Below are 72,089 nucleotides of genomic sequence, written 5' to 3' on the forward strand. Positions count from 1 at the left end.
AACTAAGAAGAGATCAAGAAATTTAGTTAGTAAGATTGTGTGGAGTCATGGAAAGAAAAATAAGATAAAAGAAGAGATAGAAGGAAAGAACAATGAAATTTAGAACCTATCCCTTCAAAAAATAGACTTCATTGATTAGCTCACCAATACAAATGAAGAAATCATGAATGTAAGATTAGCGAATGAAAGATTGTAGAATGATCTAAACACTAAAAGGCAAACCAATGAGAGGATGATGAAATCTTAAGCAGACATGAATCAATTGAATGAGAAAAGCCATTACAGACAAAAGAGAAAATCAAGAGTTGGATATATAGAAGAAGGTGAATCATCCAAGCAAGGAGCTCAAAAGAATCAAAGACCTACTAGCAGTCACTATGGTGAGATAGGCCATACATCAAATGAATTTTGGAGAAATGGAAGAGGTAAATTCAATGGTAAGTGCTACAATTGCAATCAGCATGGTCATAGGGAAAATGAATGTAAGGAGAAACCTAAGTTTGAAGGAAATGTCATAAATGTAAGAAGAATGGGAACACATCATCAGAATGCAAAACTAAGACATTGAACCTAGCAGAATAGATTATGAAAGCTATATTTGGTTGGAACTATAACACATGGTACACATATCATTACTGTGGAGAATTTGGACACATTGGAATGAGTTGTGTGAAACATAACATGAGGACAAGAGACACTACCAAAAGATGTTTCAATTGTATAGAACTTGGTCATCTTGCCAAGAATTGTATGAATACTAGAAGAATTGAAGATGAAAAGAAGGAAAATGCTGATAACATAAAAAAAAAAAAGATGAGATATCAATGGGTTCCAAAATCTTCTAAGAATACAAGTCTGAGTAATGATGAACAAGTCACTCAAGAATTGGTTGACTCCACCATTTCCATTTGATCTCTAATAGGAGAAATAGAACTAGGATATTGAATAAGATATCTCATATTAGTTCCAGTTAGCAGAACAAAAGATCCAAATCAGCATTCAAGATGTAAAGGGATCACCTAGTAAAATATGCAATAATTATCGAGTGAGGTTGGGTTGAAGACCCTACTGAGCAAGGTTAGGAGTAACTAAGTTTTGTGTGGTTAGTGAGTCATGGAAGACTTTGCCAAGCATTCAATGCAAGTGAAGTGGATGATAGTTTTTTCGTTTGAACAAACAATCATACCAAGCATTTATGGAAAAATTTGATGAAAAAGGGAGAAAGAAAAGTCATTTCTCACCATGAATTTTTGAGAGCTATCTATGCAAGGTGATATTTAGATCATTCAAGTGATTTGAGAAAATTATTATTGAAGACTTTCGTATTCTCTTAAACCCTACCAAGAAAAGATGGCATCCACCACCAGCAAATCAAAGAAAAGTTCAAACATGTTAGTTTGAGGCATGGAATGGAAGGTATTGGACTTTAAGTGAAGTCCTATTGTTGTTGAAATCCTAGATCCGAGTGGAGCACAACCACAAATTCCACCAAAGGTTCTATTAATCAATAATATCTATTCGCATTTTAAATGTGCTATTCAAGATATTGGAACACTGGAAATGGATGACTCATTGAAAGAATTATGCATTAATGGTGTGTTGAAACTAGAACATCAACATCTTAAAACTAAAGGTTTAACTCACATTCTACATATGCCACAAGAATTTCAAGTAAAATGGATAAGATATATTCTTAGTCATGTGCACAATGGTCAGTTGTGGTTGGAACAACCTATCTTGATAACCAAGAAGATGATTCACATGATCACTAGTCTTACCATGTTGACAAAAGTAAAAATGACTAAAACCCTAAGTCAAGTTGAACTGGAGAAGAAAACCCTTGCCAAGTGGGATGAAAGGGGAATGAAGATCAACTATGTTACTAACATGGAACTCAAGTTTAGGATACATGTCATCACTCACAAGATTTATAGCTCAAGTAGATTGAATACCATATCATGTGAAGTAGTGGATTTAACATACAAAGTGGTCAAGAATAATTTGTCACTTGACCTTACTGAGTTGATGTTGAATTAGTTCAACAAGAACATGGAGAGTATAAGAACTTCGAAGAAAAATCCATGTAATTTTGGTTCACTCTTGACTTGTTTATTTTTCTATGTGCAAAATTTTTTCCCATCTAAAGGTACAGTAGTTTGGAGGAAGGATGTACCTATTCTTTATCAGATTAATGAGTATATAGTTGAAATGGGAGAGAACTATGTAAGTATTATGGACAATTTCTTTGATGCATTCAAAGAGAAGATGAATAATAGATTCAAGATTCCAAAAAACCTAGTTGATTACTACAAAGATGATGCTTGTTTCATGGTTGATAGTGACAAAGTATACATTCAGGCAGTTAAACAAAGGATACTATGGGTAAAACCTCTTGGTTATGAGGTAAACATAGATGAAACTAAGGACATTATTGAGGCACTAGTTAATGAGCCTATTGACCCTAAAGCTACATACTTTGGCACTTATGATGAGGCAAAGGCTAGAATTGAACTTGAAATCAAACTACCTCAGGCAGTCAACAAAGGAAAGAATAGAATTGCCAAACTGAAAACCAATACCACTCTTCTATTGACTGAAGGAAAATGAGATGATATTGAGGATGAAGAAGTAGAAGATGAAGAGAAATTAAAGGATGAAGAGCCATTGAAGAAGAAAGGTAAGATAATTATTACCAAGCCTACCAAGTCATCTATTGTTGTGTTTACACGAAGATCATCTAGGAGGAAATTAGATAAAGAAGGAGGAGATGTAATCTTGAAGAGGCCTCCAACTACTTTTGAGGAAAGACTTAAAGATATTGAATCATGATCAGGCATTCCAAATTTCAAGGCACTAAAGTATGAGACTAGGATTGTAGATGAGTGAAAGAAAATAGAAGATGTGCTAATGATTAAAATGGGTAAATAGAAGTATTCCCCAGACCAACTTGCTTAGAAACTTCCAAGTGATCTAATGGAGAAGATCAAGCCAAGATGGGAGATTTCCATGAAAAATGCATTAGACATATATGAGTAGATCCTAAGGCAACTCATGCCAAGTTTAGATGACAAGGAGGTAAGGTAATCTCTAAAGAAAAATGAAGAAAAGCTTACTTTCAAATTCAACACTTGTCTTATATTGTTGAATGACATTGAACATGTGCTAAGGAACACTACAAATGCATGGAAGAACATTTATCTTCTTCACAAGATGAGTGATTTTGTTGTCAATGTTAGTGACAAGGATGAAGGTGATGATGAACAAGAAAAAGATGAGGAAATTGACAATGAAGAAGTTACTCATTTTGATAATATAGATGACAATGAAGAGGAATAGGGGCAGGAAGCTACCAAGGAAGATTTGTTAGATGTACAAGATATTGAGGAGACTGACCCAATGAAAATTGCTATAGTAGTCATAGCCTCACTTCCTCATTCTCCAAGAAAAGTACTAAAAACATCAAGCTTGGAGAAAGCTTCAACAAGATTGATTGTGATAAACATGGTTAGCACAAGCACTCAATCAATTTTTGTACCCATCCAGCTCAATACTTCATTGACTGAAGTGAAAAGCACTTCATCTACTTAGTAGCCATCACTTCCCTCTACATCAATTTTGTTAAATCTTGATATTTCTACTATAGGTATTTTGGTAGTAAGTACAGTATCTACAACTAGTCCCACTATTTCTACAATTTTTTCCATTTCTAGTATGCAATCAATAAGTGCAAAGATAGTTGAGTCACATCTCAATGGAGTACAAGATTTTTGGGTAAAGGAAAAGAGAAGGAAGAAGACATAGATCTTGATGAGGAGATTGTAGTTCTAAACTGGGACATCTCAAATCTCAATCTTGATTAAATGCATGTTTTTGGAGAAATTCTTTAGAAGAAAGCCAAGCATTAGAGGCTTAGAGAAGAAAGGAACAAGGAATTCCAAATAATAGAAGATCTAAAGAATATCCTTATAGAGGCATTAAATATAGAGGTTGATACTTCTCAACCAATTTTGAACCAGTTAGTAGAGGTAGTCCAAAAGTTCAATAATGATTTGAATGAACAAGAGAAATTGTGGCAAAGAGCTGAGAAGAAGTTTGAGAATAAGGTTCTGGAACTTATTTCTCAACAAATTGCTATCCATCAAGTAGAATTATCTACTATTCTAGGCTCACTGGAGACCTCTTGCAACAATGTGTCTTCTCTATTTGGTAAACGCTATGATATTTTGAATTTCACTAAGGAAATAAAAGATAAACTTTCAAATATTGATGAAGATCTGAAAGAAAGTGCACAATAATTGCAACTTGACCTGAGCTATAGCTTTACCCATTACACCAATATCAAATTCCTGACTGAAATGTAGGCATAATTGCTAAGATAAGAGGTAAGAATAAGAGCTACATTGATAGATATATAGAGTATGATTCTCCCAAACATGGATGCATTGTAAAAACACGTTGCACATGCTAGAATTCTCATCCATGACAACAACTTCTCCATTGCAAAGCACATGATAGAACTATCAGTAGAAGTGCAAATTGCATTATACACATGCAAGGTGTTGCAAGAGAATTAGGACAAGACATTGGAAATAAATTTTAAGGTACATTTAGATTTCTTATCACATTTTGGCATTTATGTATAATATATATAGCATACATCTTTGGCATTAATGTCAAAAGGGAGGAGGAGATGTATATTGTAGAGCACATGTATATATCGTATAAAGTAGAGAAGATGTATAGAGAAGAGGAGAAATGTATATATCATATGTGAAAAGATGTATATTATACTATACGGGGAAGCATTATAATATTATTCATGTATAGATACTCAAAGGTACATCTCTTATAAAACCAATTTTGGAAAATCTCAAACATAGTATACTCTACCGAGTTAGAGACATAAGGTGATGGATAATTTTTGAATTCAATTTTGACTAATAAGTGTTTTTGTCACTAATGCCAAAGGAGGATATTATTGACATTTCAATCATGTTTGTTATTAGTTACACATACTTATTCAGATTTTAAGCATCTACCAAGCACATTGTATAGTTAACAGTGTTAACCAAGCATTTTAGTATCTACTAAGTTCTACAGTTGCTACCGAGTCCAAGGGACAATATTCAATTTGTTCCAAGTAGTTAATACCAAGGTATTGATCAGCAATATAAATCAAGCATCTCAGTGTATGCCAAGTTTATCAGTGAAAACTAAGTTGTGCAATGCTTACCAATTTCGTAAATGATGTGATGTGAGTTTGGTGTTAACCAAGTGACTCAGTTTATACAAATCTCATAGTGATAGCATTGACTGAGCTATGTAGTGTGAATTGAGTGATTCAATTTATATGTCAAGTTTCATATTATTCACCAAGACACTAGTGTAGAGCAAGTTCAAGTCTACTTGGAAGAAATCAGTATGGACCAAGCTTCTACATCTATCAAGTACATGATGATGTCGAGCATTGACAATGGATGCCAACTATTAGAACCTAATCAAGCCAATCTTTCACATTCTCCTTTTTTCCATTGCTATTCTTATTTCTTCTAACATTTTTATTTGATTTCCTTTTAAAGTTAGAAATCCTTTCATTCTTTTGTCTCATGTTATTCCTCATGTTGTTCATCCTACAAACTCTTGATCTATGTCCCATGTTGTTACAAATATGACTTGCCATCACATTGTTTCCATATCTAGGTCTTTATTTATTTATCTATAATATGAAATCTTTGTTGGAAACTTACAATTGGAACAATTCTTGTTTTTCCATTGATGTCAAATCTATTGATGAGACATATTGCTATCTAATCTAAATTTCTTATCCATTTTATTGATGAAGAGGATTTGAGAAATTACTCATAACAATAGCAGCTAGAGGAAAGGTTGAATTATGAAAAGAAAGATATAATTGATACTTGATTAAATAGACTTTGATAAAAGAAAGTGATTGTTTATGTCAAGAAAGTTAAGCCAAGACGAGAAATAGAGTAAAAGGAAAAGGAAAGCTAAATGATGCTAGTGTCAACTGAACCAGAGTTATGTCAAGAAAATCTATTGCTGCTCGAGCATCACTATTGATCAAACATGTTGGTTGATGCTAATCCAAGGATTTTTACAACACCCAAGTATTAAGTGATGACTCAATGTTAGAACTTAGTGATTGCTGAGTAATATTGTTGAGGATGAATTCAAGGAAATTGTGATTCCCAGTTGACTTAGTTGATTTTTTGGGAGATGTAAACCATGTTGAAGATAAGATTAATGAGTTGTATCATTAAATTCAAGGTGATGATTAGGTAAATACCTAATAGAAAAATTCCATAGAATTTTCTAGAAGAAGATCAAGAAGATGGACAAATATAGTGAATCATGTTGAACCTCATCATAAACCCTAAGATCGATGGTGATCATGGAAAATGGTAAAGCAATAAATGCTTATTTAAAGAGGTATAGAGATAAACAAATTATTGACGAGTGAAAGTATATATGAGAGGGACATATAGATAGAGGTAGATAAAAAATGCACAATTTTGTGAGTGAATGCGAAGATAAAGGCGAAATCTTGCAAAGATGTTTTTGATAGTGATAAATGAAATTTGATAAAGAAGGATTAAGTGTTTTTTAAGGGGGAAGACTAATTTCTTGAAGGTTTTCCAAGAGAATCAAGAACATAGATGACAGTGGAGAGATTATCAATGAATCAATACCTGAACCAAATAGAGATATGAACTTGCAAAATGAGTTGTAATCACACATATCAAAACCCTACTATTTTCTTTCTAATCATTCTAAATAGTTTGTATTGAATAACTTTTAACAGAGGTTGACCTAACAACCATTTTGAAGGGCTTAATAGTTTGTGTAAATCCTTTCACAAGGTGACATTCTAAATGGAATGATCAAATTCCTCTGACTAGGTTACTCCTAACAATGTGATTAAATCCTCTAACTAGGTCACATTTAATAGTGTGTATTATAACCTTTAACAAGGATGGCTCCTAATAGAGCTCACTTTGAAAGAGTGAAAAATTGGTGACATGTGCTAGTGGTTTCCCCAAATTGGTCTTCCATGTCAAAATCCTAGTGTCAAAACTGTGTTTAATGCTTTATATGTCTTACATTTTGTATTCAAAAAAGCATGTTATATTTGGAACAATAAATTTCATTTACAGTTGAGATTGAGTAATAATAGAGACTGAGAAACAATAGGATAAGAAGAATAGTAAGAGTTTTATTGTTTAAAAGATTAAATGGTACTTAAGGACCTTGAGTAAATGATTCACCCCCACTCTCAATTATTCTAAACATTGGTATTAGATATTAGTGCTTATAGAGAGAATTTTGAAGGTACTTGAAGCTAAATACCATGACTCACAAGAGAGATGTACCCAAGCTAAATACAAAGAACTTCCCTACATGTAAAATCTAGATCAAGTTGCACATATCTAGTTTGATGTTGTGATCAACTTTGTGGACAATGAGTATGTGAAGGTGACCACTAATCCTCTGACAGCTAATCAACTAAAGTAGAAGTTCTTGAACACAACCAAAAAATGTTGGAGATTTTCTTAGCCCTAAGTTATGTCAAGTTTGGTGAACTAAAAGACTATAAAAATGTAAAAAAATGTGGGAAAAACTGAAGACCATATATGCAAGTGATGAAAAAATCTTGAGAGCCAAACTAGAAAGCCTTTAAAGAGGTAAATTTAATGACATGAGAATGATGGAAGGTGAAAATATTGTTCAATATTGCACAAGAATTAAAGAAGTTTTTAATGCTATTTGTGGCACAAATAGAGAAATCATAGATGAAACTATGATAAGAAATGTATTGAGGACTCTACTCCCTATTTATGCCATTAGAGTATCTTCAATCCAAGAACTTAGATGCACACTAGGTAACACTTTGACCTTGGAGGGTGTAATTGGTAGACTTACTACTTTTGAAATGTCTAACTTTGATAACTATACAACTACTACTATTGAATCTGCATTTAAGTCACAATTGGTTCTTAGTAAAAAGAAAGGAAAACATGTGAAGAGTGAAAGTGATAGTTTTGATGATGAGATTGATGAGCTTGAACCCCTTATTGCAAAATGAATTGCAAGAGGACAAGGTAAATATAAAGGTAAACTACCTATCATATGTTTTTCATGCAACAAAGTAGGTCATATTGCTGCTAGGTATCCAGATAGAGAGGATAAGGATGAAAGGAAGAAAAGCAAGTAAAAAGGAAGAAGAGATGATTGAGACTTCAAGAGAAACAAGGATGAAAAAGATAAGAAATCCTATTATATTGTTGAAAAAGAAATTGATAATGAATCTGAAAGTAATGATGATGAAGTAGTTTATGTTTCTATGAAAGAAGACTATGATGAAAATGAGAAAAGTGCATTTATTTCATATGTAAAAAAAAGTGATAGATAGATAATTGACAGTGGATGTTCAAATTATACAACTAGTGATAAAGAAAAATTTGAAGATATTAGTCCATACTGAATAGATAAAATATGGATGGATAGGGTTTTAGAATAGTGCACATGAAAGAGACCCTAAACCCATATTTTAAATATACATATAGATTCCTATGAAATGGGATGTAAATGCAAGAGACTAATACTGAAATGAAGAAATAAAAGGTACTTACCTTTGAAAAAGAATCAACTAAAAACCCTATCAAACAATCTTAGAAACTGTCAATTTTAGAGATCCTCAACTGAAACTGTGAGATCTACAAAACCCAAAAATATTTTTATTTTTTGAGGGTAGGTCAGCCTTTACTTAGGTAGACCCCAAAAGTTGACCTTGACTTGTACTGCTCTAATGGAAATTCTATTTGCGGATCTTGAAAGTTCAATGAAAAAGGCACTCAAATCTATAATGATACTTGTTGTCCTACACCTGTACCTAAAAGAAAAATGGTTTTTTGTTTGGATGGGAGGTTTTCCTTAGTCAAACCCCAATTTGGAATCAACTTTTAAATGTTATTGGAATTGTAATATGTATAAACAAGGTAAATGGAACTATTCAGCTTGCTTATGTTGAAATCCTTGTAGAGGATTTGAATCCTTGAATACATAAGTATGGGTGCTCCAAACAATGTAGAATAGGATGTAGGATGTCTCAAATCAATTCTCTTAGATCTTGAAAAATATTCTTGAATGTATTTTGGATTAGGAAGAGGCTTGGATGAAAATGGATGAATCTTAAACAAGAGGGCTCCATAGAACTTGAATCCTTCAATGGCTACTAATGGATTTCCTTGATGAATTGAATCCTTGAAATTTTGAAGGCTTGAATGCTTGCTTGAACTTGAGAGCTCAATTGTGAAAGTGGATTCTTGATTAGAGATAGTAGATAGTCTTCCTATCCTCTTCTAGTTTCCCATTAGAGAAAATGAGAGGATGAGGCTTCTTTATATAGATATCTAAGGCACAAACTCTTAGAGAGGTTGACATATGAGAAATAAATTCCCATTGGGTCCTTACCCCTAGAAATGAACCTATATTAAATGAAATTTAAGAGTTTACCATTTTGGAGACCAAGACAACTAATCTGGAAGTGGGAAAACAATTCTTTCTAAAACTTGACATCTAGAAATCATGGAGCCTTGAAATTTGGACCTTGGGTCAAGGTCAAGGTCAACTCTAACCCAGATTATGCTAGAGGTCATCCTTAACCTAGGTCAAGGTTGAGGTTGACCTTGACCTAAAAGGTTGACCTTGATCCTAAGGTCAATAATCTCAGGATCTTGGTCCAAAATGCTAGAAAAATGCAGAAAGAAAGTCAAAAAGGGGGCAAAAATAGGGGAAAAATCTAGATCTAAGTCTAGGACCCATTCAAGGCACTTGACATGATCCAAAACCACTTACTAAGAGGGATAAATTCTCTTAACATGGAAGTGCTTCCATTTTAAGATGTTACACATACAAAGGTGGATGTGTAAAATTTTGTAATGATATTTCATGTGTTGTAAAAGGTAAAGGGACTATTCAACTAACTAACAAGATAAAATGTGATAATGTTTACTGGTTTGAAGGACTTAACTATAATTTTTTGAGTGTTTCATAGCTAATCAAATTAGGTTACAAAGTTTAATTTCACAACAAGAAGGCCAAGATACATGATGTTGATGGTAAGCTACTTGGAAGTGGTGAACATACAAGAGGTTACTTGTTGTATCTAGATTTATCAAATGAGACATGTTTGTTTACAAAACAAGGAGATGTTTGGTTATGGCACAAAATATTATGTCATGTAAATTTTGACAATCTAGTTGATATAAGTAAAATGAAGAAAGTAAGAGGGTTGCTTAAATTAAAGAAGGCTGACATTGCTATGTGTAAACAATGTCAACTAGGAAAAATGACCCAATCTAGTTCTAAGAGAAAAGCATACATTTCTAATGATATTTTGGAATTGGTTCATATTGACCTATGTGGACCCATTGATGGTATTTGTTGATGATTACTCTAGGATGATGACTATGATATTTCTTAAAGCTAAATTTAACACTTTTTAGCTATTCAAATGGTATTTAGGCATAGTTGAAAAATAAAAAAGGAAGAGTTTGAAGTGCTTGAGATCTAACAATGGTGGTGAATTCATTTCCAATGAGTTCAGTACATTTTGCAATGATAGAGGAATTAAAAAATAGATGTCAACACTAAGGACCCCTCCTTAGAATAGAATAGCTGAAAGAAGGAATAGATCAATAGTGGATTGTGCAAGGACATTAGTGATGGAGAAGAGTGTATCAAAGAAATATTAGAATGAAGTTATTAGTACTATTGTTTATACCCTGAATAGAGTACAAATAAAGAAAGGTACAAATGTTACACCTTTTGAACTATGGTATGGATATGCTGCTAATGTGAAATATTTCAAAATCCTTGGAATTAGATGCAATATAATTAAAGATAATAGGAATGAAAAACTTGTTGCAAAGAGTGAAGAAGGCATATTCATAGGATATTCTACTAAGATCAAAGCTTATAGGTGTTTAAACTCCAACACTAACAAAATTGTGGAAAGTACAAATGTGAAAATTGGTAAGTTTGCAAAAATAAGTGACATTGGATGCAAAGAATATTGTAAAGACTATAGTACATTCATCTATGTGGATGATGATGCTCCAAGCACTCCTAATGAACAAGAAAACCAAGCTCTAGTCTCTCAATAGACAAAAAATGTTGTAGAGCAACAAATTGTCAAGCAACAGAGAGTTGGTGCTAAGCAACATACTAAAGATGTCAAGTTGTAGATAGACAATGCCCACCATCAAATAGAAAATGTTGAGCATGTAGAAGATGTACTAGAACTAGAACAAGGAAGATAAAATGAGCTTGAGATTGATTTTCAAGATGAACCTATAGAAGAACAAAGAAGGAAACTACTTGTGTTAGCAAAATATGTGAGAAGACATCACAAACCTGATCAAATCATTGGTGATGTTGAATCAAGTGTTATAACAAGGAAAAAAAAATATATGAAACATGCTTAATCTATGAATTTGAACCAAAATAATCAAAGATTCTTTGGAGAATGAAGATGAGATTTAGGAAAAGAATGAGGAAATTGAACAAATTGAGAAGAACAATACTTGGAATTCGGTGCCAATACCATTGGGACAAAGTGAGTTTTTAGAAATAAACTCAATGAGAATGGTGAAGTAACAATAAATAAGAAAAGACTAGTATGCAAGGGTTATGCTTAAGAAGAAAGAGTTGATTATGGAGAAAATTTTTCTCCTGTGGTAAGACTTGAAGGAGTCAGAACTCTTCTTGCATATTCTGTAAGGAAACTCAGGTGTGGAAACAACTTCCTATGCTAATACCTTAAGGAAAGTATTGTGAAAATTCCTATTAAATCCTTACAATTACAAATTTGATATTATGTAAACAACAATATTGAGATCAACCATGAATATAGAAAAGTGATAGAGAAAGAAAACATGTAAACACAAAGATATGCTAGTGGAGAAAATGCTTTCAGTAACACAACCCCACCCCTCCAAAACCTACACAATTTATTATCTTCAACTCAAAGGCTACAACACACTTACAATGCAAGTTCTTTTCAAGACATGGAAGACAAATCTAGTAGCAACCAACAATACACTTTTTACTCTCTCCTATCTTCAAACCTAAAAATGCTTATATCATGCACTTTCCTTTTTAGGGCAATTTTTAATGAACAAATTTATTAGGTTTTTACCATTCTCTAGAAAATAGGAACCCAAAATTTTTTTTGGGGTGATATCCTAAACCCTACATGCTAGATCGAGACTTGAGTGTATAGTACTCAATAATCAATTACCACATCTCTTCACTTCTTCACCCATCATCATATCTTCCAATGATAGCTCTTATGCATTATAGGAATCTATCTTAACCATTTTAGTCATGATCTCCTTGCACACTATTCAAGATGCCAACACATGCAAGTGGAGTGACACATCAACATGCCAACTAGACATGTACACTCAGACTGAATTACATTATTTGCAAAAAATACATTTATAAAACAAATAATAAGAATAGGAATTATCCAAGGTTGAGACACCTTATTCCTAACATATTTAACCTACAAGAAGTTCAAGGTATATCAAATGGATGTTAAATCTGCATTTTTATATGGTATATTGGAGGAAGAAGTATACTTGATCAACCTAAAGGATTTGTGGATCTAGACAAGAAGAACATGGTATGTAAACTGAAAAAATCCCTCTATGGATTGAAACAAGCCCCAAGAGAAAGGTATGAAATATTGCTTAATTATTTGGTGAAGATTGGTTTTGAAAGGACAAATGATAATAGTAATCTATATTTAAAGAATGGTAAGAATAATGAAGTATTATTGTCTGAAATATTTTTTGATGATACTATATTTGGAGGAAGAGAATCATTATGCAAATAATTTTTTGATGAAAATGAAGAAGGAATTTGAAATGTCTGTGTTTGGTGAGATAAAATTCTTTGTTGGATTACACATATGTCAAATAAAGTTTGGTATTTTCATTACATAATCCAAACACATCAAGGAGATACTAAATTTTTTTGGAATGGAAGATTCAAGGTTAGTGAGCACATCTATGTCAATAAGACATAAGCTATCTAAGAATGATGAATCTACTAATCTGAACCAGACCTTATATAGATCCATGATTGAAAATTTATAATATTTTGTTCATTACAAGCCAAATATTTCTTTAGTAGTTGGGATAGTTGCTACATTTTTAGAAAATCCTAAAGAGAATCACATGATGGATGTAAAAATAATATTGAGATATTTGAAAGGTACAAAAGACTATGGATTATATTACAAGAGAAGTGATACATTTGAACTAAAGGTATTCACTGAATCAAATTGGACGAGAAATATTGATGATAGAAAAAGAATTAGTGGAGGTGAATTCTTTATAGCAAAGGGATTGGTGTCATGGACAAGCAAGAAATAGAATTATATTTCCCAATCAACAATTGAAGCTAAGTATGTGGTAGCTATAGTAAGTTGTTCAAACATTATGTGGACCAAAAAATTACTAAAAGGTATGAAAGAAGAGGTTACAAATCCAATGGTTATCTATTATCATAACACAAGTGCTATTAACATTTCAAAGAATCTAGTGATACAAACTAAGAAAAAGCACATTGCTATCAAGTATCATTACTTGAGGGAACTAGTACAAGATAAAGAAGTGAAGCTAGAATATGTAAACACCAAAGAATAGATTGCTGACATATTCACAAAACCCTTACCTAAAGATGCTCATGATTATCTTAGAGGTAAATTAGGGGTGATTCCCCTAATCAAAAATTGCATCAAATGTGCTACTCAGAATATCATACACTTTGATGAAATACAGTTCTACCTTGGGGCATGGCTAAGGTAGATAGTCATGTACAACATAACAAATTATTTATAGATAGAAATCAGCCAAAAATGCAAAATCTACATAACTTAGATGTATGAAGATATTGAAGCTAAGACAACTTAGTGTCTTTGGAATTGTTGTCAAAGAGGGAGAGATATACAATGGGAGAGATAAATAATAAAGTCAGAGAGAGAGAGAGAGAGAGAGAGAGAGAGAGAGAGAGAGAGAGAGAGAGAGAGAGAGAAGTGAGTTATATCAAAGAAGGAGAATATGAATATAGAAAAGAAACTATTATCTCAAAGGGAGAAAATATTTTTCGATTGTATGGTAACCAGGTTAGCTACTTCTACTATTGAGATGCAAATATTTTTGGAATATAGAGATTTTTCCATCAATGCCAAAGACGGAGATTGTTGGAAACTTACAATTGCAAAAAATGTTGTTTTGTCATTGATATCAAATTGCTATTCCCTTAATATTGGTGTATATAGGGTTATGAATAGTCAACTTGTGGCTATCTTAATCCTTAATTAAGTCATGTTATCATTATTATATTATTATTTATGTAGGTAGGTCAGCCTAGGTGTTATGTATGGTTGTTTCTATTCAACCTAAACATAATTAGGTATATATAAGAGGTTGTGAGTCTTATTTCAACAACATATTGTGAAGTGTGTTCTCATTGGATATATTTGGAGGTTTCCCCATCAAAGTGGCCTATTAATCTCAGCTATTATCAAGTATTTACATAATATTTCATATTATTTCTTATATTATGCAAGTTATTTCATTATGATTGGTATTGGAGCATAATCTTGGCACCATAGAGGCAATATTTTTTCTCAACATTGGGGAGATTGTGGGAAGAGCATAACTTTAAGATTTTAGCAATTTTTAAAAATATTTTAAATTTTTTTTTGAAGACCATATTAAAGAAGCTATAGTCCAAAATTTAGAGGAATTAGAGAAAATCTGAGAAGATCATTGCATAATTACTATTTCTACACAATTTATTGAGATCTTCATATCTCTCACATCCTACCAAATTGGAGTATAACTTGTACTAGATTTTGGAATACATAGTAGAGAAGCCTAAATTTCAAATCTTGTAGATATTGGGAAAAAAAGCAAGATATTGCAAAATTAGGAAAATTCTTTCTCAAGGCAGCAAATTTGCTAATTTTTTTGGGATTGTTTTGAGTAAGGGTATCTTTTCCCTAGTAAGTTACAATTAAAATAAAATAAAAATCATAGAATTTACATTTCATTTGTGTGATTTATTTCAAAAATATTGGTTTCCATCATGACAGGGCCTTCAACAAGAGGCAAAAAGAATGCTACCACATTGAGGAAATCTTCTAATCAAGATTGGGAAGCAACAAAGGATAGTAATACTAATGAGGAACTCAATAAGTTCAAGGAAGAGGTTAAGAGGGATATGTTTCACCTACGAGGAGATATATTAGATATACAAAGCATGTTAAGCACCTATATGAATGGAACAAGGAAGGAGCTCTCAAGCAATCAAGGTTAAACCTTCAAGTTGACTAATAATGACCCAAATTTTATTAATCCTATGGGGTATAGGAATTTCTTTCCAAAGGTGGATATGTGAAATTTTTTTGGAAGGGAAACTCTAACATGGATAAATCAAATGGAGGTTTTCTTGAAGTACATCAAATCCCATATGGACAAAAGGTTGTGATGGCTTCCTTATATCTAGAACTAGATCAATTTATTTTGTATCATTGGCTTTGTACTCAAAGGAGGAAAAAGGGTCTTACTATATCATGGTCAATTTTTATAGAACTCCAAGTACAATATAGCAATAGTGTGATAGAAAAATTCTTTAGCCAACTTGCTAAACTTCAAAAAATAGGGTTAGTTAAGGATTATATTCAAAAATTACAAAATCTATCCTTAGGAGTGGATACAATTACAAAGTAGAACTTGAATGATTTATTCTTGGATGGTCTCAAGGATCAAATTCAACATGAGGTACACATGTTTTGTCCTAGCTTAGTAAATGAGTCTTTTATATTGGCACATAGGGTAGAGGAGAAGTTCTTGATTCCTAGAAAGCAAGGGGCTAATGCAACAAGAGAAAAATGATATTCAACACCTTCTCTTCATCAAATCCATAAAAAATTGATGACCACTTGCTTCATAAAAAATAGGTACTTTCAGGACTCGAGGAAAATTTAACTATGGTACAAAATTGAATGAAACAACAAGCAGACCAACATTGTAGTGAAATAAATTTTGAACTTGGGGACTGGGTCTTCTTGACATTGCAACCTTATAAAAAAATCTCAATGAAGCAAAAAAAAGGAATAAAAAATTTTCTCCAAGATATTATGGACCATACCAAATCATGCAAAAGATTGATAGTGTTTCCTACAAGCTTGAGTTGCCACCAACAACAAAGATACATCCATTTTTTCATGTTTCTTGTTTGAAGAATGTAATTGGGTAGAACATTCCTACTCAAATAGTACTACCAAAACTTGATGAAGAAGGAAGAATAATTTTGGAATCAAAGTACATTCTTCAAACATACATGAAGAAGCTAAGAAATAGAACCTTAACTCAGTATCTCATCCAATGGAAGAACTTACTAGTTGAAGATGCCACATGAGAGGATGAGGAGTTCATTCAAAAGAATCCACACCTGGTTAGCATTGAGGAGAATGATTCTTTCAAGAGAGGGGGCATGCTATGACCTTAATATTGGTGTATTTAGGGTTATGAAAAATTCAACTTGTGGCTATCTTAATCCTTAATTAATTCATGTTATCATTATTATATTATTATTTAGGTAGGTAGGTTGGCCTAGGTGTTATGTAGGGTTGTGTCTATTCAACCTAAGAATAATTAGGTATATATAGGAGGTTTTAAGCCTTATTTCAACATTATATTGTGAATTGAGTTCTCATTGGAGATATTTGGAGGTTGCCCCATCGAAGTGGCCTATTACTCTTAGCTATTATGAGGTATTCATCAAATATTTCATATTATTTCTTCTATTGTTCAAGTTATTTCATTACATAAATCTATTAATGATACATATTTCTACCTAATATAAATGACATAGCTATTTTATTGTTGAACAAGATTTGAAAATTTTCTCATAACAATAGCACCTAGAGGAAAGGTTGAGTTATGAAAAGAAAGCTACACTAGATATTTGATTAGATAGACTTTAATAAATAAAAGTGATTATTTATGTCAAGAAGTTTAAACCAAGCAATCAATAGAGTAATAGGAAAATGAATTTTGAGTGATGCTAGTTTCAACCAAGCCAAAGTTAGTGGGGAGAAAATCTAGTATTGACTAAGCATCAGTATCAACTGAGCAAGTTAGTTGATGACAAGGCAAGAAGTTTTACAACACCTAGGTATTAAGTGATGATCAAGTGTTAGAACTTAGTAATTTCCAAGTAATACTATTGAATATGAATTCAAGGAAATCATGATTCCTAGCTGACTCAGTTGATTTCTTGGGAGAGAATTAGTAAAGACGTAACATACTAATTCCAAAGAAGTTTCTAGAAGAAGATCTAGAAGATGGACATGTATAGTGAATCATGTTGAACATGATTGTAAACCATAAGATTTGTGGTGATTATATAAAATGGTAAAGAAAGAATTTCCTATTTAAAGAGGTACAAAGCCAAAAAAATTATCAAGGAGTGCAAGAATATGCTAGAGGCACATATAGACAGAGGTAGATCAAAAACACACAAGTATTGAGTGAATGAAAAGCTAAAGGAGAAAGCTTATAGAGATGTTGCTAATAAGGATAAGTGAAATCTAAGAAAGAGGACTTAAGTGTTGTTGAAGGGGAAAGATTGATTGCTTGAAGGTTTTTGAGTGAATCAAGAACAAACATGATAGTGGAAAGCTTATCAATGAATCAACACCTAAATCGAACAAAGATATGAACTTGCAAAGTGAGTTGTAATCACATAGATTGAAGCCCTATTGTTTTCTTTCTAATCATTGTAAATAGTTTATATTGAATTCCTTTTAATAGAGGTTGACCTAATAGTCATTTTGAAGGACTTAATAGTCTATCTAAATCTTTTCACAAGGTGACATTCTAAATGAAATGATAAAAGTCCTATGACAAGGCCACTCCTGATAGAGTGATTAAATCCTCTAACTAGGTCACATTTAATAGTGTGTATTTTAACCTTTAATAGGGTTGGCTCCTAAAAATCCTTGTATCAAAACTATGTTAAATGCTTTATATGTTTTAAATTTTATATTCAACAAAGCATGTTATATTTGGAATAGTAAATTTTGTTTAGAATAGAGATTAAGTAATAGTAGAGACCGAGCAACAAAAAGATAACAAGAACATTAAGAGTTTTATTGTTTAAAAGTTCAAATGCTACTTAAGAACCTTGAGTAACTAATTCAAGCCCCCTCCCTCTTAGTTATTCTAAGCATTTCTAACAATCTTTAGCAATATGTCAAAATGAGTTGTACTTATAACACATGATTCTATATATCTTATTACATAAGTTGCACCAATAGGTCTAATAGTTGCTATGTTAGTACCTTAATACATATTATTATTGAATCTAGGTCTTCTAAATTCACTAGCTCTATGTCCATAAGCATAAAAATTATAACAATACCTAGTAAAAAGGTTAGAATACTTACCTATACAATCCTTGTTTAGGTCTTCTTATTGTTTTTGGGCTATTGGCTCACAAGATTTAATTCCTTAGTAACTTAAAATCTCTTAGATGATTCACCTTCATAGTAATTAATACTAGTCTTATCATAAGTAGGTCTTTACATAATGATCTGCTCATCAAGATTTTCAGTGTAGGAATACAACTTCTCATTGTGTTTCTTTATCTATGTGAGCTCTCCTTTCACAAAAATATTATTCTTCTCAAGTTTTGTAAATTCCAACTTTGTATTCTCAAGATCAAATGTCACCTTGATAAGTTTGGATTTCATATCTACACTCTCTGATCTCAAATCTAATTGACTTTTCTTCTCATCTTCCATCAAGCATATTTTAAGAATGGTGATTTCAAGTTCATGCTTTAGGATCTCATTTTCCTTCTTTATTTAGAGAATACATCACAATATTTAATCTAATCACTTGTCTTGTTCTCCTGGGAATTGATAGATTCAATCTCCTTTTTCAACTTCTAAATGTAAGCTTTTCCCTCTTTGCATTTATTCTTCAAACTGTCTCTTTCTTCTGTAATCACATCTAGCTCCTAAAGAGCTTCTACATTATTTTTCAATTGATCCATATGCATAGTGATGTTACTTAAGTTGTTAGGCCTTCTCTAAGTAAATTTTCTCTGATACCAATTGTTATAAATAAGAAATAATGAGAGGGGGGTTGATGAGGACACAATCAAAGACCAAAACAAACACAATAGGAAAAGGAAAATAATATTATCAAAATTGATATGGTATTACATTTAGCACAGTGAAAATAGACCCAATGACATGCCCTAGGGCTTACAATGTTGTGTAATTCTAGAAAAAACCCTTCTCACAGTACCTTCTTCCAAACTCCACAAAAAATTGCATTTACAATTCCATAAATGTTCTTAAGTAACCCTAATTAGGTTTAGGGTTAGGAATAAATTTTAGAATATGCTATTTGGCATCCACTACCAAAATAGAAGGTTCTAGAAAACTCATCAAAAGTTAGTGTAAATTTAGAAGAATCCAAAAATGGTAGTCTAACTTCTGAGAGGCATAACTTTTGATCTGAGACTTCAACTAACAAATTTTTTACATTTCCAAAAAGATCTCCAAGTGCTCTATAGCCTTATTAAGGAGATTTTCTCATCCCTCATTTTTTTGGCTTGTACAAGGCCATTTAGTGCCTCAAATCTGACTTTGAAGCACTCTTAGAGGGTCTCTAGGCAACTTAAGACTACAAAAACTTTCAAACCATAAAGCCTTTTGACCTAATTCTTTTTCCGGAGTGCTTTAAATTAAAAGTATAATCATCCCTCCAACTTAAACCCTCTAAACCATCATAATTATTGCTCAATTACAAAATAATCTATTTTTGCATTGGCACATATCCCATGGTGGTCAAAAACTCTAGCCTAGAAAACCAATAGTGGAACTATGAGAGTTGGAATCTCTAATTGACCCAAATGGTTACCTAGAAATGAAAAATCATTAAATAGAAACTAACACTAAGCATATTTTTGGGTGATACAGGATTGCCCTTACACCACTAGATGCTCCTGCATCAGACACCTAGGGTAGATTAAAAAGTTACCCTATCACTTTATAGCTAGTAGAGGAAAACCTAAATGGGAAACCTCCACTGTGGATATCCAAGTTGAATCTTCTACTAGTCATCCTTTCCACTTCACCGGGTATTCTTCATACTACCTATTTTTGGTAATCTGACCCATATGACTATCTAGAATTTCTTCAATCTCTTCCTTTTAGAAGTAGGAATTGGACATGGCTCTAGCATCAACTCCTCATCTACAACATCATCATGATATTCTGTTAAGTCTGCAATATTGAAAATATGAGAAATGTGAATCTCATTTGGAAACTCCACCTCATATGCATTTCTTGAGTCATGTTTCTTCAAAATTTTGTAGGAGCCAAATTTCTTTAGCTTTAGCTTTTTGTAGGTACCCATTGGAAATCATTCCTTCCTCAAGTATACCATAACTAGATCACCAACTTGGAACTCCTTATGTCTCCTCTTTTGATCTGCCCTAGCCTTATACTATAGGTTCATCTTGGAAATATGTGCATGTATCTCCTCATGTAGGTTCTTGACATGTTCAGCAAAATCTTCTACCTTAGCACTTGTCCGCTCCCCTTACTTCATCTTCCTTAGCTCTAGTGTAGTCCTTAGAGTACTCTCATACACAATTTGGAATGGTGATCTACTAGTACTCCTATTCATAGAATTATTGTAAGAAAATTATGCTTATGGTGGAATCAAATCCCATCCCTTTGGCTTATCTCCTACTAAACACCTCAGCAAATTGCCCAGACTTCTATTTGTCCATCAGTTTGCAGATGATGTGTAGAATTAAACTTCAATTCTATCTTCAACTTCTTTCACAAACTCCTATAGAAATACCCAACAAATTTAGTATCTCTATTAGAAATAATAATTTTTGGGAGACCATGTAGCCTCACCAACTCTCTAAAAAACAAATCTATAATATGTACTGCATCAGGAGTCTTGCAGCATGGAATGAAATGTGCCGTCTTGGAGAACCTACAAACCACCACAAATACTGAGTCATTACCCCTTTGTGTTGATAGTAATCCAAGGACAAAATCCATACTTATTTCCTCCCAAGGTTTTGATGGAATAAAAAATGGCTGATAGAGTCCATTATTTTTCCTAAATCTTTTGGCTGTTTGACATAATTGACAACTCTACACAAACTTCTTCACATCCTATGACATTTAAGGCCAAAAATAATGTTCTCTAATAATGGTAATGGTCTTATCTTGACCAAAGTGTCATGTCATCCCTCCACTATGCTTCTCCTTGATCAAGTTCTCCCTCATGGAACTTCGTGGAATACACAATTGACTTCCCTTGAACAACATGTACCATCTTGAATCATGTAATCTAGCCACCTAGTCTTGTCTAGGGTAACAAGTTCTTTACAAGCCTTCCAAGCCTTTGAAAAGTTAGGATCCTTAGGGTACAAATTCTTGAGTTCATCAAACCCAACCACTTTAACCTACATTATTGTTACCAACAACTATCTCCTACTTAATGCATGTGCAACCCTATTAGACCTTTTGCTTCTATGTTTTAATAAAAATGTATAGCTTTGCATTAACTCTACCCATTTCAAATGTCTCTAATTCAATTTACCTTGGCTATTTAGGTGCTACAATGCCTGGTGATTAGTAGACAAAAAAATTCTTTTGGAAAAAAATAATGCCTCCATTTCTTTAAGGCTTGAACTATTGCATAGAACTCCTGATCATAAACAAAATACTTCTTCTTTGCATCATTCAATTTTTCACTAAAATAGGCAATAGGCTTACCTTATTGGCTCAAAAATAGCCCTAATAACACTACCACTAGCATCATAATCCACCTAGAACACTTTTTTGAAATTAGGAAGTGCCAACATAGGTTGCTCTATCACCTTCTTCTTCAAAAATTCAAAACTCCTTGTAGCTCCTGTAGTCCACTTGAACTCTTTTCTATCTCCCCTCATTGTTTTAGTTAGAGGTACACATATGCTACTAAAATTCCTAAAGAACTTCCTATAAAATCTAGCCAGACCATGGAATGACCTCACCTTAGTGGTAGGCCATGAAGTAGGCCATTCCAAGATGACCTTCACCTTCTCTGGGTCAATTTTGAGACCTTTAGTTGATACAAAAAACCCCAAATAGACTAACTCCCTTTTGAAAAAGCTAAATTTCTTCATATTAGTCAACAATTTCTCTTCCCTCAACCTTTCAAGGATACTATGAATGTACAATAAATGTTCATCCAAAGATTTATTGAAAATCAAAATATCACCTAGATAGACAATAACACATTTTCCATAAAAAATTCTTTTGTACCTCATTCATAAGCCACATGAACGTACTTGGCACATTGGTCAGTCCAAAGGGCATGACTAACCACTCATATAGACCCTCCTTGGTCTTGAATGCAGTCTTCCACTCATCTCCCTCTCATAGTTGTATCTAGTGATAGCCACTCTTGAGATCTATCTTTGTGAAGTACTGAGCTCCACTCAAGTAGTCCATAAGACCATCCATCCTTGGAAAAGGAAGTCAATACTTGATGGTTATTTTATTTATAGTCCAAGAGTTTGTACACATTCTCCACTCTCCATCCTTCTTTGGTGCTAGTACTTTAGGTACTACACATGGACTTAGGCTTTCTTGAATTAAGCCTTTCCTTAATAGCTCCTAAACTTGTTTTTTTAGCTCCTTAGTCTTAGTAGGATTCATCCTATGAGTAGCCTTGTTAGGAAAAATAGCTTCAGGGACTAAATTTATTTGATAACTGATTTGCCTTATTGGCAGAGACCCTTCTGGCACATTATCATAGATGAAATCTCCATACTCACTTAATATACCTAAAACTTCACTACTACCTTCCTTATCTTTTCTAGGAATTAAAGCATAACACATATGTTGATGCTTCATGTCATCCAAAAATTTTCTTCCATCAACAAGACATACCCTAGCACTACTGCATACCTTTCCACCCTCCTTTATCAAGGACTTCAATTTGAGGAAAACTCCATTCTTTGTCAGAGAGTATGCATTTGAATGACCATCATGTATATCATGTCTATCAAATTTCCATGTCCTTCCCACAAATAAATGGTAGACATCCATTGGGATGATGTCACAAAGAGCCTCATCATGGTAACTCCCAATCTTGAACTTTACCAAACACTTCTCACTAACTAGGGCCTTATGATCATCTTGTACCCAAGCAATCTGATAGGGATGGGGGTGTTTATCCCTCTTGAGCTTTATCTTTGAGACCATCTCCTTTGACATGAAGTTTTCAGTGCTCTGTCATGTCCCCTTTTCAACTAATTAAAAATAATAAACTTTGCTAAGGTATGCAGGCTCCAAAAAGGTGAAGTTTCGGAAAAAGAGGCTAATATTTGGAAACCAATGGAATAATAAATTAAAATTATTATTAAATTATATTTTATTAACCCTTCTTGGATGTGAGTTAGGGTTATGCCCTCTTTTAAGGGGTTTGGAGACATTTTGGGCTCATTCTAGAACTTGATTTTCGCTTATTGCTTTGTTGTTCTTCAGAGGCTACCAAACCTGTGGAGAAGGAGACCTAAGGATGGGATTTTTCAGGTTTCTAGGAAGGCTAAGGATGGGAGTTTGAATCAATTCCATGTGCAAGCTCATGCAGAGTTTTCCTTTGTGCTGAATAGTGTAGATTTGTGAGTTTTCGGGTGTGTTTTTTGTAAGAGTTTGGTGTTTCCGGTTGAGTATTTCATATCAGTTTGGGTTGCTGCTATATATAAAACATTAAGATGTTAAAATAGATTTGAATATATTTATTTTGCTATGATTATACTTTTGTGATGGATTATTAGTGTTTTTGTGGTGTTTTCGACTATTTTGTGTTGTTTTCAAAAGCCCGATGAGCATAGTTTTTGTCATACATTTGTGAGCTATTGTGTAAACGCTATACAGATATAGAAATTTCATTTTGTAGGATTTTATGCTGCTAAAATTTTTGTAAAAATGTCCATTTTCAGATTTATTAATAATATATGAAGTTGTGAAGTTTTTGGCACTATTTCGAACATACCCAATTTGTGGTTTATTGAGAAATTGGTGGATCTTTGTATTATTGGTTATTTGATTTTAAAAATCTGATTAGAGGTTTGAAATATCATATAAAATAAAAAAAGAAAAATTTCAGTGGTATCAGAGCTATGATCTTGCCAGCCTGAGGGTTTGTAGAAGTTTGCATGCAACTAAGTGAAAGAGAAAAAAGATATTTGCAGCGAGAAAAGAATAAAGAAATTTTGATCAAACCTCCAGTTGAAAGTAAAAGTAAAAAATCCAAGGAAGGGAAAAGTATGGCTGATCCAGATGAGATGGCAAAAAAATTCTTTCAAGACATCCAAAATACTCAGAAGCAAACAGTGGATAGTTTGGCAGAAACTAGAGAGGCTTTGTGAATATTGACAGGAAAACTACAAGGAGTTGCATCTATTAATGAGAAAGGGAGCACTTCAGAGGAGCCAAAAAATCTAAAATCCACACCATCTAAATCAACCAAAACTATTTTCTTGCTTGCAGATGAGCCACCAGTACCAAATCCAACCCTTAATCCCATGGAAGAGGTTACAGGTAACTTGATTGCATTAAGAGCTACTTACAATGGCTTAGATGATGACTTTTGTAGTTCGGTTCCTTTTAGAGAATATGTGGATATGATGAACACTCTGATGCCCAAGAAAAAGAATAGGAGGGAGCATGACATAAGTGGAAGAGAGCTCAAAAATAAAATAAGCAATTTTACATCACCTACTTTTGATGGAACAAATAAAATTCAGCTAGAGCATGGCTACAAAAATTACAGACTTTCTTCACACTTAACCCCATGAAGGAGAGTGATGCTGTTCAATTTGCAAGTCTACACTTGGAAGATGCAGCCTATGATTGGTGGTATCATGGAATGACTACTCAAGGTCATGATCAGGTAACTACATTTGATGATTTCAATCAAAGAGTGATAGATAGATTTGACCTCAAGGATGATAAAGAGTACTTTAAAGAATTGTCAAAGTTGAAGCAAACCAAATCAGTTAATGAGTATATAGAAGAGTTTCAAAAAAGTGGCTGTTATGGTACTTGATATGAGTGAAAAGAGGATTGTTTATCTTTTTCTTGATGGTTTAGAAGATTTTGTTAAGAGTTTGGTTAAGGCTTTCTCACCTTCAACCTTATAGGAAGCTATCAAAAGAAGCTTGCAACTTGAAACTTGCATGCCTATGAAACCAGTCACTAATCAAAAACCCCAAAATCTTTGGAAACATAAGGGAAATTTTTAGAAAAAGACTTTCCCAACACTACCACCAAAAGATGTGATAAATGTGGCAAAAAAGAAGGTAGATGAAGAGACTAGGAGTGAATTACGAAGGAAAAAGCTTTGTTTTACTTGTAGAGAACTATGGGTTCCAGGACACAGATGTTTGGGGAAAGGTCAAGTGCACTATATTGATGTTGCTTCTGAATCTGATTCAGATGAGCATGTGAAATTTCATGACACTAAGGAGGAGGTAGAAGAAGAGAAAGAAAAAGAAATTAGAAAGGATGGCACTTTAGCAGCATTATCAGGAGTCCCTAGATACCATCCCTTTCGAATTCGAGGGGTACTGGCAGGGAAAAGGTTGACAGTTCTTCTTGATAGTGGAGCAACTCACAATTTTATTGATGAGGGATTTGTCATGAAAAGAGGGCTTAAAACAGAAGATTTTGAGGGATTCAACGTTATTGTACCTAACGGATTCACTATGCCTTGCACACGGGTGGTGAAACAACTCAAGATGACCTTAGGAGATTATGAGTTATGTGGTGACTTCTATGTGGTTGGTATTGGGGAGACAGATCTTGTATTGGGTGTTCAATGGTTGCACTCTATTGGAGGCTATTACATGAATCATCAAACTATGGAGTTTAAATTTCATTCCAATGGGAAAGAAGTCATATTGAGAGGCTTATCGAATGGAGCACCTAAGGCGGTCTCTGCAAAGAGGATGGAGAAGAATTTTTGAAGAGGACAAGTAGCATGGGCAGCAGGAGTCATAATCCATCCAACAAACTCTCCAAAGAATCAAGGTAATTTCCATTTTGAAATTCAAAATATTCTTGATAAGCATAGTATAGTTTTAAATGACTTGCCTCCAAGATTACTACCAGATAGAGGTATTGAGCATGTTATAGAGTTAGAACAGGGTGCCAAACCAATTATAGCAACCCCATACCGCCATCCAAGAGGTTATAAGGAAGAAATTGAAAAAACTATTAAAGAACTCTTGGACATGGGATTCATAAGGCCTAGCTCTAGTCCATTTGCATCATCTATGGTACTTGTCAAGAAAAAGGATGGTACAATGAGAATGTGTATAGACTATAGGGCTCTAAACAAGAAGACCATAAAAAATAGGTATCCCATACCACACATAGATGAACTCATTGATGAGTTACATGGTGTTGTATACTTATCAAAAATTGACTTAAGATTAGGGTACCATCAAATCCAAATGACGAATGAAGATGTGGAAAAGACTGCTTTCAGATGTCACTATGGGCACTTTGAATTTCTTGTTATGCCATTTGGCCTCACTAATGCACCTGCAACATTCCAATCTTGTATGAATAAGGTATTTAGCCAGCATCTTTGAAAATTTGTTTTGGTATTTTTTGATGATATCTTGATTTACAGTAAAACATGGGACGAGCATCTAAAGCACATAGAAACTATTTTAGGAATCTTGGAGCAGCAATCTTTCTATGCTAAGCTATCTAAATGTGAGTTTAGTTTGACAAAGATCTTATATTTGGAACATATTATAAGTTCTAAAGGAGTACAGGTTGATCAACAAAAAATCCAGGCAATTTTGGATTGGCCTCCACCCACTAATCTTACACAGTTGAGAGGTTTCTTCGGGTTGTGTAGCTACTATAGGAGATTTGCCAAGGGATTTTCTCAGCTTGCTGCCCCCTTGACTGATTTGACAAAGAAAGGAGCTTTTGTTTGGACAAAAGAGGCACAAAAAACATTTGATAAGCTTAAGGAGGTAATGAGTTCATGCCCTGTGCTTGCAATTCCAAATTTCTCTTTACCTTTTGTTGTTGAACGTGATGCTTTTGGAGAAAGTATAGGGGCTGTCCTAACTCAAAGGAAACATCCAATAGCATTTGAGAGTAGAAAATTAAATCAATTAGAGAAAGGTTACTCCATCTATGATAAGGAAATGTTGGCAATCATGCATGCACTTCATAAGTTTAGACAATATTTGGTATGTGGGAGATTCATTGTAAAGACAGACCATAATAGCCTCAGGTTCTTCTTGAACCAAAGGGATTTGAATGATCATCAACAAAAATGGGTAAGCAAATTGCAAGCTTATTATTTTGATATTGAATACATGAAAGGAAAGAATAATGTGGTTGCTGATGCTCTCTTAAGAAAGCCCACTTTGTGTTCCTTAACATCTATCTCTACTGATTGGAAAGTCTTCATAATTTCAGAGGATGCTAAAGATTCCTTTGCCACTAAGATTTTGGATAAGTTAGTGGATGATAACAGGTACAAGGTTGTTGATGAATTGATTTATTACAAGAATAGGATCTTCTTAGTGCCAGGATCAAAAACTAAGGAGATGATATTGAGGGCCTTTCATGACACACCTTTGGCTGGTCATCAGGGATACTTTAAGACATACATGAAAATTTGAGAGTAGTTTTTATGGAAGGGTATGAAGGAGGATGTCCTTAAACACATTAAGGAATTTATGGTATTCCAACAAAGCAAGAGTGAGAAAAATTTTCCTACAGGGTTGTTGCAGCCACTTCCTATTCCTGAACAAAAATGGGAAAGTATTTTCATGGACTTCATCACTGGGTTGCCCAAGGTTCAAGGTAAGGATTGAATATATGTGGTGGTAGATAGACTAACTAAGTATGCACATTTCTTTCCTATCACATCTGATTTCAAGGCATCACAAGTGGCCGAATTGTTCTTCAAGGAAATTTTTAGATTACATGGCTTGCCTAGAAACATTGTTAGTGACTGGGATAGTAGATTCCTCAGCTCTTTTTGGAAGGAGCTCTTTCATTTGGCAAGAACTAAACTCACTCTCAGTACTAGCTATCACCCTCAAACAGATGAACAAATAGAGATAGTTAATAAATGGATAGATGGATATTTGAGGAACTATGTTTCAAATCAACAACATGCTTGGGTGAAATGGTTACACCTAGGGGAGTATTGTTACAATACATCTCATCACATGTCTATTGGTATGCTTCCTTTTTGTACTCTTTATGGTTATGATGCCCTTTCCTTTGTTGATCTAATACTTTTCGATAGCAGAGTACCAGCAGCAAGTGATTTTGTCAAGGAAAGCCAAGACATAATAAGGTCCCTCAAGGATAATCTACAACATGTACAAAACCAACAAAAGTTATATGCTGATAGGAAAAGGATTGAAAGATATTTTGAGGTGGGAGATTTGGTATTTTTTAGGTTGAAGCCATATAAGCAAAGCACCTTGAAGAGGAGTGGGGTAGAGAAACTCAAGCCAAGGTTCTATGGGCCTTATAAGATCATCAAGAAGGTAGGAGAGGTAGCTTATGAATTGGAGCTCCCACCAAACAGCAAAATACATAATATTTTTCATGTATCATGCCTAAAGAAGGTTATAGGCTAGAAAACCATAGTATCTATAGAATTACCACCTCTTGATGATGAAGGGAAATTAGTTTTGATACCAGAAGAGATTTTGGATACAAGAGAGAAAAGATTGAGAAATAGGAGCATCATAGAGCATTTGGTCAAATGGAAAGGATTACCACTAGAGGATGCAACTTGGGAAGGAGAAAATATTCTTGAAAATTCCAACCTTCATTGCTTGAGGACAAGCAATATTTGGGAGGGGAGGACTTCTCATGTCCCCTTTTCAAATAATTAAAAATAATAAACTTTGCTAAGGCAGGCAGGCTCCAAAAAGGTGAAGTTTCGGAAAAAGGGGCTAATCTTTTGAAATAAATGGACTAATAAATTAAAATTATTATTAAATTATATTTTATTAACCCTTCTTGGATGTGAGTTAGGGTTATGCCCTCTTTTAAGGGGTTTGGAGACATTTTGGGCTCATTCCAGAACTTGATTTTCGCTTATTGCTTTGTTGTTCTTCAGAGGCTGCCAAACCTATGGAGAAGGAGACCCATTGACAAGAGTTTGTAGGTTTCAAGGAAGGATAAGGATGGGAGTTTGAATCCATTCCATGTGCAAGCTCATGCAGAGTTTTCCTTTGTGCTGAACAGTGCAGATTTGTGGGTTTTCGGGTGTGTTTTTTGTAAGAGTTTGGTGTTTCCGGTTGAGTATTTCATATTAGTTTGGGTTGCTTCTTTATATCAGACACTAAGATGTTAAAATAGAGCTGAATATATCTATTTGGCTATTATTATACTTTTGTGATGGATTATTAGTGTTTTTGTAGTGTTTTCGACTATTTTGTGCTATTTTTAGGAGCCCGATGAGCATAGTTTTTGTCCTACATTTGTGAGTTGTTGTGTAAATGCTATAAAGATTTGGAAATTTAATTTTGTAGGCTGTTATGCTGCTAAAATTTCTGTAAAAATGTCCATTTTCAGATTTATTAATAATATATGAAGTTGTGAAGTTTTTGGCGCTATTTTAGACATACCCGATTTGGGGTTTATTGAGAAATTGGTGGATCTTTGTATTATTGGTTGTTTGATTTGAAAAATATGATTAGAGGTTTGAAATATCATATAAAATCAGAAAAGGGACATGTCATGCTGACACCATTAACAATCACATCACAACATTTACCCTCACACTTGCATCTGGTATGAAACAAACTCCTCCTTTGTCCAAGTTTAGTCACATTGCTCAGTAAGAATCTTTTATTTACTAGAACCTCTCCTCTTTTTAAATCTTCTAAATGTGATAACTATGCATCATCATCCACATGAGCAATCCTTTCTTTACCATTAGCTCTCCTATTTGTCCTTCCTTGGTGTTGAGGGCATTTGTAGGCATGATGACCTTCTTCATTGCAATGAAAATAGGTAACATGGAAGCCTCCTCTTCTTGAACCTTATCCATTTCCTCTACCTCTTCCTCTCTAATCTCCAAATTTTTGATCACGGGAGTGGTTAAAACCCTCGTTCCTCTGATTTTGGTTAGTACCCACATCTTTATTTTTCTTCTAATTCTCATTTCAGCCTCCAAATGACCTACCACCACCCCTTCCTCCATGATTACACCCTCTTTTCCTTTCATCAAAATTTTTGTTTAGCTTCTCCTCAACTTGCAAGGCAAACTGGTATGCCTCTTCAATTCTAGTCATTCTAACCAACTTAACTCCTCTTGAATGCTAGGTCTTGACCCATTAAGGTAATGGGGAACCTTCTCCTTGTTTGCTTCCACATGCCTTGCCCTAATAAGGAATCAGTAAAATTCCTCTGTGTATTCCTAGATAGATTTTCCTTCTTGCTTTAACCCTTGCATCTTCTTGAACAAATCAAGCTTGTAATCAACAAGAATGAACTGCTTCTTTAGTTTGTCCACCATGTGATCCCATCTTGTGATTTTCTCCTTTCCTATTCTATTTCTTTCTAGCTAAATCTCTTGCTACCAAAATTTGGGATGGCCTTTCATTTTAGCCTTCACAAACTTAACCCTATCAAGGTCCCCAATATCCTCATACTCAAAATATTCCTCTAGCTCATTGATCCAGCTGATCAACTCATTCGGGTTTAGATTTCTCAAAAATATGTCGACACCAATTTTAGGTCTTTTTCCAAGCTTGGAAATAGCCCTAAAAAGATTCTCCTCTACCTAGTTTAGGACTTCTTCATCTCCTTCCCCTTCCTACCCAATATTTCCTTCTTCTTCATTTTCTTCCCCAATTCCATCGCTGACAACAATATTCATTCCTCTATGAATCTCCTCTTGTAATGCCTAAACTTATCTCTAGAGGGCTCTAACCTTAGGAAGAACAACTCTAGACCTTCCACCATGCTCTCTTCATGGATACATCTTCTTTCTATATCAAAACCCACAACCACATAGTCCTAGTGCAAACTGCCTCATAGTTGGTACTCTATCTACACACTCAGGAAAACTTGGCTCTGATACCACTTGATGATGGCACAATCCAAAACCAAAACACCAAGAAAAGGGGAATAATATTATCAGAAGTGATATGCTATTACATTCAGTACAATGAAAAAATACCCAATAATGTGCCTTAGGGCTTACAATGTTGTCTGATTCTGGAGAAAAGCCTTCTCAAGATACCTTCTTCCAAACTTGACCAAAAATTGCATTTACAATGCTAGAAATGTTCTTAAGTAACACCAATTTGGTTTAGGGTTAGGAATACATTTTATAATATTCCATTTGGAATCCACCACCAAAACAGAAGGTTCTAGAAAACTCGTCAGAATTCAGTGTAAAATTAGAAGAATCCAGAAATGGTAGTCTAACTTTTGGGAGGCATAACTTTTGATCTGGGACTCTGATTGATGAACTATTTACATTTCTAGAAAGCTCTCCTAGTGCTCTATATCCCTATGGAGGATATTTTCTTGTCCCCCATTTTTTGGGCCCATACGAGGCCATTTAGTGCCTCAAATCTGACTTCCAAGTGCTCTTAGGGGGTCTCCAAGCAACTTAAAACTACAATAACATTCAAATTGTAAAGCCTTTTGACTTGATTCTTTTTTTGGAGTGCTTTAAATTACAAGTGTAATCATCCCTCCAACTCACACCCTATAAATCATTGTAATTATGGCTCAATTACAAAATAACTTATTTTTTACATTGGCATGTATCCCAAGGTGCTAAAAACGTCTAGCCTAGAAAACCAATAGTGGAACTATGAGAGTTAGAATCTCTAATTGACCTAAATGGGTACCCAGAAATGAAAACACATTAAATATACTGTAACACTAAGCATATTTTTGGGTGATACATGATCGCCCTTACACCACTAGATGCTCCTGCATAAGGGGTTGAATCAATATTTCGCAAACTTTGTCCTAACTATGGATCTTATTTGTAATCTTAAAACATGCACATGTGATTAAAACATAATACAACTCATAACACCATTATTTGTTAACTAGGGAAACCCTAGCCAAGGGAAAGCCTTGGTGGGGATGGTATCCACAAAATGACCCACTAATCAAAAGAATCCTATGAAATATATTCACTTGTTAGGAGTCTATTACAATTATATAATCTCTTGGTCCTTGTTAGAGGAATAGGCCTTGTTAGAAGCTTCAACATTATTAGGATTTGGTATTACAATCATGAAAGATATGCAATATGAGCCCACTACTCAAACATGCAATTACAATGATATATTTTGTACATAAAAGGTATAAATATAAAATCCTTTTGACAATGATGATATCTACAATATTTGATTTGTTCTTTGAAGTTTTTTTAACACAAATTCACATATACTATCCTTCCTTGTCTCTAACATAAATTTCACATTATATAGCAAGTGCATTTAAATGTCCAAAGACATCACACAACTTTGCATATTTGAATCTTTCCTTTACACCAAGCTATTATGTTCTGTCAGCCTTCATGTCTTCACACATTTCCCAAAATGAAAAATTAAATGTTCCTAAGTTGGTGTTAACATATAGGATGTCATCCCTAACTAGGTAAGCAATTATTTTGGTAAACCAAAATAATTCCTTAGCACAAATTAACATTTCCTTCACTCTATCCTATTCTACCTGTACATGACTACAACTAGTAAAACATTAATAACTCTTCCCATATAGCTCATAATGACTTGCAATATGAGCTGGAGTTTCCTCATACCTTGTTCTATATTCTCTCAAGTTCTCATGTGCCAATTCACTATCTATGAACTTATCAAATTAAAAGGTGTCTCTATTGACAATTATCCTTTACAACACTCAGACAATTTTCAAAATCTTCAAACCAAAAAATTAGTCTCCACAACATGATGACTTAGACAATTTCCTAACATGATCATAAGGATCTCCATTCCCATTATACTTCTCATATTTAGGAAATCCATTTTTCATGAAAATGGAGTAGAGAATAGATCCCTTTCAAAAGGAAAAAGGTATATATAATTAATAGAAAATGATTTTTTAGGCTTTTCCTTTTCCTTCTTTATACATGTCAATTCATTTTTAAAGGCTTATATTTCTTTCATCACAACCTCTATTTGGGAGGGTTCATTTTTTTTGAATCAATCTTTGAACATCAAATTTGTGTGGAAGTTTAACTCCTCTAGAAGCTAGGTTCTTGAAATAGTGATTAATATTTTTTTATAATATGTTCTTCATGAATTTTTGAAAATGATCATCTTGCTGAAAGCATAGGATTTCATCTTCAGTAACTTTAGGATTGGAGTCATTGCCATGTTGTGAGTCATGTGAGGAATTCTTAGCATGTGTAGATCTAGGAGGTGGTGAATCATACTAGAATTGTGATGGGATCTTGGTAGTATACTTGGAGATGAATTATTTCCAAAGTTTCCAAAGTCGTCAAATTTTTTATTTTTGTTGAATTGTTGAGCCAAACATCTAGTTTCCTCTTCCCTATAGACTTATTTCTCTAACTCAATTCTTTTGAGTCTTTCATTCTACCTAAAGACATTTTAAATGCACCTCTCACGTTCTTCTCTAGCCATAGTAAAAGAGAGGCTACTTTTGGATCTAGTTGAGGTGACTGGTGTCTCAAAGAAGCTACCAAAAATATAAAACCAAGCTTTAGAGTTCGTCTAAGGTGATTCATCAAAGATCACTTAGGGTTATTTTCCTTTACAATGTTAATGTATAGTTATCAAAGGTAACTTGTCAAAGATAATGTTAGGATTCTTTCCTTTAAACTTGATACCTAGTTTCCATTTGTATGAAAGAGAACAAGAAAGTTAATAGGATGAATCAAACCAGCTTGATGTCCAAACGAGATTAGAAAAATGTCCACTTCTCCAAAGAGATAATTAGTGAAAACAAGTAAATAAATTAGAAAATATAGACTTGCCACAAAGTTCCTAAGTTGTGGATATGATAGACCCTACGTACAACACTTGTGAACAAGAAAATCCAAGCTAAGAGAAAAGAGATATGATAAATATGTTGGACAAGTGAATAATTTTGACAAAATAAAGTATGTAGTCAGGAGATTCAAGTGAAATTTTCAATGAGACACAACCTCTAAAATGATGGAGAAATATAGAGATCATATAGACCAATTTTAAGCAACCTTAATTGGCTAATAAAAGTTTCTAAGAAAACAAACCATATACAACAATTGTATGATGTTTCACATTGAACTACACAATACTCAAATAATAGAACACCACTTCTCCCTAAATTTGACAATGTTTCAATCTGATACATATTCTAGAAAGAGGTTTGGATGATGTTTTATATTAAGGCCAAAAGATAAACTACAAGATTATAGGAAATATTCTATAATATTATATGATATTTCTCACCATTGTAGATGATTGAGAAAATAGTGATTGCAAAATGATTGGAATTTTGACTAAGGACACCAACTCAAATTGTTATTTTGGATGTTTTGATAAGTTGGAACATATTGACAATAGTAAATTTAGATTTTTGGCAACTGATTGATGTTCAAAAAATCAATACTTAGCAAATAATTGTGGCACATACTATAGTCTTCAAGCAATTAGGCAAGGGAAAAAGTAAGCTTGCATGATATAAACACATGGGGAGGTCTCAAGAAAATAAAAAACTTATGAATGCTACTATCATGTGTATGTTTAAATTATTTCCATGAGTCTATCATAAATGAAAACATGTCAAGAAAGAGCTACCTAATGGACACAATTTTTACTCAATAACTTTGCCCACAACTTGATTCTCACTTGCCTCATAAAAAGTGGTTGCCCATAATAGATATTTTCTTTGTCATAGAGTGATTTTAACACATCTAAAAGGGCACATATGGTGATTCAAATCTTTGGGTGACCCTAGTAATCCACTTTGGTTAGTCCTACATAAAGATATTGAGAGGCTAAAATAGGGCGACTTCAAATCTAGAGTTCTTTGCAAGGGTCTCTGTTCATATAACTCCTCTTGCATTCGATATAGAATAGAGGCCTTACAACCACAAAAGAATTCAAACTAGCAATTTAACCATGGTCAAAATCCCATGAGATTCCTCACTAGGGTGAATGAAAAATTCTATTTCCCTCCAAGACTTTAGTCTTTTCGAAGGGACTTGAGATTATAGTGGGTTGGAGTAGCCATGTTCACTTGTCATCACTTGGGTCATTCCCATGAGATTTTTCCCATAATGGTAGGCCCTTTAAAGGTAAGAATCTCAATAAGAGATTGAACACAAAATGGATCAACACAATGAGGTCAAGGTTTTATATTTACCCCAAAGAGGCAAAGAGAATACTCTCCTAGTCCATATGTTTTTCCCAAATACACTAAGCAAGTTTAACTAAGAGGTCAAGATTTTATATCAAGATTTTATATTGTCCACTCACTTTCTTGATACATGCTAAGAGGTCAAGATTTTATATTGTCTTAGAAAGACAAGAGCATACTTTATTACCATCAAAAATAGCCTTACTCATGACTTATTAGGTTCCCATGAAATAAAGCACTACTAATAACAAACACAATGATATCGTTTTGTTATTTTTATGCCTTTCTTTCCATCAAGGAAACCTAAAAAGCCACTTTTTAGTGTTCTTAGAAATGCAATCTCTTTTAGAAAGAAACCATAAAAAACCATAAGTTAGGGCACAATATATGCAAATAAAGAAAAGTAACATTGCAAAAAAACTTGTTAGACTGCTCTTAGGAACCAAAAAATACAAATGCAATGAGATGAAAAGAAAAAAAGTCTACCAAAAATTGAGAGCAAATAGCAAGAAATCTATACGATCTTTCACAATTTACCATAATCTTGTATGATGTTTTTCTATAAGCCAAACTATATTTCAGACATAAAAAATAGAGAACAAAAAATTGTAGAAACTTTTTCCTTACTAGGGACAATATTCTAGTGCATTGTTAGATGAAAGAGTATGATTGCACAAAAATCACGCATAGTATAGAGAAGCATCAAACACCAGACCTACAAAGTGTCATATGATATCCCCTACTAGAAAAATAAAAAATGACAAATCAACGAGAAAAAAAATCTGGATATGAACAAGAAATGGAGCTAGAAACTTGGTTCTATTGCCAAAGTGGGTGCATTAAATGTATACCAAAAATGAGGTACACTCCTATAACCCATTACACTTGAAAGAACCCATGATGTAAAGTGTCTCAAGAAGTTTCTTCTAGCTTCCTACTCGTATTATGTAAGGGAAATAAAAAAATTATAGTGCTTATGATTCTCAAATGAACCAAGATAAATGACCCTTGTAAGGTGCACTACAAGATGGAAGAATCAATGGAGTAAGAGCAATGAAGTGCTAGTATCCAATGACTACCAAGTTAAAATGCAATGCAAATGAGAGAGTAAACTAAGATGAAAATACAAAGAGTAAGCTATGATGAAATGCAATTGTAAAGAAAGTAATGTTGATCTAGCAAGATGAGAGTTATAATTATAGTGATTAGACTATGTGATTTAAACTAGATACAATAAAAAATAAAGGATTAATCTTAAGATGCAAGTATGCAAGTAAGCTAGATGATAATACAATTACAAGTGCTCAAGTTCTCAAGAAAACAAGTGAAAGTGCAGTTGCATAACAATAGTATTAAAGTATAAGATTATAAGATAGGAGAACCTCCTTTTAAAGAGAAATGGACTTGTAGAGATTATGAGACAAAATCAAGGTTACATAATTATTCTCATTTTGACTTTGCGTACAATTTTTTTTTCTTTTATTTTTAATTGGGAAATTCCTTTTTCATGCGCACATAAAGGATAAATGGGGTTTAATTTAATTAAAAGGGGACATGTTATTCTAAATAAATATAGACTTAGAATAAGGAGGTCAAACCATAGGCTATAATTGAATAAATGATTAAGTGATAATTTGATCAAAGGTTATTGATTCATAAATACATATAATTGATTAAGCATAAGACGTAGTCTAGCATAGATGTTAAAATGTTGAAAAGGGGGTTTATAGTTTAGAAGACAATTTTTGGGTGATTACACACATGTCTTCAACCATGATCTAAGCTTGCTCACCTTAATTCCATCTATATCATAAGATACAACTAGAATATCTACAACCTATTTCCTACACACTAGTTTTCTACCAGTCTTAACCAAATGATTAGTAACATATGCAAATCTTATCCAAAATATACATGAACATAGATGTATTATCTGAACACATCCTTGAAAATGATTCTAAGCTTGCATAGCTTAATGTATTATATCATCTTTGTTGACAAAACCAACCTTTGTGATGTACATAATCTATGTTTTTCATGATAACAAACATATATATGTTGACATCAATGCCAAATTTGACATCAATGCAACACATGAATAACATATCCAAGTGCCAAACTCCTTTGTAATACTAACAACCTATTCATGGCCAATTTGTAAAGCATTTCTTTAACTAATTATGAAACATTCCAAGTTGTACTATAGAATTTTCTTTTCTTGTGTGTTATCTTGTTTGTGGTTTTGTTTTTTTAGGCTATAGGGGATTTTTCTCTCCTTAATAAAGTCTAAATTCTTTAAGGAGTTGTTTAAAAATACCCCATCACTAGAAAGATCCACTGAAAGAGATATAAAATTTCAATGTTTTGTTATTTCAGATTAGCATGTTTTGAAGAGTTGTAAAATAATAGGATAATAGTACAAATATGTGTCACCTTAAAGGACATTTTAACCTATTTTGGCCAAATCTAATTTCTCTAGAAAAATCCTATTTCTTCAAAAACTAAAAATAAACTGTTATAGATCTAGGAGTCAAGATTGTTATTAAATAAATTTTATAGTGTTATAATTTCAAAATATTGTAAGTATGTATATTAACATTTGTGAAGATGCTACTTTAAAAAAAAAATAGTTTAAATTTATATTTAACACTAGAGGAGAGATTCCTCTTCAAGAATATGTGGTTTTTTTTTTTTTCAAAAAGTGTATATTTGATAGGGAAGTTTTGATGGGAGAAAAAATTGTTGATTTCTAATAAGTTAGACTTTGAGTGCTTATCAATGTTACAAATCTTTAGAATGACTAAGAGTGGGGGGCAGAGGGGTGGGGAGGGGGCAGGGGTGGGGGTGGTGGGTGTGGCGGTGGTGAATCAATTATTCAAGGTCCAAATGTACTAATAAAATTTTCACTACTTATAATGAGCCCATTTAACTAATCATGCATCCAAGCTATACATATCTCTTAGAAAGTTCCTTAAAAATCAACATGCAAGAATAATACATGAAAGATCAACACATAACACAATGATTTATGTGAAAACCCAATTTGGGAAAAACCACCAGTAACATGCTACTCAATTCTCACTCTTCTAAAGTGATGCCCTATGAAAGGCTTGCCCTATTAAAGGCTAGAACACACTATTAAATGTGACATGGTGAAAAGATTTAACCACCTTGTTAGAAGTGGGCTTGGTCAGAGGACTTTAGAATATTCACTTGGAATGTCACCTTATTAAAGGATTTACAAATGGTTATAAAACCAACCTAATTCCATAGGATTTTTCCCTAACTAATACAATTGTTAGAGAGTAAAAACAAGGGTTTTCAATTTGATACAACTCACAACATAACTTGTAGATTTTAGATCTCGATTCAGCTCTCAAATTTCCCTAGCTTTTAGTCTTTCTAGCTCTAACAGCTTATCCTCCTTTCAAGCTTTGTCTCCTTGAGCCTCCATGCTTGATGTACTAGTACAATCTCCTTTGTAGTCAACTATCAAAGAAGAGTTTTTTTACTTTTTTCCTTCCCCTCAATGCTTTCACCTTGAAATCCAACCAACCAATCAACAACAACTCTTACTTCTTGACATGTAACTCCTTAAATAGAAGTCAGGAATACTTTTCCCACTCTAATATTCCCACTTTTAATTTCAGTTCGAATGGATTAGGTAAGATTCAATCAATCTACCCATAATCTTGTTTCTTCTAGAAACATCATGAAGAATCCACCTATATTCACCCAAAAATGGTTTACCTAAAATTATGTGCCACCGACTCAACATCCTTATCTTCCATCCGGTTCACAAAATTCAAGGTAACAAACTTGTCAACTCAGATCTAGTGAATATTTGACTTTTAAAATAATGTAGTAGCTTAGCACTATTGAAATTTTGATGCTTGACACATACTATGTTACTCAAGATCTATTGTGTTTTACTGATGCTTAGCACCTACTGTGGATTCACTCAACATCAACTAAGTTTTTACTGATGCTCGACACATATTACCTGCTCAGCACTTGAAGTTTCTTAGCTCCTATTTTACTCAACACACACTAGATTTTGCATTTTCTTGGCTCTTACTAATAATCTACTTGGCATGAACTAGCTTGCTCGACAACCACTAATGAACTTAGTCAAGCTTTGCAGACAACTTTTTTACAACTTATTCTTCAAGAGTTTCTAAGTGTACCCAACCTCTATATCTTCAAGTGTATTATCAATACACTATTTTACCATTGTCTTAATTGATCCTTGTACTTAATTACAAAACCATAACTCAACCTTCCCTGAGGTTCTTTTGTTACATCTTATTGATTAAATCCTCTTCATCAATCAACTAAGTGATAGTACCTGGATCTTATAAGCAATTGTCATTCCAGCAAATAATAGGTTTGACATTAGTGACAAAACAATGATTGAAAACATTCTTTATCAACAATCTCCCTCTTTGGCATTGATGGAAAACCAAATTGATCAACCAAGTTATCAAAATACAAACTAGGTTAGAATAGTAAATTAGATGCCAAAAAGAAAACTTTATCCAAAAATGTTCCTTCTATATCAGCGAGATGAACTAGCTTGTAACTCCCTCTAAATTTTGTAACTCCCTCTTTCAAAGTATTAGGGATATCTCTTTTGCTGATACACTATCCTCTTTTGTTGATACATTGCCTTCTCCTTTTTGTTCTACTCTCTCTAATTGATTCTTGTCTACATTGTTTTCTCCCTCTGAGCTGCAATTTTCTTTTCTTCTTGTTTTTTGCTATTCTCCTTTACACATTTCTCGCTCTACATGTTTGATCAATTTTTGTATGAATCCCTCTTTTTTATAGCTTACTACTTTGATCAATTTTGCTATTTCTCTTAGCTGCTATTTCTCCCTTTGTCCATTTGATTCTATAGATTTGATCATTTTCTGTTATTTCTCCCTCTCTGACAACAATGCTGAAGACATATTATTTCAGCATCTTATCATGCAAGTATAGCATTTGTAGGAACTCTAATTTATCCCTCTGTCACCTTTCTTGTGACTATTTTAGAATTTTAGTATTTACTTACTTCAAGAAAAAACCTAAAGTAAGTATCCTCTGCATCAATTTATATCATTTTAGCAATCAACTCATTTGTTGCAGGCAAATTTTGCTATTACCCAAGCAGCCTTGGATAGGGGTATCACCCCTAACTTACCTCTAAGACACTCAAATGCATCTCTGGGTAGTGCTTTTTTGAAGATTTCAGCAATTTGTTCCTTTGAGTTGACATATTCCATCTTCACTTGCTTGTCTTGCACCAATTCTCTTACATAGCAATACTTAATTGCAATGTGCTTTGTTTTGGTATGCATCATAGGATTCTTTGATATGTTGATGGCACTAGTGTTATCACAATAGAGTATCACAACTTTAGTCATCTCTTTCTTCATACCTTGCAATAGATGTTTGATCCATACAATATTGGTGCAGTTGATAGCAACAGCAACATACTTAGCTTCTGCTATGGATTGTGAGATACAACTTTACTTTTTACTAGTCCAAGTGACTAATATTTTACCTAAGAAAAGTGCTACTCCATTGGTGTTTTTTCTATCATGTATATTACCTCCCTAATCTACATTAGTGAGGGATTTCAATTCAAACTTTTTAGTCATCTTGTAGTATAATCCAAAGTCATTAGTTCCTTTTAGGTACCTCAATATTCTTTTAACTACCATAAGATGATTTTATCTTGGGTTTACAAAAAATCTTGCCACTTTTCCAATAGCTAATGCAATGTCCGGTCTATTGTGCACAACATATTGTAATTTTCCAATCATTGATCTATACATTGTTTGATTTACTTCAATCGATTCATCATTCTTGGATAACTTATGTCCTCTTACCATTGGTGTACTAACTAGTTTTGAATCTTCTAAGCCAAATGTCTTGAGTATATCCTTGATATATTTTGATTAGGTCACAAATATGCCATGTTTTAGTTGATGTACTTGCAATCCAACAAATAATTTGATTTCTCCAAATATTGACATCTCAAACTCATGTTTCATTTGATCAGCAAAATCTTTGCATAGGGCATCTTTTCCTGCAAATATTATATCATCAACAAAAAATTTAGATATCAAAAGGTCTTTACCTTTTTCTACCTTGATATATAGGTTGTTTTTTTCATCTGTTCTCTCAAATCCTATCTTTACAAGATATTTGTGAAGTCTCTCATACCATGCTCTAGGTGCTTGTTTCAAACCATAGAGTTCTTTATGTAGTTTGCAAACCATATCCTTGTTGTCATCAACAAATCTCTTTGGTTGTTCTATGTAGACTTCCTCTTCTAGTATACCATTTAGAAAAGAAGACTTTACATCCATTTGGTAGACTTTAAAACCTTTGTAAGTAGCATATGCAAGTAGTGTTCTTACTCCTTCCATCCTTGCAATAGGGGTGAATGTCTCCCCATAGTCCAATCCTTCTTCTTGTGCATAACCTTTGCAGACTAGTCTAGCCTTATTTCTTGTGATCTCACCATTCTCATCTAGCTTGTTCCTAAATACCCACTTGGTACCAATCACATTCTTATCAGCTAGTCTTGGGACTAAAGTCCAAGTTTTGTTCTTCTCTATCTGATCTATTTCTTCTTCCATAGCTTTATGCCAATTATCATCTTGCAGTGCATCTTTCACCATTTTGGGTTTAATCTTGCTCAGCAGACATGATTCATTTCTTAGTGTATTTCTTGTAATTGGTTTGGCTTCCTTGTCACCAATGATTTGTTTAGTAGGGTGATGTCTTCTCACATACTTCAATAACCTTAGTTCTTTCCTCATTTCCAAGTTAAGTCTTTCAACTTCAGAGTCGCTATGCACATATCTTTTAGGTAGCTCATTATCTCTTTCATATGTACTAATTTTAGAATTAGAATGTGCATTATCTTCATTCTGAAACTTAGCTTCTGAATGCAGCTTGACATTCATTGGTTGTGACTCGACTGATACTGAAACTTGTTGCTAATTCCCAACTTGATTGGCAAATTCTTCTTCAATAGACATTCCTTCATAGAAGTATGCAAAGGATCTATACTCTTCTAGTTTCTTGGTTTCATCAACTTGAGCTTTTGCATGCTCATCAAAATTTACATTTGCACTCTCCAAAATCTTGTTAGTGTTAGTATTCAAAAACTTATATGCTCTACTTCTAGTGGAGTATCCAAGGAATATGCCTTCATCACTCTTTGTATCAAACTTGCCATTTGCAGTATCTTTAAGAATGTAACATTTACAAATAAATACTTTGAAATTTTTTACATTGGTTGAGTGACCATACCATATTTCAAAAAGTGTTGCATTTGTACCTTTCTTGACTTGTACTTGATTCAAGGTGTAGACAACTGTACTTATACCTTCTCTCCAGTACTTTAGTGCAACATTCTTCTCCATCATCAATATTTTGGCATAGTCTATCATTGATCTATTCCTTCTCTCTACGATGCCATTCTATGGGGGAGTTCTTGGTGCTGATGTTTGTCTTTTAATTCCTTTGTCATTGAAAAATGTCTCAAATTCTTTTGATGTGAACTCTCATCTTTTGTCTAATCTTAGGCACTTCAGACTCTTTCTAGTTTGTTTCTCAACCCTGGCCAAATACCACTTAAACATTTGAAATGCATTAGATTTTTGCTTTAAGAACATGACAGTCATCATCCTAGAGTAGTCATCAACAAATAACGTTATATATCTATCTCCTTTGTAGCTTTACACTTCTATTGGGCCACATAAATCAGTATGCTTTAACTCTAGTACATCTTTGGAAGTGTAAGTTTTGCTTTTGAAACTTGACTTGGTCATCTTTCCTAGTTGACACTGTTTGCACATTATATTTTTAGGCTTCTTTAGTTTAGGCAAACCTCTAACTTTCTTCATTTTGCTGATGCTAATCAAATTATCAAAGTTGACATGACATAGCCTTTTATGCTATAGCCACACATCATCAAATCTAACAATAAGATAGGCAACATCTTCCATATCTAGGTAAAACAAATCAATCCTAGTTTGTTCTCCTCTTTCTATTAGATTTCCATTAGTATCATAGATTTTTCCATATTTGTTTCCAAATTCTACTTTACATCCTATATTGCCTAACTATGACACACTCAGTAGATTGTAGTTCAATCCTTTAACATAGTATGCATTATCACATGAAATTTTCTCTATAAGCTTAATAGAACCTTTTCCTTTGATTAGACATGGAGCATCATTACTAAAGCTAACACTATTTCCATAATTATAAGTAAAGGTAACAAACTTACTTTTGTCTCATGTCATGTGATGTGATCATCCACTGTCTATGATCCATCTATCATTCTTGTTCACATAGGTTACTAGTGTTGTTGCCTCATCTTCATCTAACTCATCCTTCATGGCTACATAGACTATCTCATCATCATTTTATTCAAAATCCTCTTCTTTAACAATGTAGCACTTTTTGCCTTTGTCTTTGTAATCTTTGCTATCATCTTCTCTTTTGGTCTTGTTCTTGTTGCCTTCTGTATAGTTCTTTTTATATGTGCATCTTGCAATTATATGTCCTACTTCATTGCAATTGTAAAAAATGATAGGTAGCTTACCTTTGAATCTACCTTTGCCTCTATGAAATCTTCTAGCTAGCAATGCTTTGAATTATTCCACATCTTCTTCATCAATGGTGCTGTCATTGGATGCATATTTTACCTTTCTATTCTTCTTCTTTGATTTCACCTCTTTAGTATCTTTCAATAATAGCTTGGCCTTGAAAGTAGATTCAAGATTCTCAGGTATGTAGTTATCAATGTTGGATAACTCAAATGTAGTGAGTCTTCCCACTATACATCTTAACTCTTGGATGGCTGAAACCCTAATAGCATAGATGGGGAGCAAGGTTCTTAAGAATTTTCTATTGACAGTTTTATCATCTAAATGACCATGCAAACTTCTTATTGCACTAACTACTTCTTTCATTCTGAAGGCATATTGAGCACTATTCTCACCTTCCTCCATTCTCATGTAATCAAACTTTCCTTTGAGGCTTTCTCTTTTTTCTCTTTGAACATTCTAATCACCTCCCTAAATATTAGTCAAGGATTTCCACATCTTGAATGCAGAGTCACATCCCTTGATGTCATGAAATTCAACATAGTTGAGGGTAGATGCAATCTCCAACATTTCCTAATTGTGCTCCCTTTTCTTCATATCTTATGTAGTGGGTACAACTGGATCAACATGTTTCACTTCAATTGAGGTTTTTGCATGGTCACTTATTGATCCAAGGTGCAACTTTATTAAACTTTTCCATGTAGTGAAGTTATCTCTGTTGAGCTTGGAAACTTCTCTCTTGGACATCTTGATCTTCCTACTTCTAGTACCTTTAAACCAAATCAGCAGATGGCTTTGATACCAATTCTTAGAAATCTTTAGAATAACTTAGGGGGACAGGGGGAGGGGGTGGTGAATCAATTATTCAAGGTCCAAATGTCATGATAAAATTTTTGCTACTTATAATGAGCCCATTTAACTAATCATGCATCCAAGCTATACATATCTCTTAGCAAGTTATTGAAAAATCAACATGTAAGAATAAGACATGAAAGATCAACACATAACATAGTGATTTATGTGGAAACCCAATTTGGAAAAAACCACTAGTAACATGCTACTCAATTCTCACTCTTTTGAAGTGATGCTCTGTGAAAGGCCTGGCTTGTTAAAGACTACAACACACTATTAAATGTGACCTGGTTAAAAGATTTAACCACCCTATTAGAAGTGGGTCTGGTTAGAGGACTTTAGAAAACTCACTTGGAATGTCACCTTGTTAAAGGATTTACAAATGACTATTAAATCAACCTAAGTCCCTAGGATTTTACCCTAACTCATATAATTGTTAGAGAGTAACAACAAGGGCTTTCGATCTAATACAACTCACAACATAACTTGTAGATTTTAGATCTTGATTCAACTCTCAAATTTTCCTGGCTTTTAGTCTTTGTTAGCTCTAACAGCTTGTCCTCCTTTCAAGCTTCGTCTCCTTGAGTCTCCATGCTTGATGTACAAGTGCAATCTCCTCTATGATCACCTATCAAAGCAGAGTCTTTATACTCTATTCCTTCCTCTTGATGCCTTCACCTTGACATCCAACTAACCACTTAACAACAACTCTTTCTTCTTGACCTGCAACTCCTTAAATAGAAGTTTGGAATACTTTTCCTGCTCTAATATTCCCACTTTTAATTTCAGTTTGAATGAATTAGGTAAGATTCAATGAATCTAACCATAATCTTGTTTCTTCTAGAAACATCATGAAGAATCCACCTGTATTGGCCCAAAAATAGTTTACCTAAAATTATGTGCCACCAACTCATCATCTTTATCTTCCATCTAGTTCACAAAATTCAAAGTAACAAACTTGTCAGCTCAGATCTAGTGAGTCATTGACTTTTCAAATAATGCAGTAGCTCAACACTATTGAAATTTTGATGCTCATCATATACTGTGTTACTCAACACCTACTAGGTTTTACTGATGCTCGACACCTACTATGGATTCACTCAGCATCAACTAAGTTTTTACTGATGCTCAACACCTATTACTTGCTCGGCACTTGAAGTTTCTCGACTCCTTCTATTTTACTCGTCACACACTAGATTTTGCATTTGTTTGGCTCTTACTAATAATCTACTTGGCATGAACTAGCTTGCTTGACACCCACTAATGAACTTAGTCAAGCTTTGCATAAAACTTTTTTACAATTTATTCTTCAAGAGTTTCTAAGTGTACCCAACCTCTGTATCTTCAAGTGTATTATCAATACATCATTTTACCATTGTCTTAACTGATCCTTGTACTTCATTACAAAACCATAACTCAACCTTTCCCTTAGGTGCTTTTGTTACATCTTATTGATTAAATCCTCTTCATCAATCAACTAAGTGATAGTACTTGGATCTTATAAGCAATTGTCATTCCAACAAATAGTAGGTTTGATATTAGTGATAGAACAATGATTGAAAACATTATTTATCAACAATCTCCCTTTTTGCAAACAATCTTCCTTCTTCAATAATGATTTTTTCAATCAGATTTCAACAATTGAATAGAAAACATATATTAAAAACCACTATTTCTTTTTTTACACGCTAGCTATAAATTTCATCTATAAGATATTTTGAAATTATAGAAAAAAAAGATTATTTGCATATACTTGTTTGATGGGAAGTACACCCCATATTTTTTTAATTGAAAAAAGGACTTCAAAATATTTTTTAAAGAAAATTGCATAAAAAATTGCTCAAATAAAATTAAAAAATTATAGGCACAAAATTCATCCAATTTTACACATTTCATTAGTTTAGATTGGTTAGAAATAGGGAAAAATGAGAAGGGGGGCAAGTTGAATCAGTATTTGACAAAATTTTGCCCAATTATGGATACTGTTAACAATCTTTAAACGTGCATAGATGATCAAACTAAAAAATAAACATAAGAAAAATTTAATGCAACTCATAACACCATAATTTTTTAACTAGAGGAACCTTATCCAAGGGAAATCCCCAGTGGGGATGGCACCATACCTAAACATAAGAAAAATTTAATGCAACTCATAACACCATAATTTTTTAACTAGAGGAACCTTATCCAAGGGAAATCCCCAGTGGGGATGGCACCATACCCACAAAATGATCCACTAATCAAAAGTGTCTTGTGAAAGGTATTGACCCTATTAGAAGTCTATTACATCTATATAGTATATCAAACCTTGTTAGAGCATCATGCCTTCTTAGAATCCTCAGCCTTAGAAGTTTTTATTATAGTACAAAGGAGTTTCAAGATGAGCCCATTGCTTAAATACACATATAAAACTCTATATTACTATCAATAGAGATAGATATAAAAACCTTTTACAATGTTGATATCTTTAATATCTAATCTATCTTTGTAGTTCCTTCTTTGAAATTGTACATATAGTTTCTTTTCTCTTCTTTGGAATCAAATTCTCTTCAATAAAAATCATATAAAGTGCACATATAAACATTACATCATTAAAATAAAATACCACACAAAAGTGTCATACTTTGCTTAACAAAATTCCTTTCCTTTATACTAAACTTCTTAGTCCCATATGCTTTTCTACTTGATATTTTGCTAAATATTTTTTAAATGTGGGTGAACATCTAGGATTCCATACCAAAATCATTAAGTAATTATTTTGGTAAACCAAAACAAGTCCTTAACCAGATTGTCATTATTCTACCTTTAACATTGTTCTATCTATTCAACCAGTTCTTGGTAAATCTGCAATAACTCACATTGTACTAAAAATACCTTTAAAAAAATTATCCATATGTTGTATACATTATGTTTTACCTTCCTATAAGTGTGTGCATAACCTCAAGTGTCTTTTTTGAAGTACACTAAATCAAAATGTTTGACTATTAACTACTTGCCTTCATCATACTTAGACAATTTTTTGGATTTCTATACTTAAAAAATATTCTTATATGTTTCCATCTCAAAATAGACTATATGTTCCCATATATGACAACCATAATACATTACCTTAGCAAAATTTTCAACAATCTACCCCTTTGGCATTGATGGCAACATATGGGAAAAATAGGCTAGGTGTCAAAATTCCAAAATTTGTGGATCACCTCTATTTATCATACCATATATTGCACGCACGTGCGTGTGTGTGCACACACACACATGTATATGTATATGTATGTCTGTAGATATACTGTACTCCCCTTGAGATTATGCTCAAACTAATATCTCTCTTTACAATATATACATATAAATAGTACTTACAATTTTTCACACTACCACTCTCCCACTTTGACATTAATGAAAAAGGTGAGTCCAAAAATTATATAAAATTCAAACTTGTAGTTCTAACTTGAAGTCATCATGGTGTATGGGTGCTAATAAGTGTCACACAATTAGAAAAATTCTTCTTTAGGCTGTTAAACTCTTTATCCCAAGAGTCATTCACTACAATTGTTATGTTGGTTAATGCACACAACCCATAGGCTACAACTTCTATTGTATTGAGATCAGAGTAGGAAAATTTTGCATAAGATTCCTTTTTATCTAAGGATATATCCAACTTCCTTTGAAGAATATCAATCTTCAAAGTTAGGTGCTCTTTTAGTAATGAGAATCTCTTCAAGATGCTTTCCCTATAAAGCTCAAGAGACCATAACTCGTCATAAATTATACTGATTCTCTATTCAATTTCTATATTAATTTCTTTTAGATTCTTCAACTCATCTACCATATTCTCCAATTCATCCTATTTATTCTTGAATTTTATGGAGGTGTCTTGAGTAAATTTATGTGCTAAGGCACATTTTGCATACAATTATTTTCCTTTTGAGGTATAACTTCTCAATTTCTTGATGCAAATATCTAGTGTTATCAGATTATTTCTAATGTTTCCACATATTATGCTAAAAAAACTTGCATAATTTTTTTCTTGAACCTTCAAAGTGGTTGCATCCTCAAGTGTAGAGAAATGGATATCAAAAGCTTCCACTACTCTTTATGCTCTCTTCTCCAAATATTTCTTAGTGGCCTTTATTGGTATAGTACTTTAAAGTCTATCTATCACTTGTTTAAGGGTGCCTTGGCCATTTTTTCTTAGCTTGTTGTTTTTCTCTACAATTTTTTTCATACAAAATGCTACTACTTGACATAGTTTTTCAGTGTCCATGTCATCTATCATGGATGTATTTCTAGCCATGCTAGAGAACAAAATCTTAAATGGTGACAAACTTGTAGTATCTTTGTTGATATCCTTTGTAGGGGTTACTAGCTACATTTGTGTGTCTTGTGCATCTTTCTCAATCCTCTATTTTGAATCTTTCTTAGTTTAATCTATAGAATGGCATTTGTTCTCTATCATGCTCTCTATCTTCTTTTCTTCCTTATTCTCTTCTTTATCCTCAATTGGTGCCTTTCTTTGTACTAATGTAGTGATATACTATACAATATTCTTCCATTGATTATTCAAATTAGAATCTGCACTCTTAGAACTAGGTACTATTAATTATGAATGATCATGCGTTAATGTCAAAAGAATAGGCTATGAAGTTTCCTCCCTATGCAAAACATTTTTATCTAAAATCTTATCTATTTTCTATTCAAGTTCGTCACAAGCTTCTACATCATCTTTCACCAAATTTTCAACATCGAAATTAGATCGATCCTTAAATGTATCCTTTGAAGTATGTGCAATGATCTTTATTCCTCCACTAACCATGCTATAAAATTGATTAGTAGGTGTATCCTTTGTTTCCATCTAGTGTTATGTTGTGTTGGTTCTATTATTATTGTTGTTGTGGCTAATATGACCAATATACGAAGTTTACTTAGAACTTGATAAACTACTTTCTCTATTTCTTGCATCACTTCTTCGTATAAACCACTCACAAGTTTGATTTATCTCATTTTGTCCCACAAGATTGGGTTCAACTTTTACTTAATCCTTTCCAACTACTCATCATCCTCTATAATACAAAATTTGTGAATTGATAGTTCTCTTAATTTCTTTTCTTCCTCAACTTCTCTTAGCCTTGATTTGTTCAAACTTACATACATATCTTTAGGAAACATTCCATGTAAACTAATAAATGGTGTCCTAAACTTGATCATGTACTTGATAACATGAACTTTCAAGTTCCTCTTTTGTATAACATCATAGTTGTTACAAAATTGTTTCAACTTTGCTAAGTTTACATCTATCATGACTATTTCATTGATCTTACCTATCTCAGGATTTCATTTCCTCTTCTTACTTTCACCACTTTGTTTAGACTGATATTTCTTGGTCTATTTTGTAGGTAAAGGGATTTATCCTCTCATTCTTGTCTTGACTTGTGTAAGTTTAGGCTCATCTAGCTTCTTTCTACCCAAGTGGTCTATCTCTACCTCTGACTTCTTCTTAGGTTCAAGGCTAGCTACCATTTCTTTTACTCTCTTAGTTTTATTATTAGTTTCCTCCTCCTTTGATTACATAACTACTATTGCTTGTACAATTGATGGGGAGGTCCTTGTTGACCTTCTTGTAGATGTTGTAAGATTAGACTAAACTTTTGTTATGCTAACTTCTTCTACTAAAGTCTCTATTGATGTTTCCAAAGGTCTTGCAGGTATTGGTGTTGATGCAATTAATGGTTGAATATATGATGTAGTTGTTATTGTAGGGGTGCTAGGTATCTCCTCTACAGCTAGTGGTTTAACAACAAAATGTTACACTATCCACTAGCCTTGATCTCTATGGTTATTAGAAGTGTCTCAAAAAAATCTTCCTTTTTCATCTTGGAATCCTTCAAAATGTACTTAAGTATACACTCAATTTTCTTCTTTATGAATTTACTAGTGAGTTTTTGTTGAGCTTCACTCAAATTTTCTTCATATGTTCCCCATTTCTCTCTCTTCTCATCCAAGTGTGATTCAATTATTTCTTTTGCATAGGTTTCAGTCATATTCTCAATCATTTTATATCTAAGTGGGTCAACAAACATTACTATAGGTTCTATAGCCTCCATGCATTTTTCATCTATTTTTAATGTAAAAAATATGTCATATTTTTATTTATCCACTACTAATTTTGGAATCCTCACTTTTTTCCTGATCTCAATCTGAAATGACTTCATCATCAAAGTAGTTCTATCGTTCATCTTATCTTCTGGATACTTCCTAAACCAATATGAAATCAATTCCATGGTACACTTCCTTAAGCTCTATTCTAACATAGGCATATCTGGGAATCTTTTTACAAAATGAGAAAAAAAAAGGGATTAAAGACTCAAATCTAAATATCACATACTTGATCTTCTTAATTCTTTTAAGATTGTCAAACAACTACTATTTAAGAATCTCACAAAGGTTTAATTTCAATTTTTCTACACATATTTTGTATGTAGCATCATGGATAAATCCAACTAATACCTCATCTTCCCTTGAGCTAGAATTTTACTGATGAATCTCACATCATCTTGCTTGGTCTTGCTAAGTATCACACCTCTTCCATTCTAAATAGTTTCAAATTTATTTTGTACTATATTATTAAAATTATTCTCATTAATAGGAATAATAACTTCATTACATAATCTAGTTATGTCATTAATTAGGTCACTAGAAATTTTCACTAGTTTATTCTAAACCAAAAACATGTTGTCATGCACTTTACTCAAAATAATTCTTGACCATTCATTATTACTAAATTCTTCATAAACTATATATTGTGCAACATTGAGTTTCCTTAGGTGTTGAAAAACTTCCTTAACAAATTTATCATCTTTGTAAACACTGTTAAACTCTCCATACAAATCTATTTATCCTAGTGTCTCAAACTTGTAGTTAATATATGTCCTAACAACACTCCTTCTAACACTTGCAAAAGTGCCCTAGTGGGATCATCATCTAAAGACAAAATAGGGTTTCTCTTGAATTTATATCTAGGTTTTGTTAGAAATAGATAATACTGAGAGGGGGGAGGGGGGTGAATTAGTATTTTACAAACTTTTTCCCACAATTAAATATTGTTAATTACTCTATAACTTGCATATGAAAGTAAACCAACAATGTTGAATAGTAAATATAACTATACACAAAGATAACTCATAACACCATTATTTGTTAACTAGGGAAACTCTGGCCAAGGGAAAACCCTAGTGGGGATGATATCCACAAGATTATCCACTAAAAAAAAGAATCATGTTAAGGATATTGAGCTTGTTAGGAGTCTATGAAATACATATAGTGTCTCGAGTCCTTATTAGAGGACTAGGCCCTATTAAAAGCCTTAACCCTATTAGGAGTTGCTTCAACCTTGTTAGGAGTTGGCAGATCAAATACGATGTATGCAAGAAGAGCCCACTACCCTAACATGTAATATAAAATTAAGTTTCTTCACAAGAGTAGATATACATACAATATTGACTTACTATTGTATCTCACACTTTCTTTAAACATACATGAGATTTCACATCACACATGTCTCACATATCACTCAAGATTTCTTCACTAAAGTTTGTATCACATTCATACTGCACATTATCTGCATAAGTTATGATCTTTACTTCGATTTCACAAATTAATACAACTCTTCTTAATTGGCCTTGAAGCTTTCACATGCTTGACCAAATATAAAATAACTTTGGGTAAACATCTAGGATGTTAGACCAACATGATCAAGTAATTATTTTTTTACCAAAAAATTCCTTAAGCCATATACTTCATTTAGTTGTCATTCTCTATTCTTTTCTACTAATTACCTGAACTAGTAATTTAATTGTAACTTGTTTTGTATTGTCCATATAGGTCTATGCACTGACATACATCATCATTGTTAAGATTAACCTCAGAAAAAAATTATAGTTACATGCAAATATAACCAATATCAAAAAATAGCAGATTGCATATAAGAGAACACAAGACATCAAGATTTAACGTGGTTCACCCAATCCCTGAGCTACATCCACCAACAAGTCCAATATTATTATAATCTAGTGATTACAACTTTATTATAATCTATAATCCCTTATAGCTCAATACCATCGCAAGAACCAATTTTTGCATCACACATTATGAAAATCCTTAACCCTAAGCCTTTTTATACAAGCTTTTTGTCACTTACAAAATTAGGGCTATAATAATAGAAAAATAGTAGCCAACATCTTTTACAATATAAGGTCATTTTTGGCTTTGGGGGTGCTATCCTTGAAACCCCCGCAAGGGTGTTGCCCCTCGACCCTACCCATACTATGATAGGGAGCACACTTGGGGTGTTGCCCTTGATTCTAATTAGGCTCCACATCACAACAATCTCCCACTTGGAGACTGATCAAACTCCATAATAATAACCTCCCACTTGGAGATTGATCATAGCACTACTAAACCTATAGCTTCCACTAAAATATTAAACCACCTTGGACACTATTGTTCTTTTTGTTTGTTCAGTCTAGAAGACCAACCTAATCTAAATAGGAGTTTAGCTTCTCCCTTGTCACAACCTTTGTAAATATATCTACTGGATTGTCATTTGTATGTATCTTCTCTAGCTTTAACTATCCACCATCCAAAACTGACCGAATGAAATGGTACCACAACTATATGTGTTTTGTCTTTGAAGGTAGAGCTAAATTGTTTGCAAGATGAATGGAACTCTAGCTATTTGTAAACAAATAATTATCCATCTGTGGGTCTCCTAGTTCTTTCATGAAGAACTAAAGCCATATCATCTCCTTGGCTACTTCTGTAGTAGAAATATACTCTTTGACTGTAGTGGATAAAGCATTAACTTGTTGTAACCTAGAAACTTAGCTCACTACTAACCCACCAATTGTAAATACATAACCTATAGTACTCCACCTGGTATCAATATCCCCTGCCAATTTTGAATCAACGTATCCCTAAAAAGTAGTAGTAGAGCCCCCAAAGTGTAAAAATTTACTGGATGTTCCTCTTAAATATTAGATAATTCATTTAACTGCATTCCAATGCTTAGTTCTTGGATGAGTAATATACCTACTAACAACTCCCACTACATCTGCAATATCTAGCCTAATACATACCATAGAATACATTAAGCTTCCTACAATTGAAGCATACTATATTTTAGACATCTTGTCCTCCTCTTCTTGTGTCTTGGGACACATCTCCTTAGTCAACTTCAAATGACCAGGTAAAGGAGTGCTAACAGCTTTAGCATTCTCCATAGAGAAATATTGCAACACCTTCTCAATATAACCAACCTGTTGGTGTTTGAAAATGTTACCTATTTCCAATTACCCTGATGAGAACAAGATGCATCTAGGGGCAGCTAACTCCCATTATCAACACATCCATTCAGACACCAGGCCAACTATAAGGCTATACTCCTTCTGCACTTCAGGCTCTGCAAAACCTAGGCGGGTGGACCTATAGATTCTTTATATGGTACCAGTTGTCAAAGCATACACTGAATCTAATATGAAGCAGATAAAAACCCCTAAATCTTCTATACTCAACCAGGAATCATAAGCATGAAAAAGCTAAGAACATAACTCATGAAACTGGCAAGCTAAGTGCGGGTTAACATTGAATAGCTTTCAACATAAAAGGGAAAATTGATTTAATATGTTGATAACAGCAAGACCCAAGTATGAACAACAGAACTTAATGATCCTATCTCTGACCAGTGCCTTATTTATTGGGCAATTAAATGAATCATAACCATACATCTCCTGGAAACCTCAGATGTATCTCTACATCAAGATCCTTGATCTATCTTTCACCTTGTGAATAGACATCTGCTACAGAATGAATCTCATACTCAGAACATCCTATCATGAAATCTGCAAACCCTGTGACAAATATCAAGCAATTACATGGTTCTTTGTTCCATAAGCAAGACATTTTAACCCCATACATTTCAAAACGAAATGCAACCTAATTCATGCTCTTTGATCACAAATTAGAAGAATTAACAAAGCCATAATCAGGAGACAAGATTCAGACTAAACTTCAAACCTTTGCTGCTCTTTATTTGCTTTCCTTGAAACCAAATACATGAAATGTACAGGAAACAACTCATAAATCACCTAACAGACCAGAACTATCTGCATAAAACATGAATGTTGCTCAATACAAAAGAGAAATGCTGGGTGTGTGGCTTTCACAGCCTGAGCAGAGCTCCAAGAACTGGAAATAGAAAACCAACCAACAACCCCTTTTTTAGGGAAGAAGACAGAATATGTATGGAGAAGGCAATTCCCGGATTTGATTTGCAATTGACACTTGTCTATCTGAAAAACCTTCTTAACAGGTTAAAACAACTCTTTAATCTTTCCCCTCAACTGGTGAATCAAATCTTTTCATTTTACCTCTCAAGAGCATCAAATATCTCAGCAACCTAATGATGAAATAATGTAACTGATTTTGATAAAAAAAAGAACTCAATGTAAAAAGTGAAAATCAGTTCACAGTGACCTCCAAAATGCAAGAAAATTGCTGAGAGTTGATTTTTCTCCATATTCAGATCCCGACAAGCTTTTAAAATTGCCCTCTAACCAATTTTGATGCTCTAGAATCAAGTTTGCTCATTCTGTCGCTAATGGCCCAAGAAACAAAAATTGACCTATAACTCGAACTGGTGAGCACCTGTGCAAGAACCAACCTCAAATTTGGAAAATTCAGATCTTCCCGGTTCCGATGGTATATTGGAATGCCCAATTTGGTTAAAAATTGCCCCAGATATTGCCTTTTGAAAATCTCAGTCTTGTTCATGACTTCCATGTAGTTTTGCAAAAAATTTAACTTTTATATAGTTTCAAACTATATGATAAGTGAAAATTTATTTAAAAAAATCAACCCCACATGATCTTTTAGAAAAAAAAATTAAATTTTTTTTTTTTTTTAACCTTTGAAAATTCCACCATATGTTTCACTCGGGTCAAACTTGGTTTGACCATATCACCATGTGTCATGTGCTGATTCGCTGATTTGACTCTTGCCGGATTCTTGAGTTTTTCGGCAACCTCGCTATATCGCTAGCCGGATTTTTGAGATTTTCCGGCAAGCGACATAGCGACCTGCCGGATTTTTGACTTTTTCGGCCGGATTAACTGCTGACGTCATCATTTGGGCATGCATTTTTATTTAAAATTTATTATGTCATTTCACCAGGTCGGATGACTGGGACCCGTGCAGTCAAGCTTTGCCTTCAAAAGGCTCACATTTCAATTCACAATGTTATGTGAGTGCAATTGTATTTAAACTATGAAATAGCTTCTCCACTTACCAATGTGGGATAATGCTTTTTGACTGGTTCCTCTCTGTGCACAGCCTTCTCATTGAATATCCATCTCTCACTAAAACATGAGCTCCTCTTTATTTGCCCATGGCTTCTATTTTTAATATGCGTGGGTCTGATTGTCACGGGCTTCATATAATTCTTGGACTACCCTTATTTGCTGACTTCTCCAATCAACTTGCTATTAATGTTTTTTATTTACTACAGCTTCCAATTTTGGCATCCCTTTTAATGCACAGACCTCTATTTGCTTTGCCATTTGCTTGAGTTCTTTGGTATTTGCTGTGGCCTGTTCCTGTGGCTTGCCTTTTTACTTGCAACAGGATTCCTTTTAACAAAGTGTGGTTTGTTTCTTTTGTATGGTTGTGCAAGCTCTCTTGCTGCAAACTCTGCCTACGTGGATATTTTTCTTGCATGTTTTCCCTTTAAATGCATTTGGGACTAGTTTTTTATGCTATGAGCTATGTTTTTGTCTTGAACCACTGGAAGCTTGTTTCATGGCCTGCTCTTTGATTGTGTTAGTGCTCTGCTCTCTTCATTTGTTTTGATGTTGAAACTTCCTTATGATGGTGTTGACTACTGCTCACTGCCCTTTATCTTTGTCATTTTGTGGCTGTAGGTAACTCCTTTTGTATTGAATGGCCTGCTTTGCTTGAAAGCTGCCCTGCTCTACTCACGTGGCCTTTTGCTTTTATGGTGTGTGCCTTGAGAAAGGCTACTTCTTTGACCTGTGTGCATGGGGTCTCCTGCATTTCACTCAGCCTTGGAAGGCTCTCTACTTTTTGTAGCCGGCTGCATTTTTTATGTCTAACCTCATTCTTCTCCAATGCAACTTACTTTCAATTTCACCGTGGTGGTCCAATTCATTTTAGAAAGTAAATCATTTTGTCTCATTGTAGATTTATCCAATGACTCCATAGCAATGACTGCAATTAAAAACAATCATAGGAACATTACTTTAAAACTCCATTTTAATCATTTCCGCACCATTGTGCAAATTGTGTCAGGAGGTTTGCCAGGTGGCTGTAAAAGCTAACTTAATCAAGTAACCAGGTTGTAAAAATTGGCATGAGTGTTCAATCCTGTATACTTTACCACACTGCAAATTTTTAGCCCATGACGAATTTCCAGTCAAAAGATTTTAATTGCCGAACATCCATACTTCAAATATCCTGCAGGCAGACAATGTTAAAAAACATAAACTGGGCTCGGATTCGGCATCATAAACTAGGTTATTGATCACTTGGGTTTCTGAAAATTGGGATATAGGTTCTTTGCCATGAGGAGAATGGAATTCTATAGTTTGGGCTCTTGACGAATCACCGGGCACATTTGGCGAATTTCCGAAAATAGGCACTTGGAAATTTTAACTGGCAAATGTGTCAAAAAGTGATTTTTGGCAAATGTACGGACATAAGAAAGTATGCAAATGGATTCATCATGACTTAAGAATTGGCATACTTCAAGGATTTTTAGGAGAAAACACAATGATATAATCCATTTAGGCTCACCAATCATAGGATCAAAGTTATAACGTGCCGAACAGGGCTACGGATCAATCTGGATACCTTAGCCGTAACAAAACAATGCAAACTGGGTTTTTGATCATGTTAGCAAACTGATCAAATGGATTCGACATGATCTAAAAATTGGAATATATGAAGTGTCTTACCCCTAGAACACAATGCAAAAAGGATTTTTTCATTTGGGTCAACTGGGTCAAAGATATGATTGGTCGAACAGGGCTTCCCAGAATTGTGAACAACTAGTTAAATGCACAAAGCAATGAATGACCAACTTTGTGGGGTGCAAAACCTAGTCAAACGGATTCGAAATGACTTGAAAATTGAAACATAGGTTCTCTATTATGGACACTAAACATCTCCAAAGTGACTAGTCATGACACAGTCCTGGGTAAAAGATATTCAGATGCAAACTGGGCCTCTGATCGCTATTTGACACTTGGGCAGAATTGCAAATTTTGACACTAGCTCAAAATGGGACTTCACAGAATGGTTCGAAATGTCAGTTTAACTTCATAGAACACATAGATGCACTAAATGAAAGGTGTTAGAAACATTAAACACCTCTTAGGCCTCAGACTAACAACCGGGTACAATCTCATTTAAAAGCATTTATAGGGCTAATTTTTCTCGACAGGGTTCAAAATTGACCATGCAAATTTTAGCGCCAACACAACCTAAGATAATTTTAATTTTATATTCTTCCTATCTTTACAACTCTTCATACCAAGGATTTGTTTGGCTGCCCCCAAATCCTTCATAGAAAATGCATGTGCTAACTGGCATTTCAACCCCTTAATATGATCCATGTTAGACCTAGCTACAAGCATATCATCAACATATAAACATAAAATAATGTAGCTATTATCATCCAACCTCTTAAAATAAACACAATGATCTAAATGACACTTTTTATATCCATGCTTATGCATAAAACTATCAAATTTTAGATACTATTGCCAAGGTGTTTGTTTCAAGCCATATAAACTTTTCTTCAATCTACACACTTATTTCTCCTTACCTTTGACCTCAAATCCCTATGGCTATGCCATATATATCTCTTCATCCAAATCACCATGAAGGAACTATTTTAACATCAAGCTACTCTAAATGCAAATCTTTAGTAGCCACAATACTTAAAATAATGCAAATAGAAACAGTGTGAATAGAAGTCATTTTAACAATAGGAGAGGATATCTTATCAAAATCAATTCCTTTTTTATGTGCAAATTCTTTTACAAGTAACCTAGCTTTAAATATTTTCTTACCTCTATCCTCTTCTTTCACCCTATATACTGACTTATTCTATAAAGTCTTTATAACATTTAGGTTCACTAGCATTAGTAAGTAAAATAAAATACAAGGAAGGAGAAAATCTTTCTGGAGGTCTACTTATCCTTGTTGACTATTTGACATTCATTGGGGTGTGTGGTATTTTTTGTTGTGGTTTTTGCAAATCATGAGGAAATTCTGGAACATCTGCTTTTGGAGTATCATCCAGCAATACATAATCATCTTCTTTTTTCTCATGTTGCTGCAATAGATCTTTGTACAACACTTTCTCATTGAATATGACTTCCTTGCTTCTTAAAATTTTATGATTTTCAAAATCCCAAAGCTTATAACCAAATTCATTAATTCCATATCCAAAAAATACACATTTCTTTGAATTATCTTCCACCTTGGTTCTATTTTCAAAATCTATATGAGCAAATGCTTCACAATTGAAAGTTTTGAGACAAGAATAACTCACATTCTTACCAGTCCATGCTTCCTCTAGAATACCAAAACCCAAAGGAGTAGAGGGACCTCTATTAATAAAATACATAGCAGTATTAATAGCATCTACCCGCATGTTTAAGGGCAACATTGCATGCAACTTCATGTTCCTTACACACTCCAATATAGTCATATTCATGCATTTGGCCAATCCATTTTTCTGTGGAGTCCTTGGAATAGTTTTTTGTCTATGAATACCATTAGCAGAGAAATAATCTTCAAATTCATGACTATAATACTCATCACCATTATCAAATCTGAGACATTTTAATTTCTTTCAAGTCTCATTTTCAACCAAGCATTTCCATTTCTGAAAAGTTTGAAATATATCAGATTTTTGTTTAAGGAAATAAACCCATACTTTGCTAGTGGCATCATCAATAAATGTAACATAATAATGAAAGCCACTAAGGGTAGATATCTGAGTTGCACTCCATACATCTGTATGCACAAGCTCTAATCTTTCACCTTTTTTTCTCCTTCCTAGTCTTCACAAAACTCACTCTCTTTTGTTTTCTATACACACAACTTTCACAAAAAATCCATATTGAAAACTTTTAGACTTGGTAAAAATTTCTTTGAATAAAGTACTTTCATACCTTTCTCACTCATGTGCCTAAGTCTATTGTGCCACAAAGCTATATCATAATCTACAACAACTATTTTTTCTCCCTGCTCAACTACAACAACTATTCCTGAACACTGATTTTTCTTTGAAACAATCAAAGTAGAAGGAATAATATAACTTGTACAAAGATATAAGGTGCCTACTTTCAAACCTTTTTCTACTACAAGGGAACCTTTTTAAACCTTCCAATTTTTATCATTAAAAGTTAGTACATAGCCCTCATCATTGAGTTGCCCTACTAAAATTAAATTCCTACTCAGCCTTAGAACATATCTTACCTTATGTAGTAGCCAATGATTCCCATTCTATAATTAATTTTAACTTTTCCTTTTCCAATAATTTGATAGGGTTCATTATCCCCCAAGTAAACAAGTGCAAAATCCTGTTGGACATAATCAATAAAGTAACCTCTATGAGGTGTAATACAAAATGAAGCACTAGAATCTAAAACCCATGAATCATCAACACTTTCTAAAGACAGAAGCAAAGTATCCTCTTCAAATTTGTTACTTACCACATTTTCCTCCTTGTTCCCTTCTAGTTTATCTCTTTCATTATTCTTTTGAGTCCAACAATCTTTCTTCTTATGCCCTATTTTATAGTAGTACTAGCAATCTCTCAGTCCTCTAGATTGAGACCTCTTTCCCTTTGACTTTCCTCTTGATTTCTCATGATTTTTGGAATTATTTTCTCTCTTAGTCATTTTTCCTTTTCTTTATGCATTCAAAACACTTCCCTAATGTAAATCCACCTAGGGATTTCCTATGAGTTTCCTCACTCAAAATAACACCGATCACATCATCAACTTTTAGTGTATTAGATCTAGAAACATAAATACTTATGGAAATTACCAAGCCATTCCAACTTTCACGTAAAGAACAAAAAATTAAGAGAGCGCTAATTTCTTCATCAAAATTAATACTCAAAGAAGATAACTAACTAGTAACAATATTAAACTCATTTAAATGATCTGCAACAAATCCACCTTCTACCATTTTTTATATTAAATAAACACTTCATGAGAGATACCTTATTTGAAGTGGAGGGCTTTTCATACAATTTTGCTAGGGTTTCCATCAACTCTTCCATCGTCTTCACTTTTGTAATGTTAAATGCCATTGATGGTGCCAAGCATAATCGAATGGTTCCAAGTACCTTTCTGTCTAAATTCTCCCAATCCTCATCTAACATAGTTACTTGTGTCTTGAAATTTCCTTCCAATGACTTCCATAAATCCTTTTGATAAAGATAGTCTTCCATTTGCATCTTCCATAACTGAAAGTTCTGCCCATTAAACTTCTACACCTTTAGCTTACCCTTGTCTGCAATTGCTCCCACTCAATAATGAGACCTTCCTATAGAGGATCACTAAAAAAGAAATGACAACCATCTAGCTTTGATACCACTTGTCAAGATTAACCTCAAATAGAAATAACAGTTACATGCAAATATAACCAATGTTAGAAAATAGTATATCACACATAAGAGAATAGAAAACACCAAGATTTAATGTTGTTCACCCAATCCCTAGGCTACATCCACCAATAGCAAGTCCAATATTATTATGAACTAGTGATTACAACCTAATTACAATCTCTAATCCCTTACATCTTAATATCACTACAAGAACCAATTTTTCAATCACACATTATGAAAATCCCTAACCCTAAGCCTTTTTATACAATTTTTTTGCCACTTAGAAAATTAGGGCTAGAATAATAGAAAAATAGTAGCTAATGCCTTTTACAATATAAGGTCTAGGACCTTGCAGGGGCATTGCCCCTTGACCCCGTCTTGGGCACAATGCCCCCAAACCCTCATAGAAATTATCTAGAGGGGAATCACATTGAATAAACCTCTAAGTCTTATTAGGCTAAACATCACAACAATCATGACCTTTTCAACTATTAATCCTCAATTGCGCATGAGCAAACTCAAATTCTGTCATCCATACATATGCTATTTGTCTCTGTATTGTTGCATAATATCTAACACTTAGAAGATTTTCTAATTTTGATAACATCATGAAATATCATAAGTATATTTTTCCATAAATGAAAACACTCATACATCTACCTAGCCATATTGCCAACAATCTCCCCCTTTTGCATTGATGGAAACATTTGAAAAAATTGGCTAAGTCCCAAAATGATGTCATACAAAAATAAATACAAAAGGTAATTACAAAAAAAATGCTTTCAAAACATAAAATTATATTCATGTCTTGATGGATCATTACATTCCTTATCACTCCTTTACAATGATACATTGCTAAGCTCCCACTTACATATGCATATACAATTTTTACTTACTTCTCCCCCTTGACATAAATGGAAAATGTGTCAAAAAGAAAAATGTACACACAAAATTATTGTTGCTTTCCTTTGGTCAACTTGACATTCTAGTTATGCAATCTATAAAGTCAAATTTTAGCTTGTTAAATTCCTTCCAATTTTTCTTGACTATATTAGATATATGAATGAGTGCAAAAAGTGCATAGGATGCTACTTCCACTATGCTGAGGTTAGTATAGACAATTTTATCATCGGATGCCTTCCCTATAAGACATTCTTCTAGTTGCCTCTATGAAATAACAACTTTAGGATATAATATTTGCTAAGGATAGAGAATATATTTATTACCTTCTCTTTGTTAGATTTAATGCCCCTAATAGCATGGTGAATTTTTTGCATTTCTGCTCTAATATCTTCAATGTTTGTCTCGAGTTGCTACAAACTGATAATGAGTGTTTGAAGCTCACTCAATTGGCCTTTGATATGATTATCAAAATCTAATAGATGATTGTATGACATTGCATATTTTCCATACAACTTCTTACCTTCATCTATGTTCTTTCTTAGCTCCTTAGTGCATACATTTAGTGCCTACAAGTCATTCCTTACATTGCTCCATACTATGTCAAATAAAGATGCATCATGCTTCATGTGTGCTTGAAATGAAGCAATATCAGATAAGGTTTTGAATTCTTCATAAAAATATATCTCTAATTCTTTTACCTTAACCTATAAGTCTATATCTGTGATAGTTGACTATACCATCTTCTACAATCTATCCAAAACTTCTGCCAATGTTCTTTCCAAAGTCTTTATAGACTTGTTCTTCTCAAGAAGCTTGCTCAAAGAGCTCATTAATCTTTTTTTATCATCATCATCAAATACTACTAGCAATAGTTTAACTATTGATACTAGGGTAGCTATTGATGCTGCAATAGGTGTAACTACTGGTGCAACATAAAGTATGTTAGCCTCATGCTGAAATTCTACCTTCCCAAATTCTATTTCCACATGTTTTAGACTAGGCAAGAATACATACTCTTGCATCACAATCCTCTATTTCTACTTCAATTCCAAAGTTTCTTCTACTTTCTTTCTTTCTTCTTCTTTTCTTGCTTTCTCCTTCTCTATTTCTTTCCTTCTCTCTTTTTCTTCTTCTTGAATCTTTTATACATTTTTATTTTCTTCTTCATCACCACTTCATCTAAGCTAGAGTAGGTAGTAATATTGCTAACAATGTTGGACCCATATCTTGCAAAAGGATTCTCCTTAGCATCTATAGTTATGTGTGTCCTATCCACTTGCATGAATTTAGTATAAATAACTATATGAGGAGGTGAATAAGTTTGATGTGCCTCTTCAACTTCTTCCTCACCATCAATAGGAGTACTGACCTCCACATAAACTAGACATTTTGCCTCTGGTTGTACACTTTCCTTGGTGATCTTAGGCATGGAAGTCATATATTTCAATATGACTTCTTCAATTTCCTTCTTAACCTCTTCATAGCTGCCTCCCATAAGAATAATTTCTCTTCTCTTGTTCCTTGGCAAAGGTTTAATAACTTTCAAGATCTTTTCTATGTCTTTTGTTGGCTCCTGATTTAACAGTTTTACAAACAACCAAGAAACCAAACAAATGCATCTAAGGGTAGAAAATTCCTATGATGAATGCACCTGATTGCAGTCTTGGTCCAACTATAAGGCTTGGCCCTTCTTCACTTCAGGCTCTGTGAGACCTAGGTGAGTTAACCTTGAGGTTTTGAGATATGGTACCAGTGCATTTAAAACATAAATATAAACCTATTTACTATAGATGAAAACCCTTATATCTCCTAATAACTCATGAAATGACACAAATCTACAATAACTAAATGCAAATCTATGAATCTCATAAGTTGAGTGAAGGTTAATTCTTTTCAGCCCACTACAAAACATGAAATACTAAATTTATTTTGAATAAAATATTTTGTGCAAATGACATTCATATCAGCTTGCATCTATTTTAGTGATCAGTACCTTATGCATTGAAACATAGAGTCATTACTAGCAGGATGACCTAACTTGTTTACATTACAATCAAGTTTATCAACTAAAATCCCCAAATCCCATTCTTATGAAATATCCCCTTCATACACCCAGAAAACCTATCAAAACACTGAAGCATTTACTTAACTCTTTGAGTCAAAAGAAACAATAGATCTGACATACAACTCATCCAAGTTGCCTTAAATTAAATAAACCTTATCCATTTAATCTCAAAGTTAGCACATGAAGAATTAGGAGACAGAATTAGAGAACTCAGATAATTCATGTAAATCCCCTTTTATATTCATCCATGGAAAGACTAAATACATTAGACTGGTAAAACTAAATGAAGCTCAAGATATGTCACATAATCTAGCATCCATTATCATATCTCAAAAAAAATGCAAGAAAATGAAATGAAAATCTACTCAGGTGCAGGTGTGTGGCCTTCATTGCTAGAGCTCAGTTCAATAAATAGGAAGCAAAACCAATCACATCCATGGTTTCATAGTAGAACACTAGAACCCTACTGTTATTACCCAAAGAAAACTGCCAACCCTTACAATGAAAGAAAGAAAGAAAGATATAGGAGAAGATGAATTCTCAGATCTGATCTATGCCTAACATGTGTCCACTTGGAATACAACCCCTTGCAACTGAATAACCTCTCTCTTCCTTCTTCCATCTTGATATGATTTGGTTTCATCATTTTTTTGTTACTGATTTGCAAATATCTTTGTTGAAATGATGAAAACTTGTTGAGTCACCAAAATATCTAAAAGCTTCATGAAAATGCTAGTGAAATTGAGTTTTTACTAATTTGAAAGTGGTTAAATTTGCCTCAAATTGCATTTTCACTACATGTTACTGATCCTGTAACTGCATTTTGAATTTTAACTCATTTAATTGAGAAGGCCCCAAATTTCACATTTCTGGTTATAACTTGAACCTATGAATTCTTGTGTAGAAACGAACTCCATAATCGAAAAGTTCATCTTCTCACAATCATCGCATATTTAGCCTACCAGAAACCCTCTAAATCTCAGTTTGAAAAATACCCCCCTTTGCTAAAAACTCAGGTCTGCATCCTTGATAGATTTTAAAATTTCAAAACTTAAAAAGTTCTAAAGTCTGGCTTTAGAAAATGAATGCCTTTTTGAAATTTAAAAAACCTACATGCATTCATTTTAAAAGAATAATTAAAATATTATCTTTTAACACATCTAAATTTTCCTTTGCACTTGGACCTCGGGTCAAACTAAGTTGATCGAACATACCATGTGGCACTTTCTAATTGGTTGATCTTTGCCACTGGACTGCCTCATCATCACTAGTTAGGATGATCTGCCACATGGCAGAATCTTGCTTCCCCACAATATTTAAGTAGTGTGCATCTTCATCAAGTGAGATTGCATCGTCTGTCAAATCATGACACATGTCATGATCTTGTGCTTCACCTCTGATCCTGCTCATCTCTGCCACCTCACCACTAGTCAAGACTCGCTTGCCACATGTCACATTCTCGCATTCCTGCTTTGTTTAACTAGTGAGCATCTTCTTCTTGAGGAATTGTGCCAACCCTCAATGTTGACATGTGGTGACATCTTGGTGCATCATCGTTTCATGTACCACATCATCTCACATGTGCATTTGTTCAAAATTTTGTCAGAGTCACCCTGCAGCTAGCGCATCTAAGTCGAGACCCACAACATAGCATGCACCCCTTTCCTTTCAAAAAGGCTCTTTCTTAAGACATTACTCATAGGGTAAGGATTTTTATTTAAACTATAGAAATATCTTTTTCCCAGCCCATGTGTGATATTTCCGTTATGTTGTTCTCCCTCATTCTCTGTGTGTGTAGCTTGCTCCTCTTAAGCCATGGATGTCTTCTATTACCTATGACTACTTGTCTTTTTCTTGCCATGCATGGGGCTTCAATTTGTTGGCATCTCTATTGTTTGACTATGTGATTTCCCTTTTCTTCAGGCATGTGGGCTGCTTTACATGAGGCTCCCTTTCACATTTTTTTAGAATTTACTAGTTCTTTGATACAGTCGCCCTCTTAGCATATCAATGGAACAACAACCTTAATTAGGGGAGGATCTAGTGCCTCCCACTATTTTTTTTGTATGTGGAGCTTCCTGTATGCCACAGTTGCTCCAATATGGGTGCCTTCTATTCCTTATTATGTGTTGCCTACCCTACTATGTTCCTAGCTGTGTGTTTTAGAATGCCCATGATTTGCAACCAACACAATTTGAAATGATCTTGTAACAAGCCTTGGACATTGAAAATGTCTCATCATAAGAAAAGATGTGTTTGGCCTTTTACAAATGTTCTCATGCTTCTAAAAGTTTCACATTTCTATTTCTTATCCCAAAATCGCCCCGACTTATAGGATACTCCTTTTCATTCCAATAAGCTTTGGTTGCATCTGCCCTTTACATGCTAGCTTCCAAATGCTAGATGGCTCCTTTGAACTTGGACGTGAGCTTCCTTAGTCAGGGTCTTTTGTTCCTTTCTTATCATGTAGCTACAGCTATGAGGTAATATTAGTTATTGTAGGTTTTAATTTAGGTGTTGAAACTGAAGGAACCATCTCTGCATTCCCATTACCACTTGCCTCCTCCATTGTTGCATCAATCAACTTTGTTGTTGTAATAATATCAGGAAAGTATCCCCTTGCTACTCCACTTTCAAAAAACTCAAGTGCTTCTCTTAGTTCTCCCAGTCTACAAAATCCACTTATCAATGTATAGTATGTAACTTCACTTGGCTCACATCCCTGATGCCTCATTTACTCAAGTAATCTAAATGCCTCCCAAATGCAGTCAAGTAGACAAAGTGCTCTTATTAGGGTACTAAAAGTGTAAACCCTTGGTTTGCACTTAGAGCTCATCATTGTGTTTCTAAAGAAATGTTTTGCAATATAAAAATCATGCTTAACTAAAAAATTTAGGATTGCATTATAAACTTTAATAGTTGGCATGCATCAAAGCTCTTCCATTGCATCCAATACAAGTAGTACTTCATTCACCATTTTAGATTGTCCAAGCAGATGAATGAAACTATTTACATTCCATCAACAATCCAGAATCATTCTACTCCACTCAGAAATTCAAAAAAGAACATCCCTACATTGACACCTATTACATACCCTATCACACTTCTGATGAATTTAGCCGGGCCCCAAAGTGGGTTTGGCTAAAAAAATTTCATTTTCAAACACCTAATTATTTAAACTAATCCATTCATCATCTAATATTGATCAAAATCAAATTCGATCGTTTAACTGTCATTTACAAGTCATTTATCACTCTCTTGCAACTCGTTGACTTTGTGCCAGGAGGGTCCTTTGACTAGCCTTAAAAATTGATCCGAACACCTGACCAAACTCTAAAAACTGGAGCACTAATTTTTTGTTCTACACACTTGCACCCTATTGAATCTCATCTCATGAAAAATTTGGGGTCAAAAGATACTCGCTATCAAAGTTGACATCTTGAAATTACCTGCAAAGAAACACATTAGAAAGCAATAAAGTGGGTTCAGATTTGGCTTTGAAAACTATGCAAACTGACACTTGGGGAGACAAAAACTGAGGCATTAGTTCTCTGTCATAAGGACATTATGAATCTACAATTTTGGCTTCTGAAAAATAACTAGGTGCATTTGGTGGCCAGTCAAAGTGGGCTACTCAAAATTTGACAACTGGAAACAATGATAGAAAACATTTTTTGCACATGGAAATGACTTGGAAAAGTGTGCAAATGGATTCATCATGACTTGCAATCTAGCACACTTAGAGTATTTTCAGAGGAAAATGCAGTGGTATAACCCATTCAATTTCATCTATAATGGATTTCAAGATATGACATCACAAATAGGGGTTTCGACAAATCTGCAAATGCTGACACTTGTAAAAAATAGAAATTGCATTTGGAATCGCATTTGCAAGCTGATCAAATGGATTCTTCATGAGCTAAAACTTGAAACATAACAAGTCTCTAACATCTAAAATGTAATGCAAAAGGAATTTCAAAATTTTGGTCAACTAGGTCAAAGTTATAACATGTCAAATAGGGCCTTCCAGAATTATGAAAATTTCATATTAGCATGACATTGATAACTGACCAACTTTGAGGGATTCAAAACCTAGTCAAACGGATTCAAAACAACTCTAAATCTAAAACATAGGCTCTTAAGTATGGACACTAGACATTTCCAAAGTGGCGAGTCATGACACATTTTTGGGTACAAGATATTCAAAGAAAAACACAACCTCTTGTCACTTAACTTCATGAAACAAGTAGGCACACTGAATGAAAGGTGTTAGAAACATTGAACACTGTAAGAATTTGGCTTAGGCCAGAATTCACCCAAGAACTAAAGAACTCAACACAAGCACATAGTAGGCCAAAATAGATAGAGTATGATCAGAATGACGATATTCATTCAATAACTGGATTCAGGAGTACACTAGGAGTGCCTGAATATAAAGGCCTCAGGAGAGCTTCTAGAATGCATAGAAGTCAGCATCATGATATGTCATACAACTAGGCACATGTCCACCAGATATGAGTTATCCTTCATTAAGCACGAGGATGTGAGGATAAGCCTACAATGGTGTAGCACACAAATCAGTGGTGTAGACAACATGTGCTAAATGAGGAGTGTGAATAACTATGTTGTCATCATGACAACTCAGTGAATGATGCATACTCTTGTGTTGTAGACACCATGTGCATAATTAGAGTTGCATAACTCGATAAGAGTACTCCTAAGTGTCTCACCTAAAATAATAATAAAATAATACAAAATAATTAAATAATGCATTAACCTAAGTAAAACTTAAGTAAGTGTAATAAGTAAATACTTATTTACACCAACAAACACCTCTTGGGGCTTAAAAATATAGTCGGGTACAATCTCATTAAAAGCATTTATGGGGCTTAATTTTCTCAAAAGTGCTCAAAATTTGGACTACAATTTTGAGCACCAATAGTACAAACGATGACCCCGACCCACTGAAAAGTTTTCAAAACTTCTTACCTTTGAAAAAAACTTGATTTTCATTTACATCTTCCTAAGGTAAACTGAAATTTTCATTTACATTAGTCTCACCACATACATCAGATCTTCTCATCAGCAGATTAGGTGAAACAAAATCATTCTCATAGTGCATATAAAAACTTGAATTACTTTCTTCATCTTGTTCACTATGAAAAAATGAATCAGCATGATCATAACAACTGACATTAAATTGAAATTGATCACTACTGACTGAAGCATGGATTCCTTCAACTGGAAACACAAAAGCTTGGTATTCTACTTCATTTAATGAGTTACATGAATCAGATGATAACTCACCTTGTACATCCGAGTATGAAGAAAATGTAAAATCTAATTTCTCCTCATTTGCAACATTAGTACACCATACATTAGACTGAATATATGTTGCATTTTCTTCATATTCCAAAAAATTATTAGATCCCAAATCACAAGAATCATCATGAAATTGCCTTCTAACAATATGCTGATCCATATCAAATTTTCCCTCAAATAACTCACTAGGATAAACCATTTCATTAGTACTACTTTTCTCATCACATGAGCCGTCTGAATGTATTTCGTCCTCATGAAAACAAGAAAACAGTGAACCAACAATGGACCTAATCTCTACATTTTCATTGTCAACATAGAATTCATCATGTGTATTGACGCATGAATTACTATCACATACACCTCCAAAATTTGATAGAGCATATTCTAAAACTACATCTTCTTCAACATCAAATTTAGGGGAAATGAATTCACCATATGGAAATGCAAAATGTGGCAAAGAATAAGCATCCTTGGATAGGTTAGCACAGCTTTCAAAATCATGAGCCAACAAGTTGGTAATCTCATCAACACTTAACAAGATTTCACTACTAGTTTCTTCACCTTGTTTGTGATCATTATCTGGATAGCTTGATACATTTGTAACAATTAGAATTGTTAGTAATATATTCTAAAAATTTAGAACTCTAATCATCGCACACATCTTCTTCTTTAGACAATACCTCAACAACTGACATTGTAACACAATCACATTCATCACTAGAAGAAAGACTATCACTGTTGTTATATTTTTCCTCTTCTTGACAATCATCATCATAAAAAGATGAATCCACATTATGCATGCCATCAAATTTCTGATCTCTATCCTCTTATTCATAGAACTGAGACACTTCATCCTTGACATCATTTTCAATGAACTCATTGTATTCATTAAAATTAGACTCATTAGCATTCAAAGCACTTTCAATTTCTATAATAAAATCTTGGATCTCACAAATCTTATCTTATCTTATCTTGGCTAGCCAATCAACCGAATGTGGCATAAAATTCTAAGAGCACCATTGGCTAGGAAGACTTCTCAGGTCTGAAAAAGTTGTCAAGATTCATAGCTACTGATTTGAACTTCATATAAATTTGAAATCCACTAAGACCCTTAATATCACCAATTGTACTTCTTAACAGTAAGACTTTCTTATCATGAATCTTTCTTTTCAATCTAGCAATGTTTGCACGAACACTTTCAGGAGTTGGCACATCATTTTTAGACCTAGACTTAGAATCCATCTCTTAAAATTTTAAAACTCTACCTCTATTTTCTTAGTGTTGAAAACACTAGATGGAGGCAACAATTTTTAACAACTTTTGACTTCCATGAAAAGAAAACATGAAAATCAAAATACCTCAAGTGCTGATGCTAAACTTTGATCTGCTAATTTGGCATAGGTACAAGATTGAATATCCTTTACACCACTGATCAAACTTTGTAGAGTCGGCACCTCCTTTCAAGAGGATAAAGAGATCACTATTGTGATTCACTCTTTACACTTCAATTTCTTATAATAGTAGATTGCAAAAAACACTTTAAAAGTTATCAAGAATTTAAAACTTCATTTCCAAGAAACTATCAACAGTTTCAGATCTACCCATACAACTGAAAATCCTTCAAATTTTGCAATGGAATCAACTAGGAACAAACTGGTACAGAGATTTGGGAGTCGCCACTCACTCATGTGAGAAATAAAACATAATTTGTCACTTGATAAATCTGAACCAGACCTTCAATGTAGGAGAAACTTATAGATCATTATCATCTTGGAAATAATTTACACTTTATAAATCAACTCTTGACTCTAAACTTTCTCAACATCACTTGCAAACTGAATTGATTGAAGATAGATCTATAATAGTCATAGAACACAATTTTCATCCAATTTTACAACATACTACTGTTCATGAATAAAGCTTAACTAGGGATCACAAAACCTTGCATAAAAAACTAAATATGCAAAATACATCAAAGGTTTCTAGCTCCATAATTCAGGCATTTACAACCTTGTTCCCCAGCAGAGTCACCATTTTGCTGGCTACTCGGATGGGCAAAACCCAATTGAAAATAGGACTGAA

The sequence above is a fragment of the Cupressus sempervirens genome, chromosome 6 (assembly GCF_028749045.1).
Source record: "Cupressus sempervirens isolate cs-2001-9-10 chromosome 6, ASM2874904v1, whole genome shotgun sequence".
In the NCBI taxonomy this organism is placed as follows: Eukaryota; Viridiplantae; Streptophyta; class Pinopsida; order Cupressales; family Cupressaceae; genus Cupressus; species Cupressus sempervirens.